Here is a 72,089-nt window from a genome sequence, read left to right on the forward strand (position 1 = left end):
ACAACTGCAATATCACTGTCTGCTTACAGATCTCACTCCTCAGACCCCTCTGAAAATTCCAGACCTTCTTCGCGTCATCGGGAATCACAAATGGAGCAAATCGGGACAACTCTTGGATTTTGGCAGCATACTACTGCATTGTCAATGACTCCTGCGTCAGATTCATTAATTCCTCCATTTTCACGTTTCTAACTGTGGCCGAAAAATAACGTTCAAAGAAGAGCTCTTTGAACCGGGCCCACGTCAACGCTATTGGTATCTATCAGTGCTCTTCCATTTGCTTTACAGATACCCACCATCTCTCAGCCTCCCCAGCCAACTTGAACATGGCGAAGGTGACTTTCTACCTCTTTGTGCAGTTCAAAACATCCAGGATCTTCTCGATCTCCTAGATCCAATTCTCAGCACGAACTGGATCTGCACTGCCCATAAATACCGAGGGCTTCAATCTGGTGAACTACTTAATGGAGCAACCCAACTCAGTCGTAGGATGATCCTGCCCCCTATTCGTTCGCACTACCTCAGCCATAAGCTGCGGTGCAAACTCCCGCAATACACTAGTAGAGTTATTACCAGCCTTAGGGCCGACACCCTCACTACTACTGCCTCCCACGTTGGTAGTAATATCCCTGGATTCCATCCTGAAGACAATTACGAGAATCCATTAGAAAAGTAATGTCCTAAGCATCGACTAGTACTTTCATACTATAACTCAATCCCTTAAATTCATATTCCCGATATTGACATACTTCATTAATTTGACATTATCATTCTAACTCGAATTCCACCCTTCTACTAGGAAACGAAATCGTCGATAGATTGCCGTAATTTTCTGAACCTTTCGACTGATCTAGAAAAACACAAAAGTCTATCCATAAATTTCCATCTCCAGATATACAAAGCAAAACCGAAGGTCTTACCCTTATCCTATACTCTGGTATATTCTAGGCTAAAGAATTAGCAACTCCTAAGTCCTGAACACATCCCTAACCAGACAGCATGCATCAAAACATAGTTCTAACTGGTTAAGTGCTCTGATACCAACTGTAACAACCCGACTCTTTATACAAACCAATACCGTTAACCAAATTACCTATACCTGTTCAAGATACGTAGACAACCAGCTCTAAACAGGGACATACGGGTGCAAACCATAAATAATTACAATATAAATGTTGCGAAAAAACGTAAACATTCATTAGGATTTCTGCTAGACTTATACCAGAGCTTACTATTACATCCTCACTATCATAAATCCAAACATAGAATATAACCTGTTATTACAACCCTCCAAAAAGGAACTTCATATAAATTTATTACATGATTTGAACACTTACGTAAGCTAAACCAAAAACAATCCTCCTGATCCCTCTAGCTATGAGGACCGACGACCTGATGGACCTGAAAACAAAAGTTGTATGATAGGGTGAGACACTTCTCAGTAAGGAAGAAGGTGTTACAACAGTGTGTGACTGCATATATGCATATTTTCATAAAAACTCATACATATGGAACATTTGTTTATAATACTATAACATATAAAATTTATCTGCACATTCAACTATTTAAATCATGCATATGAATATCAAAACAACTACCAGCTTGGTGTGATAATTTTCCTGTTTACCCCCGTGGCACGGGTTGTGCAGTAATACCTCTTACAATGTCCTGTTCGTATAGACAAGGTCGAGCATCTATTATAGTCCGACCGCCCCTTGGTTTATTTTTACCAGTAACTTACTAACTCCACACATGTCGACTATCTTAAGTATCCACACTGATCCCTCATGTATGGTTGCACTGTAGTACCAACATCGGAACCATGCTTATAATAGTTTAGAGTATTTTTCAACTCCATCGCTGAAGTTTTTTTCAACTTATTTCGGTAGCAAACTATGGTTCCAGTATCATATATACAATTTATAAAAAAATATAGTAACCTGTGCAATTCCAGTATTTTCATAAATTCAGATAATTACACCGGGTACAAACCAACGCACATCCTCTTGGTTTACCCTTTTCACTGATACAGCTCGGTGTATAACTGGCCTCTGTTTTCCACATTTTCAGTATAACAAGTTGGAACTCCGTTCCCATAATCCATATACATAGTATAGAAAATTCATACATTTTCATTTCAACATATATCACATGAGTTTAGTCCAAAAAAATCCGCTAAATAATAAAAATCCAAGCACCATTTAAATGAAAAAGTAAAGGATTCAAGCATCTCCTACTATAGTATAAATGTAAAGAAGTGATTTTCATAAAATTTGAAGATCATACGCCAAAATCCTCGTTTTTACCAAAAACCGTAAAATCATAAAACTGGAATTGCTACTCTCTAGAATTTAGCAAATAAGCAATCAAATCATACATATAAGCATAATCTAACTTTTTAGCGATTCAGTTTTTACAAAATACTGTTGTAATCAAATTCCCCTCACCTTAAACCCGAAACGAAACTACGTACGGAAACAGTTCAAACCGATAACACGGGATCCTCGAAACCTAAAAGCCACATAGCATAATCTTACTATAATTTTGACTACTATCCAAATATTCAATCGAAATCGAGATCAGATCCTTACCTAGATTTTTGGGAAAACCCAAAAATCCTCAAAATAATGATGCGTTCTGCTAAAATTATAGGACTTCCTCCTCTGATCCCCATAGGAACTTCCATTTTTAGAAACAGACGTCGAACGGCGAAGAATCTTATAAAGAGAGAGGAACTTTGCTAGTTTAGAGAGAGAGGGAGAGAGCTTTGGGAGAAACTTAACTTTTAAGCAACCAAAATGGATATTTATAGGGCCTTTGATCGAGTCAAACTTGCCAACGAGGCAGCGTCTTTTTCGATGAATCCGCCACACAGCTCGTCGACGAAGCCATTTCTTCGTCGCCAAGCCCAATTCCGAATATTTCTCTGACCCGCTCGGTATTTGCTCGTCGATAACGCTCTGAATTTTGTTGACGAGGCTCTGAAGGACTTCATCGACGAATGTGACTCCTTCGTCGACGAACCCAGCTTATTACGGGTTTGGGTCTCTACAGCTGCAGTGGCTCTAACCACCCCCTTTCATGTCGTTCACCCCCATCGCACCAGCCAAGCACTCTGCGAACCGCTCTTCTCCTCTCCACCTCTTAACACCACCACTTCCGGCAGCCCTTGTTCTGAGACCAAACACCACCTTCGTGACCACACCCAGCCACCCTCTTGTCCACACGCACAACACATAGATCTCTCTCTCCAAAAACTATCTGTCCCTCTCCCTCGGGTCTCTCTAGAAATCTCCACAGCCACCATACTTCATACCAAACTCTGGCAAGTCAACCACCACCGGACACTTGATCTATAAGCTTGGAGGTATTGACAAGCGTGTTATTGAAAGGAGGCTGTTGAGATGAACAAGCGTTCTTTCAGGTATGCGTGGGTGCTGGACAAGCTCAAGACTGAGCGTGAACGTGTTATCACTGTTGATATTGCCTTGTGGAAATTTGAGATTGCCGAAATACTACTGCGCTGCCATTAAAGCTCCTGGACACCGTGATTTTATCAAGAATAGGATCACTGGTACCTCACAGGAGGATTGTGCTGTCCTCATCATTAACTCGACAAATGGTGGTTTTGAAGTTGGTATTTCTCAAGGATGATCAGGCCCGTGAGCATGCTCTTCTTGTTTTCACCTTTGGTGTGAAGCAGACGATTTGCTGTTGCAACAAACAGGATCAACAACTCTCTTGTATTCAATTTTATCTGGTTCTAAAATTTTTTCCATATGGATGTGAATGGATTTCATCATAAAAAATCTACTCCTGTGCATTGCTATGATTCAAAGAAGCCCACCACCTGTTTGACAAAACGCCCAGGTCAGTACCCATTTCCTTGCATTTGTGCTTAGATTCCAAACACCTACCACCTGTTTGATAAAATGCCCAAACCAATTTGTTTAGTTATGATTTCTGTAGTGTTTGGCATTTTGAGTATTTGTGCTTGTTCGGGTTTATTAGAATTGCTGCATCGGGTTTTTAATGTGTTGGCTCTTGATTGGTTTGGGAGATGAATAGTATAGTTTACCATGCTTTTGTTGATGCTTTTGGGAATATGTTTCATATGCACTAATAATGTGGGAATTTGTTTTATGCATGCAAGCTGTTTGATAAAATGTCAGAGAGAGATGTTGAGTTGTGGGGTTTGAGTTTGACATCACATGCACACCTCCACACTAATTTAGTTACACTCACATGTATACATGCACACATGCACATCTTCACACACTCACTTAGTTACACACACACTTTCACATACCCATATGCATATATACATGTATTCATGCATGCATGCATGCATTGCATCATCATCCACGACTTCATTCATTCATGCATGCATGCGGGTTCGTTCTTGTCCATGCATTATGTCATTGCTCGTTCATGCATTCATGCATATGCATGCCCATTCATACCACACATGCATTTCCATCCTTATCCATACATGCACATGTACACATGCATTACACCATTGTTCATGCGCACACTTACACTTGCCTTGCATGCATGCTCCTTCTTGTCCATACATGTACACTCATGTGGTACATCATCACCCGTGACCTCACCCATACAAACATGTACATATGCATTCACATACACATGCATCCATATATCCATGCATGCATGCATGCAGTCGCACATACACCCACATCCACATACATACATATGCATGCATTCGCATACACGTTCATATGCACCCACGCACACATGCACGCATGCATTCATATACACTCACATGCACATGTATACACATGCAAACATGCATTCATATACACATGCATGCATGCACTCACACTCAAATGCACACATTCACGTGCTCATGTGTGTACGTGTATGTCGTTCCACACATACATATGCATGCATGCATTCATACGCCACATGTGCATGCAACCCACTTCATGCATTCTGATGTCACCCATGACATCATCACGTAGGTCATTGCCCATTCATGCATGCATGGAATGAGTATTCTAGTCCAGACCTTACATCATGTCATTATTTATGCATATGCATGCACACACATTCGTGCACGTGCTCATTCAAGCACGTACTCAATCATGCACATACATACACGTGCACATCCCCGCACACACGCACATTCGTGCACATGCTCATTCATGCATGCACGCGCGTTCAAGCACATGCTCATCCATGTATACACATGGTCACGCATTCATGATCACACATGCATTATGCATCATTCATGCACGCTAGCATACACCTGAACACACACAACCCACGCGTAAGGCAACGCGTGTTGATTCATGGTCTCGACCAAGACCTTAAACTGGTTTTCTCCCGGATTGGTCGGTGCCCAACCGGCTCCTCTCCTGAACCGGTTCACGCCGGTTTTCTCCATTTCACTCGTATATTATTATTTGAATATTCAAAAAATTCACAAAAAAATCACAAAATTCTCAGAAAAAACCAAAAAAATATTTTCATACCTTGATTTCCATGGTTTTCATTTTGTGTTATTTCAAAGTTTGGGAAAAATATTGAAAAATCACAAAAAAAAAAAAAAATGTTTTCACACTTAGAAAAATCACAAAAATATTTTCAAGCCTAGAAAATCATTTTCATCCCGAACAAATTTCAAAAACCTCCCGGAATAGTATTTTCCTACTTAGAAAAAACTTATGGATTTTAAAACCCCCGGGAGCATATTTTGTACCTTATTTTCTTGATTTTCCTTCCTAATGATTACAACCAAGGGCAATGGACTCTTCGGAGTATTGGATTGCCTCGGTTCTGAGGGAATACTTATATAGTATTTTCATTCTTTTGATTTTTGAAAGGGATAAATTTTGACAGGCTTATTAGATTTATTTTGGGGATAACTTTTGATTAATCTGGTACCGTTCGTAAGAATGAGCGCGTAGAAGTGCTAATACCTTTTCCTAGCGTAACCGTACTCCCGAGCCTGACTCTGATGACGCAGACCGATTCTACCCCTAACAGGTAGTAATCAAGTGTTCTAACCGCACTTCAAAAGGTTAGTGGCAACTTCATCACACATTTTACGAAAATATTTTTTCAAAATTACAAATCCATTTTTCCTAGTTCGCAGCAGCATCCATTTTTCGCTAGAGAGCGGTTCTTTGGGCCGAGTCCAGGACATCGTGACACTGAGACTCACTGAAAATTTAAAGGTACTTGGTAAAAATATCGAGCCTCGACTAAAATTCACCGAGACTTAAAAATTCATTGGGATTCAAGAACTCACTAGGATTCAATCAGATCCTTCCATTCTTGGGATTCAAGTCAATTCTTATTTTTCCAGATCTTCTCAGAGAGGGCTGGTAAAAATTGGAGTGTCAACAAAATTGATTCTTATAATATTATTTTTATTTCAATTTTTCTATTTTTATATAATTAATAAATGTCTATATGATGCAAGGAATACCATTTAAATATGTACTTTTTTCAATACGAAATAACGAACATTTTAAACATTTTGAATAGATATATAATATGAAATTTCAATAATATATCAATTATATCTTCTAAATTTGATCACATTTTTGACAATTAAAAATTTACTTTAAATACTCAAGTGAGTGTTTTAAATATATTTTATTATTTAATTAAATCCATAATAAATAAGAATCTTATTATTCAATTGATTTAAATTATTTTGAGTAATAATTCAATTTTACTAAAAATAAGTTAAAAGTTGTGATTGAACTCTTGCTTATGGTGTGAAATTTGTGTTCACAAAAAAAAAAAAATCTTTTTTAAAAAATTGAAGTATAAATAACATTAACTCTTTGATGCTCAAGAAGGAAAACAAAATTTCTATTTGTTGTTAGCTTTACAAATTTCTTTAGATTAGGTTAATTAAAATTTGATAAAAAATTTTAAAGTTACAAAATTAGTTTAATTCAAATTGTTTAATAAAATTATTATTAATTCAGAACGTAAAAATAAAAATTAATCAAATCACGAACATGCTCATCTTTTTAGCGTCAACTTCGGTGAATGCTCATATGCTACTCTATCGTCATAATTTTAAAACTTTAAATGTTAATTAATTTGAATTTAACCAAGTATAGTAATTACATATTTTTCATATATAATTATTTTAAATTTAACAATAATCTCGCTGCTTGGTCTAGCGATATTTAAGCAAATCTCGCTGGATCAAGTAGCAAGATTTGTCACGTGTTAGGAGCAGCTCAAATGGTGATTTTAAATGACATCCATTCGATTGAATAACACGTGACAAATCTTGCTGCTTGGTCCAACGAGATTTGCTTAAATCTCGCTGGACCAAGTAGTGAGATTATGTCATAGTCATTTCGGGAAATATTTTCCCGAATAGGATATTATTTAATATATTATTTTTGAATAAAGACAAATCGGGGAAAAAACTCCTTTTCTAACTCTACCCATATTGTCTTCTCTCTTAAATAACAACACGTGAGACGCAATGTGGTGGAGCAATTTAAATATAAAATTAATTTAAAAATTATATATATATATATATATATATATATATACACATACATATATAAATCAAATTAATATTAAATGAGAATTAGCAAAGGTAATTGATAATATAATTAAATGAAAAATTATAACATTTTGAAGCACGTTCTAAGTTCTTATTTTAAAACTCACAAACAAATATATATATATATATATATATATATATATATATATATGAATATTTTTAATAATTAGAGTGAAATAATACAGTTTTAATAAAGAGATTAGCGTACCTTCAAAAGTTACAAAAGGCAACATAGTTTCACTCCTATATATATAAATTAACTAAGAGTCTATTTACTAATATTACTAATTTCTATTTTTCTATTTTTTTATTTCTGAATACAAAAAAAATAGATTATAAAAATATATTGCTTTGTGTTACTAGTTTTCTATTTATATTAATGGTTTTCAGCTTTTTGTTGAAAAACTCCAAATAATTGGGTTGTTTGATATTACAATAAAAAATAATGAAAATGAAAGCTAAAAAAACATTCAAAAATCAGAAGCAGAAACTAAAATCGAAAACCAATAACCTGTTTGGTTAATGTTTCTAGACTAAAAATAAATAAAAATAAAATTATAATTAAGTAAATGCTTATTTTTATCCTTGAATCAAATAACAATTACATGATATGATTACAATAATAAAAGTACAAAATAATTAAATTAAATAATATAATAATAAAAATAAAATTATTATAATTGTTACACTTAACTATTATATTTCACTTTATAAAAATAATATTATTGTATAGGACATTAAAATATAGTGAAAATATTTTTTTTAAATGAGTTTTGTTATTTTTAAAATTTTTTGAAAATTTATGAGCATTTTATTTTAATTATATTTTAATTTCATTTGATTGTATTATTTTAATTTTAATTGAAAAGTATGGATAAAATAAAAGATTTAATTCAAAAAAGTCGATTTTAGATATTAACACATTTTGTAATAGGTTATAAGAAATGAATCTTGATGAAGAAAACTAATTTCATTCAATTGATTAAAAATAACAATACAAAAGAATGTATATATATACATTCAGCTTAACGAATGAAGCTGAATCTAGTGAAGAAATAAAGAAAAACTAATTAACTAAAAAAAAACAGTTACTATACAGATGAAGAATCAGTTTGGTTATTTTTAACTATTGTTACTGTCTTAAGCTGAGGCTCTACTGTTGCTGTTAAGCTAAGGCTGATTTTTCATACTCTCACTCAAGATGGATTGATGAAGAACAAATGTTAATCAGTTCCATCTTGGATAACAATTAAGAAAACTGTTTGTAACCCAATGCCTTGGTTAATAAATCTGCAATTGACAATGAGTTCTCACATGATTCAGTTTAATTACTTTAGTCAAGACCTTGTCCCTTACAATGTGACAATCAACCTCTATATGTTTGGCCCTTTCATGAAAAACTGGATTAGATCCTATATGCAAGGCTGATTGACTATCACAAAACAATATTGCTTCTCTATCATGTCTAATCTGCAAATCCTTTAGCAAATAAAGAATCCATACAATTTCACAAGTTGCTACAGCCATAACTCTATACTATGCCTCAGCTGAAGATCTTGACACAGTAGCTTGTTTCTTTGATTTCCAAGAGATCAATGAATTACCAAGAAAAATACAAAACCCTGTAACAGATCGTCTTGTATCTGAGCACGATGCCCAATCTGCATCACTGAATCCTTTGACATGTAGTGTTGATTTTACAGAAAAAAAAAAAAAATGCTCCTTTCCCTGGTTCATTTTTTATATAATGAAGTACCTTAAGAGCAGCTGCATAATGAGGCTTTCTAGATTGTGCCATGAACTGACTAAGCTTATGAACAGCAAATGTAATGTCAGGCCCAGTAATAGTTAAGTATAACAATATGCCAACCAATCTTCTATATTGGCTTGGATCATTTAGCACATCACCTTCATGTTTGCTAAATTTTAAAGTAGGATCCATAGGAACTTTTGTAGGTTTGCATCCTAGTAAGCCAACATCTTCCAAAATTTCTAGAGCATACTTTCTTTGACACAAAAAAAATGCCTAAAAAGCATAAATTTTGACTTTAATTGTGTACATAAACAAAAAAAATTGGCAATGTAAATAATCACAATTTCATAATCGGCTACTTCACTATACAAAAACGAAAATAGAAAATCAAGAACAAAAACAATAACAATTAGACCCTAAATTTTATGATTTTTAATTTTTTTGACAACTTTTTCCCAAAATTGTTTATGTCCAAAAATAGTTTTTTTGATAAATTATTCATTTTATACTCCTTTTTTAATCAAAATTAAAATAAATAATCATATGAATTTTAATATCATTAAAAAAATACATGTTTCAAAAAATAAAAATAATAAAAGCTAATTACAAAAATATTTTTTTTTCTAATTTCAATTGTCATACAATAAGAATTAAGATTGTCATTGTAAAGTAAATTTTGAAAATATAATAATTAAGTAAAATAATTATAATTAGTTTGATTTTTATTATAGTGTTTCTTATTTTATATATTTTGTGATTTTATTATTGTAATCATATTTTTGTAATATTATTAGTTTTAAATACGAATTAAGTTTTTTTTATTAATTTAAACTTTATAAATATTAATCAAACAATTTATTGGTTTCTAGTTTCTAGTTTTTGTTTCTAATTTTTTATTTCCATTTTCATTTTACATTTTTGACAATAATACCAAACGACCCCTAAAGAAATAGAAGTGTAAGTGTATTTTCATTATAATTGTGATCTCTACTTTTAAAAAGAAGATCTTCCCTTTCTTAATTTGACTTTTAATATTCCAAAATGCTCTATAACTATCTATAAATATTTTAAAAAAAAAAAAACCCTATAATTACCTATAAATACTTCAAAAGTACCCTTATATATAAATATTTCAAAAATACCCCATAACTACCATAACTACCCAAAAATAATATTTCTAAAAGATTATTTATTTGTTAATTGATTTTGTTATTATTATTGTTACATTTAGTTGTATCAGAACTATTATTTCTATTTTTCACACTAGATAATAAAAATGTATTATTATTGCTTGTAAATTGTTTCCAAATAAGATGAAGCAATATATTTACTAAATGAGATGCATATGTGAAACTACAAATCCTTGTCTTGAAAATGTGATGGAAAAAAATCCTACAACCATTGTGTTTATTAGAATGACTCCATATTCATATAGTATACCCATACATTTGTTTAAATAAAAAAAAAAATACTTAGTCTATGTTTATGGAGGTGTTAGATTTGGATAAAATATAATACAAAATTATATTAAATTTATCCAAAAATTTATTAAAATTAAAATTCAAAATTCAAAATTCATGCTCTCAAACACAATATTAACATTTTCAATATATAAATTTAAAATGCATATTACCATTACTGGTTGTTAGGCCCTTGTCACCTGATTATCATGTACACTTTTGGTGTGTATTAACTCAAGTATTAATTGTTAAAAATGACTTGCTAAAAATGTGTACACAACCTCAGGAAAATGTGCATATTGAATATTCATTTACACTTTTTATCTGACTCTTTCTTCTTAAATAATAGATGCTTTAGAAATGGTGTACACTGGACATAGTTTTACCTCCACACTTGGAAAGACTATTTCCATGACTTGGAACGCTTGATCTTCAAGTTTGAGTGTAACATCCTTGCCATTGGGTCAAGGCTAGCGTCTTTCATGACACAAATTAAACAATAACAATATGAAGCCTTAAGTCTCACTAGATAAGGTCGGCTACTTGAATCTTTTTTCGTTAATTCATCACATTGACAGGGTTTTTCTCTATTAGATTTAAGGGCTGTTAAATTCTTCCTCACTATGTCATTCCAAATTATTTTAGGATTACCCCTACTCCTTTTCATGCCAAAAACAATAACTAACTCACTCCTCACAAATACTCTACTAGGCCTATATTCCGAATGCCCAAACTACCTAAATTGCTCCTCCCTTATCTTATCTTTAACTGGCATTATGCCTAAATTATTACATATATATCCATTTTTTGTTTTATATTTTAATATTATATCACTCATCTACCTTAACAATTGCATTTTAGCAACTTTTACTTTTTGTACATGTTATTTCTTAATTGTACAACATTCTAAATCATAAAGCAGAGCGGATCTTATAACCATCTTATAAAACTTTCCTTTTAATTTTAAGGATATCCTACGATCACACAACACGTATGATGTATTCCTCCATTTTAGCCAACCTATTTTAATTCTTATACTACATTTTCTTCAATTTCCCCTTCTACTTGTATAATAGATCTGAGATATCTAAATCTATTTGTGTTATTAATTTCTTGATTAATTTCTTGATTATGAAGTTTAATCTTCTCTTTACTACTACTACTACTACTTATATTACTAAAAAAAATTACATATCATATATTCTATCTTATTCCTACTTATCTTAAAACCTTAAGACTTTAACATGGTTCTCCAGAGTTTTAGCTCATATTCTTATAGACAAAAACAAATTGTTGCTACCAAAATTTGTCCAGAACAATTTGGATCAATCACAACTTCGATCATCTAACAAGAATGAAATGGCTTGGAGGACTTTGAATGTACTCCGGGGGATCACTTCGATGCTTAAGTCGGGGAATTTGAAAAGATTATACGATCGCAATAGTAAGGAGCGAGTGAGGATGAGATGAGATGTCTTACCTTGCTTAGGGATCCTTTTTATTGGCATTTAGATGTGTTACCAGGGAGTAAAGATTAGTGTGCTAACCCTTTACTAAAAATTAATGGACGATACCTCCTTTCCATTAGTCTCTTGATGTCTTTTCATTTTTTAGTCTTATTTATATTAATGTCGAGTTTAATATCGGGGTCTCCTCTAAGTAATGTCAGTTCCCCCCCCCCCCTCCTCCCCCGACTCACAAGCCTTAGAGTTACCTTTTGGTTCAAGAGTATATTACATTTATTATAAGTCCTTTTATTATCACGAGATTCGAATAAAGTCGTCAGATTGAACATCTTTAGCCTCATAAGCAACATTCATCAAATGGGTTAATACTTTGCCGAGCATTTTTGGGCTTAATGAGTGGTGCTCATCAAATGGACATTTTTGAGTTTCATAAGTGGTGCTCACAAAATGGACCATTTTTTTCCCGAACAGTATCAATCTCTTATTGCCTTATGAGTGATGCTTATTATATGGACTTTTTTCTTTGCCTCATGGGCCATGTTCATCATATGGGAAAATTATTTATCTAGTGTCCGTCTATTGTTATCTTATGAACGATACTCATCAAATGGGCATTTTTAGCCTCATAAATGGTGTTTAGCAAATGGACTAATTTTCTGTTAAGCAGTGTCTATCTCTTGTTGCCTCATGAACGATATTCATTAGATGGACATTCTTGGGTCTCATGAGCGATGCTCATTAGATGGGTCAATACTTTGCCAAGCAGTGCTATTTCTTGTTGCAATGCTCATCAAATGGATATTTTTTAGCCTCATAAGCAGTGCTTATCAAATGAGCCAATTTTTTTATCGAACTGTGATCGTCTCTTGTTGTTACATGAGTGGTGCTAATTAAATGGACATTTTTGGATCTCATGAGCTGTGTTCATCAAATGAATCAATTTTTTTTCCGAGAAGTGCCCATTCATTGTTTCTTCATAAGTTGTGCTCATCATGTAAGTATTTTTTAGTCTCATGAATAGTACTCATCAAATGGATCAATATTTTTTACCAAATAATGTCCATCTCTTGTTGTCTCATAAGTAGAGCTCATTAAATGAGCAATTTTAGGTCTCATGATACTGATCATCAATGGGCTAACTTTTGCAATCAAAACTCATCTCTTGTTGCTTTGTGAGCGGTGCTCATCAGATGGACATTTTGAGTCTCATGAGTGGTGCTCATCATGTGAGCCAATTTTTTTGTCGAGCAGTGCCCGTTGTCACGAGCTAAGCTTGTTCAGGGCATTATGCTTGCCTGTGACCGCTTATCTCGTATGCTTGGGATGGGTTTCCATCATGTAAATACTAGTGTACAATTATTTTCTGCTAGTAGAGTCTTTGTATGCCAAATAAGGCAGTATGACTCCTCGGTCACTTTGATGTTTCCTAGTGCTAGGATGATAATAGCATAAAAACCTCTTTAGGGGAGGGTGAGTGTTCATCAGTCATTGTAAAACTCACTAGCTATTACCAACGTGCTTAGCCTACTTGCCTCCCTTACTAAGTACACAATGTCAATGGAGGATTTGTTAATGAATTACGTTTGCTTCAATGTTTACTGCTTGCTTGTCATGACTTTCATAAATTGATTACTGTTTCTGTTGTTATTTGAATGAATGCTAATGAAAGTGCTTCGTGGATAAATGTTGGTAAACGATAGGCTGGCTAGTTAAACAAGAGTGTTTTAGCTAGCGCTGCACGGCCCTTCACAACGGTGTGAAAATAGTCGGACCGTGACACTTGGTATCAGAGCCCAAGGTTAAGTTGCTACATGAATTCGATTGTCTTCGTTGTTGGATTTGGAAAGCTTTGGTAAGTGACCATGGCACCAAACAATGTTGAGAGGATCAGCGTGCTGGAAGTACAAGTTGAGACAACAACCAACACTATGGTCGCGGAGGTGGCCGAGATGAGAGAACTTGTTGATGAAGTGATGGGATCACAAAAACATCAAGCAAGTTTGATAGGTGACATGTCAAAGGACTTTCGCCATACAGTTGAAACTTTGCAGTCGCGGATGGCTGATCTAGATGCAAAGGTGAATCTGATGGTTCTTTCTATGGGGAACTCCAACACTCCGGGAGTTAGCTAGACTAAGGTACTAGAACCTAGGACGTATGGGGGTTCTCGGAATGCCAAGGAGTTAGAGAACTTCTTGTTTGATGTGGAGTAGTACTTTCGCGTTGTAAGGATGGCCTCAGAACAGGCAAAGGTGGATACTACGACCATGTACTTAGTTGGTGATGCCAAACTGTGGTGGCGTACCAAGTACAGAGAAATTGAAAATGGAAGCTATGTTATTGATAGTTGGGCGGACTTGAAGAGAGAGCTCAAGGCCTAATTCTTTTTTTAAAATGTTGAGTATAATGCAAGGAGAAAACTGAGAGATCTTAAGCATACGGGGTCAATCAATGAATATGTAAAACAATTTTCTGCTTTAATGTTGGATATTCAAGATATGTCAGAAAAGGACAAGTTGTTCTATTTTCTTGAGGGGATGAAACCGTGGGCAAGAATTGAAATTCATAAGCAAAAGGTTCAAGACTTATCAACTACACAAGTTACTACAAAACGCTTGACTGACTACGCTGGTGATGATACTGTTTCGTCCAAACGGTTTGGCGGAGAGGAAAATAGTGGAAAGTCTTTCAAAAAAGGCAAACCCAAGAGTGGGAGAGCTGACTCTAAATCATCAACCTCGAAGGAAGCTTCGTCGTCTCAAGGATTCAACACACCCAATGGAAAGGGGAAGAATAAAATTTCGTGTTACTTGTTTGGTGGATCTCACAGAGTGAGTGATTGTCAACACAAGGGATTACTCAATGCCTTACAAGCTTCTTCTTCAGGAAAAAGGGTGGAAAGCGAGGAGGAAGATGATCATGCCTCAAGGGTGGGTTTAGTGCGGTTGGTGAGCGCATTGGAAAAGCGGCAAAATCACCTAAAGTTACACAAGCAAAAGGGTTAATGTTTGTGGACTTGAGGATAAATGGGAAGAGTACCTGCGCTATGGTGGATACGAGGGCTACTCATAATTTTGTTTCGCAGGTTGAAGCATGGAGACTCAACTTATCCTTAGAGAATGATATAGAACGCATGAAAGTAGTTAATTCTGTAGCCCAGCCTACTCTGGGAGTAGCCAAGCAAGTGACTGTGAAGCTTAGACAGTGAGAAGGTCATGCGAATTTCACAGTGGTGCCATTAGATGACTTTCCATTCATTCTAGGAATGGAGTTCCTATGGGGGACGAGGGTAATGCTGATGCCTTCGGCTGGTTCTCTATATCTGATGGGAGATCACTCGTGCATGGTGCAAGTCGTTGCAACGAAAGGAGACGACGGGAAGTCCCTTTCAGCCATACAACTCAATGAAGGATTAGGTCAAGGTGAGCAGACACGTCTAGCCACGGTGGTGATAGACAAATAAGTAGGCCAAGAGCTGGAGCCTACGCCCATCTAAGCGGTGTTGGATGAGTACAAGGAGGTGTTTCCGGATAAGCTACCTCAAAATTTGCCTTCACGACGGACTGTGGAGCAAAAGATCGAGTTGTTATCAGGAGTGAAACCACCTGCTAAAGGGCCATATCAAATTGCGCCTCTTAAGATAGTAGAGTTGGGAAAACAGCTTGATGAAGTGGAAGCGGGATGTGTTTGCCCTTCCAAAATACCGTTGGGAGCATCAGTGTTGTTTTAGAGGAAACATGAAGAGCATCTACGGAAGGTGTTCAATAGGCTAAGGGGAAACAGTCTGGATGTGAAGAAGGAGAATTTGTCTTTCGCTTAGCGGAGCAACAAATTCCTTGGTCATGTGGTTGAACAAGGTCGTATCCGGAGGGGTATGGAAAAGGTAAGGATGATTCAAGAAGGGAAGATCCCCACGATAGTGAAGGAGTTGCATTCCTTTCTTGGCCTTACTAGATATTGTAGGAAGTTCGTTGAGGGGTATTCACGGAGAATGACTCCAATGACAGGACTCCTGGGAAGGTATTATTGGCCACACACGCGAGATGATGTGGTTGATTATACCAAATATGCCTCACTTTCCAACAAGACAAAGGGGAGCGGAAGAAGTATGGTACTTTCATGGCAGCACCAAAGTACTATTCGGCAAAGGAGACGACACAATTGTTCCTTGTGACTGTTGTGAAACATTGGGGTGTTCCCCAAGTTATTATTTGTGACAGAGATTTAATGTTCACTGACAACTTCTTGACAGAGTTTTTCAGGATATTCAGGTCATATCTTGACATCTCTTCGAGTTATCCCCCACAGACAGACGGACAGATGAAGAGATTCAGAGAGCTACTAAAAGAGTACTTGTGTCATTTTCTCAACGACAACCAAAAGAATAGCGTGCAACTACTTGATGTGGCTCCATTTTGTGGCAATGCCTAAAGGAGCTCAACAACCAACAATAACACTTTTGAGCTTGTTACAGGCTAGTTGCTGCTATTACCTCACACAGTGGGTGAGTCGTACAGACGAAAGAGTCCCAGGGCGTGCATCTTCACTAGAGAATGGAGACAAAATGCAGAATTTGCCCGAACCTATCTGTAGAAAGCTTCTAAGCAGATGAAGAAGTGGGCAGATCAGGGGAGAAGATAGCAGTTTCATGTCAGCTACCTCAAGCTGTTCAACGCCAACACCAATGACCAGAGCAGAAGTCAGTCAAACAGAGCAGAGTTGAAGACAGTGCAACTTGACAGACATGAAGTTAAAAAGATCCTTGCAGACAGAAAGTTCATATCCTCAAGGAAGAAGCAGCAGAAGTTCCTAGTGAAGTAGAAATGCCTTGATGACAAAGAAATCAGATGGATTTCTGCGGAAGATATTGAACCGTTCATGGACCAACTTGTAGTGTACCTACTGCCAAAGTCTACGAGGACGTCGACCGCATAAGTAGGGGAGAATGTCACGAGTTAAGCTTGTTCAGGGCATTATGCTTGCCTATGACCACTTATCTCGTGTGCTTGGGATGAGTTTCCATCATGTAAAGACTAGTGTACGATTATTTTCTACTAGTAGATTCTTTGTATGTCAAATAAGGTAGTATGACTCCTCGGTCACTTTGATGTTTCCTAGTGCCAAGATGATAATTACATAAAAATATTTTTAAGGGAGGGTGAGTGTTCATTAGTCATTGTAAAACTCACTAGCTATTGCCAACGTGCTTAGCCTACTTGCCTCCCTCGCTAAGTACACAATGTCAACAGAGGATTTGATAATGAATTACGTTTACTTCAATGTTTACTGCTTGCTTGCCATGACTTTCATGAATTGATTACTGTTTCCGCTGTTATTTGAATGAATGAAAATGCTTTGTGGATGAATGCTGGTAAACGATAGGATGACTAGTTAAACAAGAGCGCTTTAGCTAGCGCCGCATGGCCCTTCACAACAGTGTGAAAATAGGACCGTGACACCCGTCTATTGTTTCCTGATGAGCGATACTCATCAAATGGACATTTTTGGAATTCATGAGCGATGCTCATCAAATGGACCAATTTTTACCAAGCAAAACTCGTCTCTTGTTGCCTCATAAGTAGTGCTCATTAGATGGATATTTTAAATTCGTTAAGTAGTGGGATCTCCATTATTTCCTTGGCAAATGGGGGATCAGATATTCAAAAGATCTAACTGAGGTTTTCCCTATTAAGAATTGGTTGCGAACTTCTTTTACCAACTTTTTTGGTTGATCATTTTCTTGAACTTTTCTTCAAATTTTTGAAATTGTTGCTTGTTAATGCCCACACTGTTGTCTCCTTCTACTTTCTTTGTTGAATTTCAAGGTTGCTTCATGTGGTACCACAGCCTTATCCATAGGTATCGTTTCTGCTGAAACAACCCCTGAGTGATGTTCCATAGGATCCTTTTTCTATTGTAAGATCATGCTAAACATGTTTTCCACCGTCCTTTAGAAGATCAAAAACTGATTTGAAGGCAAAATTTGCGACAAATTGTCTAGTGGTGGAGAGTGAACCAACTAAGGCAATTGGTCCACAATAACAAGTTCGAACTTAGAATTGTGTTATGTGGCCATAATTGAGTTTTAGAAATAAATCCTTCTAAGTTTTCCACAAACGACACCAATTGTTGCTGCCAAATTTGTTCAAGGGAATTTGGATTTATCACAACTTTGATCATTTGCCAAGAATTATACCCAAAAAAAAGCCTATGGGACCTGAGGTATACTCTAGTAGGCCACTTTGATGCCTAAGTCAAGAAATTTGAAAGGATTATATAATCAAAACAGCAAAGGAGTGAGGATGAGATGAGATGTCTTGCTTTTCTTAGAAGGTCCCTTTTATAAGCATTTGAGATACCTCCCTATTGATTTCCCTACCAATGAATCACAAGGGTTATATTTCAGACATGTTATTAAGAATAAAGATTGGTGTGCTAACCCCTTACTTTAACTAATGGACGTTATCTCCTTTCCATTGATCTTTTGATATCTATTTTATTTTTTAGTCTTACATAAGTTAATGTCAAGTTTAAAATAGGGGTCTCTTTTAAGTTATGTGAGTTGTCCCCCCTACTCTCAAGTCTTAAAGTTACTTTATTGGCTCGAATATATTGCATTTACTATAGATCAATTTTTTTAGCACGAAATTTGGATTAAGTCGTCATATGGGCATCTTTAAGCTTAATGAGTGGTGCTTATCAGAAGGGTCAATACTTTGTCAAGCAGTGTTTTTTTTTTTTTTCCATTGCTTTATGAGTAGTATTCATTAAAAGGGCATTTTTAGGCCTCAAGAGCAGTGCTCATTAGATGAGCTAATTTTTTTTTCAAGCAGTATCTGTAGAGACCCAAAAAAATAATAACAATGAAAATGATAAAGGAAAAGGAAAAAAAAAAAAAAGAGAAAGAAAAAGAAAAATAAGGAAAAATAAATTTGAAAGGTGAGAAAGGTGAGTGCCCTGGTGTTAGCACTAGAGCTTACTAAGAAATGTGAGTGCCCTAGTATTAGCATTAGAACAGAGGGAACCTACCTGTATGGGCGGGTAGATTTTCCTATTCTCGAAAATTAACAATAAAATATTAATGGTTGTGAATATGCGAAAGGACGATAATGGCGTTGATTTTGTGTGATTATAGGCATGACATATGGGTTACTTGTGGAGTGTGTGTACATTTTAGAAGGATATTTTAATTGTATTATAATCACTCAGCTACACACTATTATAAACTATTTCTTCCTTACTGAGAGGTATCTCACCCCGACAGATGCTAAATCTTTTCAGGTTATCCAGGTGATCGAGCTTAGATAGCTCCAGGGCAGGGTAGTTTTGTGAGTTAAATATAGCAGATTGGATATGTATTCAGTTTATGTTTAATATGTATTAATTCTGGATTTATAATATGAAGGATTAAGTTGTAATTATCATGGATCAACGTCTTTAAATATAGCACTCTGGTATTTTCTTTTGAGGTTATTTATTATTTCCGCTGCGTGAATGATATCAGAGACTCGTGTTAGTTTTCTAACGCACCGGGCCCCGCGTGGCGGGTCCAGGGCGTTATAGTTGGTATCAGAGTATAACGGTCTTGCGGACTTAGGAAGACTAATACCAGAGTATAGGTTAAGTTGAATGGGGGTAGGAACGGGTAGATTAGGGTATTGATAGAAGTTTGAGTTGTTTCCTAACTTGGAGGCAGAAATTCTTTGACGGACTTTTGTGATTTTCTGAATCAGTCGATGGTTTCAAAAAACCACGATAAATCCATCGACAGTGATGTTTCTAAGTTGTGGAACTAAAATTTGGAATTTGATTTTGAAGGTTAAAAAGTTTATGGATAAATTGACGTGGATGTTTAATTGAGGATATGGATATTAATTCGGTTTTATATTATGTGATTATGGTATATATAAGGATGTGGAGATTTTTAAATTGCTTTGTTGTACATTTATATTCAGGGATGGATCCTAAAGGCAAGGGTGTGGATGAAGGAGGAGGAAGCGAAATGGGAGCTTCCAGCAAGGACGAGATTGACACCTCTCGGCTGTTACGAGGAATAGCTCGTCAAGTTAGGGAAGAAATGAGATGGAATTTTGGGGGAACAAGCTATCCACCAGTGCACTAGGGTTGCACCATTGATCAGTTTACACGTCTGAAACCCTCGTCTTTTGAGGGTGGCACCGATCCAATTAAGGCTGAGATGTGGATAAAAGAAATGGAGAAAATTCTTATTGTGTTGAATTGTATCGAGGAGCAGAAGGTTCTCTTCGCCACTTTCAAACTGGCTGGAGAAGCTGAACGGTGGTGGCATGCAATGAAATTGTTAGAGGAATAGCGGGTGATACCAATAGTGATGACCTGGGGTTGTTTCAAGAAGGTCTTCTATGATCAATATTTCCCTACCACCACTAGTAATGCAAAGGTGGAAGAATTTTTCAGCTTGACTCAGGGACGCCTCACTGTTCAGCAGTATGCCGCTAGATTCCTGGACTTATCTCGTTTTGCACCTTCTGTGGTTCCAGATGAATATCAGAAGGGCGAGGTGGCTTGAGAGGGGCCTAAATCAGAGGATCCATGAGCATATGACATGTTTACAGATTCTGGATTTCACAGAATTGGTGGAGAAAGCTACGGTGGCAGAGTCAAGTTTGCAAAGGGGTACCAAGGCATCAGAACAAAGGAAGAGGCTTGCGTCTCCTCGATCCCAAACAAATGCCAGGCAAGGATCGTGGAGGGGGAGATAGAGATGCAGTGGGCCAGGGTTCAAGAAGAAATGATCAGGGACGGCAGGGTAATTCATCACGTCCTCTTTGCCCGAGGTGTAATCAGCGGCATTGGGGGGAATGCTGAGGCAGGAGTGTTATATGCTACAGGTGCGGCAAACAAGGTCACATTGCTCAGGAATGTCGGGAACCGCTGAGTAATGCTCCGACCCTGAACCAAAATCAGAATCAAAGGAACAATCTGGTGCCTCGCGGCGAAGGAGGCCCGACGCGTGTCTACATGTTAGGTACGCCTGAAGAGGGCAACACTAAAGGCCCAGGTAATATGCTTATCTGTTATATGTTTACATTAGTATGTGTGTTAATGTTATTTGACTTTGCATGATTTGATGTTACACATGTTAGAATTGTTTGGGATTTGTGAATGAGGTTAATTAGCTTAATGATGTGTAAATGGGTGACTAATGAATTTCGGGGACGAAATTCTTTTAAGAAGGGGATAATGTAACAACCCGAGAAATTTTAAACTATTTTGAAATTATAAGGAAGATAAGGAAAAAAAGAATAAATTCGAAAATGGGTGGCAGCAGACATTCGTCGATGAATGTTCTTCTAAGCTTGTCGACGAATCAACGTGTCTCGTCGACGAGGAATTACCAAGAGGGTTTTTTTCGCATGACTGAAATTCGTTGACGAGTTGGCTGTTTTGTCAACGAATTGTGTACAGGACTCATCGACGAATCGACGTGTCTCGTCGACGAATCCCTATGTATAAATAGTGGATTCATTTCATTCCAGCATAAAAATTTTGCATGTTCTCCTTCTCTTTCTAGAAATTCGGCCATCCTCCCTTCTCCCTTTGATTCCGAGCCAGATTTCTACCGATTCGACAATCTGAAGCTACCACGACGCTCCTGGAAGGGTTCTTTACAAATCTACTAGAGTGGATCGTCGGTGGAGCTAGTTGGGGATTCATCCCAAATTTAAGGTAAGGCTTTTCATGTAAAATTTGGCTGTACCCTAGTTGTAGGAAATATTATATGCAAAGAAATACTAAAGTTTTGTTCTGACGGATGTAGATTTCAGGGTGTTAAGCGGGGAACCCTGCGGGTGCAGGACTGATCATTTTAAGGGGCTTTTCGAGAATTAGGTAAGGGAAAATATTTTATAGTAGCTTTTTAGTAGTTATTAAAATGACTAATTTTGGGTACAAATCCTACATGTACAGATATAATTTTTTTGAACCAAACTGATATTGAAAATACTATTTTAATTATATATGTATTAAATTGGGAAAAATTTTGTGGTTGAGACCATTTTGACAATTAAATGAATATGAGCATAGTGGAATGATGAATTCATTGAGATTGTGAATGTTATTTGGCTATAAATCTTGTTTGGTTGAATACACTGGTTGGATTATGAACTTTGTTTGGTTGAAAATACTGGATGGTTGAGTAAACTGTGGTAATTGTGTGGACATGGTTGATTAGTCAAGTGTGTTATTGAGTTGTGGTGTTGTTCATGTAAATGACGATATAACATTGGTAGTGGTATAAGGAGGTCGTTATATGGACATTTATATTAGGAGGTAAACATTGGCAGTGGTATGAGGAGGTTGTTTACCTATTTACCATGACCAGGTTGGTTAGTTTATCCTGTGTGGACCAGTCCTGTGTGGACACTGATACTGTGTGTTGATTAGTCATGTGTGGACACTGATACTGTGTGTTTGATTAGTCATGTGTGGACACTGATGTTGTGTGATTGGATCCTATATGGATTGATTGTGATATGAGAGTATGCATGAAATTTTGTGAAACGATTGTGATGGCTTTGTACAAATGTTAATAAATTAAGTATTTTGGGTAAAGTAGATTATTCCACCCGAGAGCTTGCTAAGGAAGGCGAGTACTCTAGTAGTTATTCATGGATACTAGGGTAGAGGGAAGCCACTCGTATGGGTGGGTGATCTTCCCCATTTTCAGTGTCTTTACCTAAATACATAACCCGAGGGCTTACTAAAAAGGTGAGTGCCCTAGTGTTAGCACTTAGAGTAGAGGAAACCTACTTGTATAGGCGGATAGATTTCCCTATTCTCGAAAATTAACAATAAAATACTGATGGTTGTGAATATGCGAAAGGACAATAATGACGTTGATTTTGTGTGATTGTGGGCATGACATATGGGTTACTTGTGGACTGTGTGTACATTTTAGAAGGATATTTTAATTGTATTATAATCACTCAGTCATACACTATTATAAACTATTTCTTCCTTATTGAGAGGTGTCTCACCCCGACATATGCTAAATCTTTTCTAGTTATCCAAGTGATAGAGCTTAGATAGCTCTAGGGTAGGGTAGTTTTGTGAGTTAAATATAGCAAATCGGATATGTATTCAGTTTATGTTTAATATGTATTAATTCTGGATTTATAATATGAAGGATTAGGTTGTAATTATCATGGATCAACGTATGTAAATATAGCACTCTGGTATTTTCTTTTGAGGTTATTTATTATTTCCGCTACGTGAATGGTATCAGAGACTCGTGTCGGTCTTCTAACACACCGGGCCCCGCGTGGCGAGTCCGAAGTGTTACATGCAATCTCTCCTAAGGCACGATCGACTACTCATAAAATCCACACACTATCTGAGATATGTGGTTGCACCCTGATATAAATAGCTACGGTACTGTGCTCTGAAATCTGATCTGATCCATCAGGGTCTGATACTGCATAATATTAATACTAATATATATATCTTTCTGTTTTACCATGATTTTGTTTCAACTAAATTAACCATAACACTGAAATAACTAATATGAATTATCTGTAATATCTTATCTGAATAATCTGTAATAACTAATCGTTATGGTTCTGTAATTTGTATAGCATGGTTATCTGTAAATACTGTAAAACATTTTTCTATGTGAATTTTATAAATCATGATACTATGAAAACTGTGTAAATTCTATACTAAACTAAAACTTACTCATGCCACACAATTAATAAATAAAACCCACGTACTGAAATCTGTAAAATTATATAATTTTATCCTTTAATTTGTTCAAAAATTACACTTGAATCTCATAATCAAATACCATGATTTACTGGATAATCAAATATTATAATTTATTAGTAAACTTTCTAAAATTACTAGCATAGCATATTTCCCTTACCTAACTGGCTGAAAGGCCTGATTCCCACTATATTCTCACACCTACAGCGTACCAAACACAAAATCCTAAAATAATATATATATTCCCAAATTCAATCAATCCAAACTCAGATTAATAACTTTACTCGTCTTTTCCTAGACTCTCATGTTTCTTTATCCATAAAATTCTAAACTACTAATTATTTGTCAACATTACCTGAGTTCCTGAATAAACACCCGCTGGTTCCTCAACCCACTCCTGCAGTGTTTGAAACCCCAAACCCTAAAATCACAATACCCTAATTTAATCAACTCAGATTCCAATATATTTCCATCTAACACAAAATCTGGGTTTAGAAAACCCTACTAACCATATAAACCCTAAAATACCTTACTTACCTTGATTTTGGGATGGTGTCTAAACTCCTCAAACCAAAATTCTACTTCGACTAATTTATAGAGAATCTCCCCAAGATCATTGTGGTAGTTTCTAATCGTCGAACCGAGGAAAAAAAAGAGCCAGAATCTTAAAGAGAAGATGGAGAATTCGAATTCTAGAGAGAAAAAGGGGTGAGAAACTGATTTTCTCGCCAAAATCTGTCTTGTTGCGTATTTATAGGTGGCTGGCCACTTGGCTTCGTCGACGAGACACATAGACTCGTCAATGAAGCGAAGAAGGGAATTTGTCGATGAACATGATGAGCCCATCGACGAACCAAAGGGCTTGAATTTCCCCCTTTCAGTATCTCTTCGTTGACGAGACACTGAAACTCGTTCATGAACCCTGCTTTGCCCTTTTTAAATTTTCCTTTTTCTCTATTATTTAATTGTTATTATTTTTGGGGTCTTTACACCCGCTTACGAGCCGCACAACCCAGTCATGTGATGGTAATGCATGACATCAACTAGCTATCCATCCATAGTATCATTTCAATAATATACAAATATAACAGATGATTTGTTTGTATACAAAAATTTAGTATGATACAGTACGTTATGTTGAATTATGATTTATTCATATTTATACAGAACTATTTTACCTGACTTGTCAAATGCAGTTAAACTATGTACAGATTTTCTTTACTTATCAGATACAGTTTATCATGTACAGTATATGTATATAACACAATAATACTCATGTTACCACACACTGATATTAGTCTGTCTCCCTTACTGAGAGGTGTCTCACCTTAACAATACAAACATTTCACGAAACTCAGACAAATGAGCGGAGCGAGCTCCAAGATAGAGGAGGCTATTAGTGCTACCCTTACTGAAGGATAAGTAGTTGGGTTGAGATCAGGATGGATTTTTGGGGTATGACCCTAGGATATTTATGGTCCTTTTTTGGGATGTATATGTGTATTTTTTGTTATAGTAAAACTCTGATATTGTATTTAAGGTTAAGTATATTATGGTTTTTGCTACATAGTTGACATGTATGTATAAACAGGTTGATCCCCAGTACCCCTTTGGGTCTGAGTTGACTTTGATTATGTTTTATGATATCAAAGATTTACTATTATTATGTGGAAAAGAAAAATATATAGCAGAATTTTTGAGTCGTTACAGTACCCGTCTCTTGTTGCCTCGTGAGCGGTGCTCATTAGATGAACATTTTTAGGCTTCATTGGCGACATCTGTCTTATGAGCACCACTCATGAGGCTACAATAGACGAGCACTATTTAGCAAAAAATTAGCCCATTTTATGAGCACCGCCCATGATGCTAAAAAATGTCCATCTAATGAGCACCATTTATGAGGCAACAAGTGATAGTCACTACTCAATAAAAAATGGGTCCATCTGATGAGCACCATTCATAAGACCAAAAAATGTTCATTTAATAAGTACCGCTCATGAGGCAACAAGAAATGAACACTACTCGATAAAGTATTGGCCCATCAAATGAGCATTGTTCATGAGACCCAAAGATGCTCATCTGATGATTTAATCTAAATCTTAAGATAATAAAAGGATTTATAGTAAATGCAATATACTCTCGAGCCAAAAAAGTAACTCTAAGACTTGAGAGTAGGGGCGCAACTGATATAATCTAGAAGAGACCTTGGCATTAAACTCGACATTAACTTTCATAAGACCAAAAAATGAAAAAAAACATCAAAAGATTAATGGAAAAAAGGTAACGTCCATTAATTAAAGCAAAGGGTTAGTACACCAATCTTTACTCCCTAGTAGCATAACTAAAACGTAACTCATGCTATTCACTAGTAGGGAAATTAATAGAAAGGTACCCCAATGCCTATAAAAAAGAGCACCCATGGAAGGTAAGGCATCTTATCTCATCCTTACTCTGTGATCATATAATCCTCATTCATTCCGTGATCATATAATCCTTACAGATTCCCTGACTTAGACATTGGAGTGGTCCCTTGGAGTACACTTCGAATGTTGCAAGCCCTTTTTCCTTCATTCTTAACAAATGATCAAAGTCGTAATTGATCCAAATTCTCTGAACAAATATTGGTAGCAACAAACAAAAGCCTTTTTAATTTTCTTTATTTTAGGAATTTGACCCATTTAGAGTTTTTTCTTTTTCCAATCATCAAAATGTTGACTATTATTTCTTTATAGTTTCACTCTTAATCTAGAACTGTTCTTTTTTTTTTTTTTTTACAATGATTATTGTGTAAATTGCACTGCATAAATTATAACAACTGAATTTAAAAAAAAAACATTAAAAACATTAAACAAAGCACATGTAGCATAGAATAAAACTCTAAATGTAGTAATAGGAGACAAATCAAATCACACTTGCCAATAGTTAATGGTACAACTCCTAAAGTGCAATGATACTGAAAATTTTCAACATGATTTATACAGGACATAACATTATAAGTGGTATAAAAGAAATGGAGCATTTGAAAATGCAAACCACAATTGCCATGAACAAGAAGATAAACGAGTTGTAACTGTAACGCCCCCAACCCGAGAGTGGGGCCTAGGGTGTTATGTGTTCCATTTACAGATCTCTAATACCATAAATATCATCCAAGCAGTGGAAAATAATTAAACATTCTCAAATAAAATATCAGAATACTATATTATACATCCAAAAAGGTGTATCCATTCAACCATATTACATAACTAGGAATTTATAACATAAACTTAAATACTTCAAATTCTTACAACCACTCACACTATTCTAAACTATCCAACCCTGCCCTAGAGCTGGTTAAGCTCAATTGCCAGAAGGTCCTAAAAAATGAGTTGTATAATGGGGTGAGACACTTCTCAATAAGACGAAATAGATTATTACTAGTGTGTAACTAACATGAGTTTTAGTGTATACAAAACACAACCGTTTGTTAATCAACTACAACTATAAGGACTCATAAATTGTACTCACACATACATCATCAATCATATCACAGAAATCTGCATACACGTATTATATGTAACCATAACACATCCACAATCACAATACATTTAATTCACATAAATGTACTCACACCCACAAAGACTAATGCACAAATACTTCACTTTTCATGGTTCTCAGGGCATCCCTCCTCATCGTTCCCTCCACGTACTAAGCATCCCTCCCCATCATTCTTAACACGTACTTCACAACACACGCCCACTATTACATTTTCACAATGACCTATTCATAGTAAATCAGTAAAATGAACTCCTCAAGTCTGCCAACGTTTTACCCCATTTATATGAATGACAATATAACAAACTCCTCATATCCTACCAACGTTATATTGTGATTTGTATTAAGGATTGTAACGCCCCGAACCCGAAAACCTGGTCTGGTGCGTTATACCTAAATAGTCGTGCTTCATGGTGCCTCGAACCCACCTAGTGTGACCCGGGTGCTACGTCATTCATTCATTTACCTGATACCTAACATTTTATTTTATTTACGCAACGAAAAACATAAATATAATCCTCAACAATATATTATCATAGTTTTCTATATCTATCTACATTCCAAAATAAACCATTCATCCACCTGTATCCACATATATACATATCTCCAAAAACATAATCTACAACTTCCAGTATTCACAACTCAGAAGATTTAAAACATAAAATATAAAACTTATACATCCCAAAAGTATCATTAAAGTTTATACTTTTTTTCTTTCTATATCTAAAAATGCTATAACAACCCCGAACTTCTCTAAGCTCGATCACGTGAAGGTCCTAAAGAAGATGAATTTGTATTCGGGTGAAACACATCTCAGTAAGGGAAGAAACAATATATTAAATTAGTGTGTGGCCAAAATGAGGTTTATAAATAACATATGTATATGTACTTATCATTTGCAAATCATTATCATAATTTCTAAAATCATTTCCTGAGCCTGATCATAGACATGTAAGGTATTTTAACCACAAGAATACCTAAGGATTTGGGTGATTACCTGTTCATACAAGTAGTACCCCTCTGCTCTAATACTTTAGGCAACCAATGGTCACAGTTGAAACATATCAGGGCATTTACCTTACTCAGTAAGCCCTCAAATGAAAAAGTAATCTCGTACTCACATAGTTCATGCAAAGGTTTACCAGCAAAAGCCCCCAAGAATAAGAAAATTTACCCGTCCATACAAGTAATTTTCCTCTGCTCTAATACGTTATGCAGCCTACTGCTACATCTTATACCTATTAGGGCACTCGCCTTTCTCAGCAAGCCCTTGGGCGAAAAGTTTGCCCCACCCATATAAATACATATCATACTAGCATGAATACTGATACCACAATAATACATTACTCTATCTATCATTTATTTTGTGTTTCTCATCTGTTCATATTCTCAGCTTTGACATTTCGCAGCATTTCACTTTACGTGACTCTTTCCCATTTTATATTATTCACATTTTACATTTCATTTCATTCTTTCCATTTCATTTTCTGCATTCATTACTACAGTTCCTTTCAGCTGTATATCAGTTAGTCAACATAGATATGCGCTATTCTGCTACTACAGCTCCTTTCAGCTGTTAATCAGTTAGTCCACATAGATATGCATTATTCTACTACTACAGCTCCTTTCAATTGTTCATCATTTATCCATGATTAAATTAATAATCACATGCAGTATAATTCATAACACATTTTCATTCTCATTGCATTTCTTGTATAACTCGCATTTCGTACATATAATATAATTCAACACAGAATTTCCATTTTACTCATGCCATGCAATTTAACAATATATTTCAAACATTTTTTTGTAAAATAAGTCAACCCTCATTTATCATTCATATACTGAAAGTATACCTTTAATTTCCTACAGAATTATCTTGAAAAATCTTTCACTTTCATTAGTCCATTTCACAAATACATATCTAATAAAACAATCTTAAGCTCAAAAATCATAATTTAAACGGTTGACATTTTAAATCTATACGAACACATATACATATATACATAACATAATTCATTTATCTATTTAAGTCATAAAACCTACTTTAATATATATATTTTCCCTTACCTATGTTCTTGAACTATGCCAACAAAGACCCTGAAAAGATACCTGCGGCGCTCACTCGAACCCTGAAACAAAAATCCTAATTCTATTAAATTAACTCTAAATAAAATAATATTTTAACATTTCTTATGCCCATAAATTCTAAATAAACAATTGAACTCTCAAATATAACTAATTTACTTATTTTCTCAAATCACACTCTTAGCTTTGGAGTGGTGCCTAGGAAACCCAAATTAAAAATTTACTCCAACCAAAATGACGACGATCAAGACTAGAACTCCGTGATGGTGCCCGATCATCGATTTAACTGAAGATCTAAGGAGAAATTAAAAAAAAAAAAAAGTATAAATCCACTCCGGTAGAAATGTTGGTGATGGAGATAAGAATCCAACGATACCTTCCGATTTTCGATTGGCCAAATATTCGCCGATAAATTTTAGAGAGAGAGGTAGTCATGGAGAGAGAAAGCTCACTGGAGAAAAATGAGAGACACTTGCATGCTTCCTACATAAACTACTAACCACTAACATTATTATAATAATATTATATATATAATATCTACTTTAACTTTTATATATTATAATAAACTTACTTTCAAATGTCATTCATGAATTTAATGCATTTCGCTTATATTTAATTATATTATATTAATATTATTACTTTATTATCTTATTTTAACCATTATAACATTATATTAATATTAATATTATATATATATATATATATGTATATATAGGATAAAGTATATATATATATATATATATATATATGTATACTTATATATCCATCCTATTATTAATTTAATTTAATAATAATTAATTAATTAATAATAATAATACTTTTTTTCGAATTATTACATTCTTCCTCCTTTAAAAGAATTTCGTTTTCAAAATTCGTTACCAGATCATTGTTCACATTTTTTAAAAAAAATTTATTAATTAACTATCTCACACAATCTAATACATATCATTATATAAATTTCTACATTATCCATAATTAAATAAAACTATCATTTATCTTAAATATAAACTCATACCTACCCCTTTAGCAATATCTGTCTCAATCGGGATCAATGAGTACACTCATGCTGGTCCACCTTTACCTAGAGGTACTTGCTGGTTTCCCCCGATACCAAAACCTCTGAAATCAACTAACCAATCTCATACCACACATTTCCATATACTCCAATTTAAATATCAAACACTCAACTTGATTACAAACCATTAAATCACATTACTTAAATTATTCTCCTTCAAAGATTTTTTTTTTTTTTCCCGAGTTACTACATTATTTAATGTAGTAACCCAATAAAAAAATATTATTATTATTATTAAATTAAATTAATAATAAGATGGATATATAATATATAATATTATAATGGTTAAAGTAAGATAATTAAATAATAATATTAATATAATATGATTAAATATAAGTGAAATGCATTAAATGCATGAATGACATTTGAAAATAAGTTTAATATAATATATAAAAGTTAAAGTAGATATTATATATATAATTATATTATAATAATGTTAGTGGTTAGTAGGGTTATGTAGGAAGCATGCAATCTGAGATTCAATTTTGAAATTGAATCTGCCAGCGTCTCTCATTTCTCTCTAGTGAGTTTTCTCTCTCCACGGCCACCTCTCTCGCTCTCTAAAATTTCTTGACGAATATGTGGTTGATTGGAAAATGAAAGATACCGTTGGATTCCTATCTTCGTAACCAATATTTCTACAGGAGTGAATTTATCGTAGGAGCAATGTAGGCATCACTCCTAGGGTAAGGTATACTCCCTCTTTTTTCCTTAATTTCTCCTTAAATCTTCAGCTAAATCAACGATCAAGCACCACCACGGGGTCCTAGTCTCGATCGTCGTCATTTTGGTCGAAGTAAATTTTCAGTTTAGGTTTCCTAAGCACCACTCTAAAGCGAGTGTATGATTTTGAGAAATAAGTAAATTGGTTATATTTGAGAGTTTAATTGTTTATTTGGAATTTATAGGCTTAGGAAATGTTAAAATAGTATTTCATTTAAGGTTAATTTAATGAAACTATAATTTTTGATTAAGAATTCAGGTGAGTGCCACAAGTATCTTTTCAGGATCCTTGTTGGCATAGTTCAAGAATGGGTTCAAGAATACACCTAAGGGGGAATATATATTAAACCAAATTTTATGAATTAAACGGATAAATGGATTATGTTATGTATATATGTATATGTTTTTGTATGGGTTTAAAATGTTAACTGTTGAAATTATGATTTCTGTGTTTAGGATTATTTTATTAGATATGTATTAGTAAAATGGACTAATGAAAGTGAAAGATTTTTCAGAATAATTGTGTAGGAAATTAAAGGTATACTTTCAGTATATGAATGATAAATGAAAGCTGGCTTATTTTACAAAAAATATTTGAAATATATTACTAAATTGTGTAGCATGAGTAAAATGGAAATTTTGTGTTGAATTATGTTATATGTACGAAATGCGGATTATACAAGAAATGCAATGAGAATGAAAGTGTGTTATGAATTATACAGTAAGTGATTGTTAATTCAATCATGGATAAATGATGAACAGCTGAAAGGAGTTGTAGTAGCATAATAGCACATATCTTTGTAAACTAACTAATGAACAGCTGAAAGGAGCTGTAGTAGTAAAATAGCGTATATTTATGTAGACTAACTGATGTACAGTTGAAATGAGCTATAGTAATGAATGCGAAAAATGAAATGGAAAGAATGAAATGAAATGTGAATGAGATGGAAATGAAATGTGAAATGTGAACAATATAAAATAGGAAAAAGTCACGTAAAGTGAAATGTTACGAAATATCAAAGTTGAGAATATGAACAGATGACAAATACAAAATAAATGACAAACAGAGTAATGTATTATTGTGGTATAAGTATTCATGCTAGTATGATATGTATTTATATGGGCGGGGCAAACTCTTCGACCGAGAGTTTGCTGAAAAATGCAAGTGCCCTAGTAGGTATCAAATGTAGTAGTAGGCTACATAACATATTAGGGCAGAAGAAAATTACTTGTATGGGCAGGTAAATTTTCTTATTCATAGGAGCCTTTGATGGTAAACCTTTGTATGAACTGTGTAAGTACGATATTACTTTTTCACCTAAGAGTTTACTGAATGAGGTAAGTGCCCTGATATGTTTCAGCTATGACCGTTGGTTGCCTAAAGTATCAGAGCAGAGGGGTGCTACTTGTATAAAAGGGTAATCACCTTAATCCTTAGGTATTCTTGTGGGCAAATGATAAATACATATACATATGTTATTTACAAACTTTATGTTGGTCACACGCTGATTTAATATGTTGTTTCTTCCCTCACTGAGATGTGTCTCACTCGAATACAAATTCATCTTCTTCAGGACTTTCACGTGATCAAGCTTAGAGAAGCTCGGGGTTGTTATAACATTTTTCGATATAGAAAGAAAAAATGTATAAACTTTGATGAAACATTTGGGATGTATAAGTTTTATGTTTTATGTTTTATATTTTAAGTCTTTTGAGTTGTGAATACTGGAAGTTGTAAATTATGTTTTTGGAGATATATATATATGTATACAGGTGGATGAATGGTTTATTTTAGAATATAGATAGATATAGAGAACTCTGGTAATATATTGTTGGATGATTATATTTATATTTTCCGCTGTGTAAATGATAATAGAATGTCAGGTATCAGATAAATGAATGGATGACGTGGCACCCAGGTCCCACCAGGCAAGTTCGGGGCCGCCACGAAGCACGGTTATTCAGGTATAACGTACCGGACCGGGTTTTCGGGTTCGGGGTGTTACAAGGACAATATAACGAACTCCTCAGGTCTCTCAACGTTATATTGTGAAATACACGAATAACCACACATCCTCAAACATATAAGTCTATTCACCACAGTAATCACAATCGGTTTATTATGAAAAATTAATCTCATGCCACACAATTTAAGTGCTAACCATACTGTAATATACTGCTTGTAGAAAATATACCATAATATGCTTGAATACATTATTCCTGAAAATAAGGATATGATCATCTCCACTATTTATAATAACTTAAGAATTCATATTTAAAAAAAAAAAACGGAGATGATCAACCCTACTCACTTTAATCCTTTACAAAACCTATTTAATAACTCAACTAATAGTTTCAACCGTTCAAATCATTCAAAAAATCTCTTACTTTAACCCTATAATCTTATACTTTCAATCAGTTCAAATTTAATAAAATGCTTATATAATCTATTCCCCTTAACTGTTCCTGAAAATATGTCTATTCCCCTCAGAAAATGGAAACCTTAGCTTCCTTAACTTGCTGCGGGAAGTGAGCTGGTGAGCCGAGAGAGGAGAGAGAGACGATCGGGGAGCGAGAGCGGACTCTGGGGAGCCTTAGGAGTGAGAAAGACACGTGAGGGAAGAGAGAGAGAGAAAAAAAAAAAATCGAGCCTTAGGTTTTAGAGAGAGAGATTATGAAATTTCTAAAAAAAATAACTTAACTTCTATTTATAGATATGCTACCCCACACAAAATCGTCGACAATTTGGCCCTATGGTCCTATTATATGCTCTCAGTAGTTATAACCATCGACGGTTTTCTTTGAGCCTCCTGAAATCGTTGAAGGTTTGGCATGTTCCAAACCCCTTTTCCTTCTTTTTCTTTTCTTTTCTTTTTATCTATTTCTCCTTTCTTTAATATATTTTTTTCTTTTATTTTCTGAATTCGAGTCCCTATAGTTACCTTCTTAAAGTCCTCATACAAACCTCCACTGTGGCTTACATTGAACTGGTTTCCAATAACAAAATCCTCACCCCAACTAAACCAAATAGTTATTTTGAGCTTAGATAAATGGAAATTTCATATTTTTTGAGCAAATAATTAGAAGTATCTAACATTTAAAGTTCTTTATTGTGTATGTCAATGCTAGAAAGACACTGTTGCAATAAAGAAACTTCTCCAAGTGTATCGATTTCATTTAATACCATGATGCTATTATGTATAAGAGTTTCTCAAGTGTGCATGGTGCACCACCATCTATTAGTTATATCTGATGTCAAAGTCAAGAACTTCTACTTCAAAATTTTCGTAGTGCATCTTTGGATGTGCAAAATCAAAAAATTCAGGACAGAAAACAGCAGTAAACGACATAATTCTTTTATTTATCTATCTCTCACCCTTTTTCTTTTGTACTAGTAAGGAACATGAACATCAAATCTTATCGTCACATAGACCGTATGTACCTAACAGTTGTCTTCTTTTAAGTCAATAATGCCAAGAAAATTTGAACTTTTCTGCAGATGCTATTCAAAACAATTTTAAAAAAGAAAAATTATCAAATGTCCTAATTTTTTCATACTCAGTTGGTCTCCATTCAGGATAAACGAGGAGAGTTGTATTAGATAGCTGACAGCTAACGTAAAATTTATCAAATCACTTTGATATAAATCCTTACCGAATATTTGCTAGGACGACCTCTACGAGCGAGACATTGCACTTGTACCACATAGGTTTAGCGAAAAGTGAGCGAGGGTGGGTTAGGTCGTCGCCTTGAAGCGACGCGCCGTGTATGGTGTCAAATATGCGAGAGTTCCTACATCATTCTGGACGTGAGCAGGTAAAGACGTTAGATCTGGAAACTAATATTAGATTAGCAACTTGGAATATAGGGACATTTGCAGGTAAAAGCATGAAAATTGTGAACATAATGATTAGAAGAAGAATTAATATAATTTGCCTTTAAGAAACTAAGTGGGTGAGGGAGAAAGTTAGAGAAATTGATAAATCAAGATTTAAACTTTAGTATACTGAAAAAGAAAAATAAAATAAAAAAAATGGAATAAGAATTTTTATAGACAAAAACTTAAAAGATAGCGTTGTTGATGTAAATAAAGTAGGGGATAGAATTATAAAACTCAATATGGTATTAAGACAAAAGATAATAAATATTATTAGTGTTTCTGCTCCTCAAGATGGCTTAATAGAAAATCTTAAGAGACAATTTTGGAAAGATATGGATAGTATTATGCAAGGCATACCAGAGACTGGGAAACTATTTATAGGAGATCTGAATAGACACATTGGAAGGAATAATAAAAGTTATGAGTTGATACATAGAGGATATAGATATAGAGACAAAAATGAGTCTGGGGAGATGATCTTAAGACTTTACTATGTCATATGATTTTAATATAATGAATACTTACTTTAAGAAGAGAGAAGAACACTTAATAACCTTTAAAAGTAGACAAAATATAAGTCAAATAAATTTTTTTTTTAAACTAGGAGGGTAGATAGTTTATCATGCAAGGATTGTAAAGTTATTTCAAGTGAAAGTCTAACCACACAACATAGAGTCTTAGCATTAGATATATGTATAAAAAAATAGAAGAAAAATAATAAAATAAACCAGTGTAAGAGATTAGGTAGTGGAACCTAAAAAGAGAAAATATAATAAAATTTAAAGATAAAATTATCAAAGATGAGGACTGAACTATAGAGGATGGGATAGATACAAATGCTCTTTGGAGTAGAATAGTGAACTCTATTAAAAAAATAGTAAAAGAGATTTTAGGTGAATCAATGGAAAGATTCTCGAATAGCAAAGAAAGTTGATGGTGGGATAAAGATGTACAAAAAGCCGTAACTACAAAAAGAATTTGGTATAAAACATGATAAAAATGTAGAAACGGAGATAACTTTGAAAAGTATAAGGAGACGAGAAAAAATGTAAAAAAAATCGTTAGTGAAGTTAAATACAAATCATTTAATAATTTGTATGATAGATTAGATACAAAATAAAGGGAAAGAGATATATTTAAACTTGCTAAAGCTAAAAAAAGAAAAAGTAAGAACTTAGGAAATGTAAAATGTATAAAAAGTAAGGTTGATATTGTCTTGATTAAGGACGACAACATCAAAAAAAGATGGCGAAGTTACTTTAGTAAGTTATTTAATGAAAACCAAATAGAAAGCTTAAACTTAAAATTGTCAAATGAGGAAAAGACTAAAAAAAATGAAATTTATTTGCAAAATTAGAGTTAACGATGTTAAGTTTGCACTAAAAACGATGAAAAATAGGAAAGCTATAGGACCAGATAACATCCCAATTGAAGTCTGGAAATGCTTAGATGATATCGGAATTATATGGCTAACTAATTTATTTAATACAATTATAAAAACTAAGAAAATGTCATATGAATGGAGGAAAAACACTTTAATACCTATATACAAAAATAAATGAGATCTTCAACATTGTAATAACTATTATGGAATTAAACTTATGAGTCATACAATGAAACTATGGAAAAGGGCAGTAGAACAAAGATTATGGTTAGAAACGAAAGTTTCAGAAAATCAATTTAGTTTTATGCCTGTGAGATCTACCACAGAAGCTATATATCTTTTAAGAAGATTAATGGAAAAGTTTAGGGAAAAGATGAGGGACTTGCATATGATATTTATTGACTTGGAGAAAGCATATGACAAAATACTTAAGAAATTTCTATGGTGGGTTTTAGAAAAAAAAAAAAAAAGTGTATGTAGTAGGTATACTGATGTCATTAAAGATATGTACGATGGACTAATAACTAGTGTAAGGATTATAGATGGAGAACTAGAGAATTTCCAATCACCATAGATGTACATCAAGGATCTGCTTTGAGTTCTTATCTTTTTACTTTAGTAATAGACCAACTGACTAAGAGTATTCAAAAGGAGGTTCCATGGTATATGTTATTTGCAGATGATATTGTATTAATTGATGAAACTAGGGACAGAGTAGAGACTGAGTTAGAATTATGGAAAGAAGCTTTAGAATCTAGAGGTCTTAGGATAAGTAGAAATAAGACATAATATATGAAATGTAATTTTAGTAATGATAAGAGGAATATTAGAAATAAAGTTACACTTGATGATAAAGAAATAAATAACACTTGTAAATTTCAATACCTTGGATCTATTATGCAAGTTGAAGTAGAAATTGAAGATGATGTAATGTATAGAAATAAAGCAGGTTAAGTAAAATGGAGAAGTGCTTCAAGTGTGCTTTGTGATCATAGAATACCCTTAAAATTAAAAATGAAGTTTTATAGGACAGCTATAAGATCAGCTATGCTATATGGATCAGAATGTTGGATGATGAAAAAACAGAATATCCAAAAAGTAAAAGTTGCCGAGATGAGAATATTTCAATGGATGTGGTATAACATTGAAAGATAAATTAAGGAATAAATATATTCGCGGTAAGTTAGGTATAACTCCTATAGAAGATAAGATAAGGAAGGGACGACTCAGATAGTATGGACACTTACAACATATGCCACATAGTGCACCAGTGAGGAAAAGTTGAGTTAGTTACTGTGGGGGGCAGTAGAAGGGGTAGGGGTAAACATAAAATAACTTGAGAGGAGATAGTGAGTAAGGATTTAATATCTCTGAATCTGTCAAAAGAAATGATCCATGATCGCATAAATTGACAGAAAATGATTCATATAACCGACCTCACCTAGTGGGAAGGCTTGGTTTTGTTGTTCTTGTTGTTGATCAAAAGCAAGAGTTAAATTTATAAATGGTATAGGATGTTGCATTCTATAGTGATCCAGTCTTTTTTTTAAAAAAAAATTTTCAATTTTATGCATCATTAACATTTTATTTTTCTTTATTTTTTAATCATAATAGAATTTTTTAAAAAACTTTCAGTAGTAGTTGATATTAAGAGAACTTACATTGGAAAATGAATTTTCTTTCTTACTTTTTCCTTTCCTTTTTCTAAAGGAAGCCCTTGTCCAATCATACCCATATGCCCTATTTGGAACTCAAAAAATATAAGGAAAAGGAGAGGAAAACATAAAGTAATACAATTTTTTATGTTTGGTCGAAGGAAAGCAGTGTTTCAAAAGGTGTTTTCAAGGCGCGTCTTGAGGAGTTTTAGGCCAAAAATGCACCAAGGCATATGTGTAAAGGTGTACGCCTTTGCCAAAAAAGCGTACCCCTTAGACAAAAAACCACGCTTTTGTACGCCTCAGAGCTTCTTCCTCTCTCTCTCTCTCTCTCTTTCTCTCTCTCTCTCTCTCTGACTAGACGAAGCCTCGACAAAGCTCAACAAAGCCATCTCTCTCTCTCTCTCTCTCTCAATCGAAGTCTTTGCTTTCTATTTCGAAGACTAGACGAAGCCTCAACGAAGCTCAACAAAGCCATCTCTCTCTCTCTCTTTTTCAAAGTCTCTGCCCTACGGGTCTGAGGTTCTTCTCTCTTGTCTCTGAGGTTTTTGTTTTAGATTTAATTGCTTAAATCTTGTTGCGCCTACTGAAATTTGTCTGAAGCTGATTCCAAGGAGCAAAAAAAGGATCTATCACAAGGTTTAAACATTTGGCTGGTACAAGGAATGGAATGAATCCTTGCTCAAAAGTCCCTCAAAGTGTGAGTGATAAGTGCAAGATTGCTCTTGAAAAATTCCGAGAAAAGAAGGTTAAAAGAAATGAACTTCTTAAAGAGATTAGGCATAGTCCAAAAGAAAGGAGTCAGAGTGCTAGGTCTAATGTTGGAGATTTTGAGTAACAAAATAGTGGGAGTGGCCATACTCCTAGGGCTAGAGGTCCAATGGATAAGTTTTCATTTTCACAGACCAAACAATCCACTCTCAACTCAAAATGGAAGAAGGAAGAAAGAAACGAACAGTGTAGGAAAGTTGGTCTTTGTGTTTTTAATAATGTTTTACCGTTTAATTTGATGGATGACGTATATTAGCATGTTATGGTGGATGGAATTGCTAATTATGGGTCAGGTTTCAAGCCTCCATCTATGCATGAGATTAGGATGTGGATCCTTAAAGATGAAGTGAAAGACATTGATGGCATGTTGAAAGATCACAAAACAACTTGGAAGGAATATGGATGTTCTATCATGGTTGATAGATGGACTAATGGGTGTTCAAGAGTCTTGATTAATTTCCTTGTAAATAGTCCTATTGGTACATGGTTTTTAAAATCCATTGATGCTTCTACTTCTATAAAAAAAAAATGGCGATTTGATGTTTAAGTATATGGATGAGGTGGTTGAGGAAGTTGGTGAGAATGTTATGCATATGATAACTGATAATGCGAAGAACATGATAAATGGTGGAAAAAAGCTTATGGAAAAGAGGGAGAAGCTATATTGGACTCCATGTGTTGCACATTGTTTGGATCTTATGTTGGAAGATATTGCAAAATTGAAGATCCATGCAAGCATAATCCTAAAGGCTAAGCAAATTGTGAAATTTATTTATAATCATTCCTATGTACTTACAAAGATGAGGAAGCATTTCACCAACAACAAAGAACTCATCCGCCCTGTAGTGACACGCTTTGCTATTGCATTTTTGACACTTCAAAGCATTTACAAACAAAAGCGAGGCCTTCAATCTATGTTCTCTTCAGAGATGTGGTACACTTCTACATATGCAAAAATGCATGAAGGTATAAGGAGTCGCTCAATAGTTTTATTTGACCAACATTTTTGGCCTCATGTAGCGTATGTTATCAAGAGTGTTGTCCCTCTTGTGTGTGTTCTAAGAGAAGTATATTCTGATGAAAGACCAGGTGTGTGATTTCTCTATGAGATGATGGATTCGGCGAAGGAAAAAATTGCTGCAAATTTTTCTAGAAATGAGAAGAAGTATGGACCCATTTGAAGCAAAATAGAAGATAGATGGACTCCACAACTTCATCACTCTTTACATGCTTCTGGATATTATTTAAATCCTCAATTGCATTATAAGGACAACTTCTTTGATTGTGAAGAAGTGAAGCAAGGATTATTTGAATACATGGATAGAATGTTGACAATATGAGGAGAGGCTAGCTGCAAACATACAATTGGATTTGTTTAATAATGCACAAGGGCATTTTAGGTCTCAAGTGGCTGTTGACTCCAAAATGTTGAGAAGCCTAAGTAAAAATTAGTTAATTAGTGATACTCTATCCTAACATGTTTTTTTTTTCTTTTGTAGCTGATTGGTGGAAGCGTTTTGGGACAAAGACCCCAAAATTGATGAAGCTTTCTATTCGTATTCTTAGCCTGACATGTAGTGCTAGTGGATGTAAGAGGAATTGGAACACATTTGAGCAAATTCTTAGTTCTTAGTTCTTAGTTCTTAGTTCTTACAAATGTCATGTTATTATGGTTTCACTCAAATATTAAAATATCTTCTAATATCTAAAACTTTAAATGACTTAAACTCAATTTGTATATTCATACGAAAAAGAGGAATAGATTAGAACACAAGAGATTAAATGCTTTAGTTTACATCAAGTACAAAACCAAACTAAGGGAGAGAGCTATAAGAAAAAGACAAAATTATGATCCAATATTGGTGCCAAAGGTGGCTTTAGATGATGAATGGATCACAGAGAGAAAAGAACCTATTCTCCCAATAGATGCTTCTTGGGTTGATGATGAAAATCTCCTAGATGTTGATGCTATTAAAGCTTTGCCCGTGGTACCTCCTGAAAAAGATGATGCTCAAGCCACAGAAGCTTCTTGTGGCTCGCATTCTAATCTTCCTAGCAAAAGGAAGATTAGTAATTATTGTGAGAACTTGAGTGCATACATATTAATAGTCATTTTTGAATCTAATAATTTATAATTCTACATTTCTCCTAACTCCTAACCTTTAGCTTGATTAAATATGTAGGCACTCAAGACAAAGGCAAGCGGCCAACATTGGGCACAATTGAGGAAGACGATGATGTTGAAGTGGGAAAGGAATTTATTAGTAGAAGAACTCCTATTATAGATGATTTTGATGAAGATTAGGATTTTGATGAATATCTTGATAGTTCCCTCTTAACTTTGTTGATTAAGATTTAGATTCTTACAAATTAGAATCTTGGATGATTAGACATTGTGATGTTGTATTTTGTCTTTTTCTCTTCTTTTTGTAAACTTATGGGCTTATTTTTAACATGCATTGTTTGAATTTGTTAGCTAAAATTGGCCTATATGATACCAAAGAATTATTTTTTATTTATTCATTTCTCCATTTTTCTAACAATTTCTCATTTTTATGCTATATATAAATTTTTTTATTTATTAATTATATTAAAAAATACAATCCCAAAAAGCTTACGCCTCGCCTGGCAGAGGGTAAAACTCCTTGCCTTATGCCTTCACCTTTTATAGCACTAAAGGAAAGTACAAAAGAAATAAAAAATAAAAAACATAACAAATTAATGAACAAAAATTTGATTTTGTATGCCGAGTTTAATTTTTCTTCATATTTAATCATATTAAAATAAATTTTTATTGCTAGTAGTATTTGAATAGAGAAAAAATACAATAGAAAATATTTCCTTCTCATTTTTATTTCCTTTCCTTTCCTTTCCTCCACCAAAATCCTTATCCAAACACCCATTAGTGTTTTGAAGATTTTAATTCTAGAGCCATGGAGCACAATAGTCATGCTATTATAAGCAGGTCGGCTCTTCATTAAGGCCATTGAAGTGCTTGCCTAGGGCCTCAAAAATTTTAGAGCCCCTAAATTTTTATTTTTTTAATATAATAATGTCAATACTCAGTACCCCTGCACACAATAAAGCCTATGTGCCTATATAGACCCGCGCATGGCCTCTCTCTCTCTCTAGCCCCTGAAATTTAATTTAGCTATGAATTCGCGTGAGTGGAGTACACATACAATGCAACTAAAATTACTTGATGTACCTAAAAAAATTAATTTTAAATAAAAATAAAAATTAAATAAAATATTAAGGACCTAAATAACCGCTCCGAGGTATAAGCACATTGGTTCCCCACTTTGTGTTGGAACCAATGGAGTCGTAGCCCTCCAGACATAGGTTTTTATATGTGTAGATAAGCCACTCTTCCTCGTGTCTCTTTTCTAATGTGAGACACCGTAAGCGGAACTTCAAACGCTATGATTATATCGTATGAAGAAATTATAATTGAGATATCGCCACAGAAAATTATGTAATAGAAGCACAATTGTCAGACAAACAAGATCGATGATCATTGATATCACTATATTCATCGTACAAGCCAAACAGGTCCATCATTATCAAGCAAAGAGAGCATAAAAAATCCTCAAAAACACATCAGCATCGCAAACAGTACCTAGCCAGACCCGACGATGATGTTGTTGATGGGAATGAAAATCAGCTTCACAAAAAACCCAACGAATCCCATCACCACGAAGCCGATCGCGGTGCGAAACGCCACCTTCGTGAACTCTACACCACAGCAATCAATTTCAGAATCGAAAACCAACCAATCCGCATTAATTTAACAAACAAAACACCTCCGAAACCAGATCCATAAAGATCGAATTGAAAAAAACAAAAAGCACAAATCGGAGCGAACAGAGTACGCACCCTTGCGATCGGGCTTGTGGCACCTCTTGACGAGGCGAGCGCTGTCCTTGGCGAACTCTCTCAAGGGATCGACGACGGAGTCTAGGGCATCCATTCGATGACGGAAGAGAAAGATCCGAAGTGCGAAATGGAGAGAGAGAGAGAGAGAGAGAGAGAGAGAGATGAATGTAACTATGTAAGACTTCTCTACAGCCTCGTTTACGCTCCAGTTACCCTTCGCTGACCGGACTCAACTGGGACTTCTTCGAGTCGAAGTCGGGTAAAAGAAGTGTGAAATTACTGATTTACCCCAACAAAATCCACAGTTCACAACCTTACGTCCTGTTTGAAATGGCTGCTCTTTTCTAAGTACGTTTATTTATATTACCAGTTTTTAACCATTTACTAAAAAACTAAAATTAGATCCTATAGTTTTCAAATATTTTGCTAACTTCTTGTTAAAAATTTTAATATTTAGAAATAGTTTTTTAAATTAAATTACTCATTTTATACTCTTTTAAATTAAAATTAAAGTCAATTACAAAACACTTTCACTATTTTTCAATTGTCATATTTAATAAATTTTTATTGTAAAGTAAAATTTAAAAATAGAACAATTAAGTAAATTAATTATAATAAAAAATTTATTTTTAAAATTAAATGATATTATATAGTCTTCAAATTTTATACCCTTTTTATTGTAAATTAAAAACAAAAGCATTTTTTGCTTTTGTTTTTGCTTTTTGTATTTTTTTTTTTTAAATTCTTTTTTGGTATTAATGGATAAAAGACATTATGAATTTAAGATGAAGATAAACTTTTGCTAGTAGAATTCCAGCATTCCATATCTTGAATCATGGCCTTGGATGCTATTAATCTACCAATGTCCAAGAGAAGAGTTAAAAATTACCCAATCAAAATGTTGAGTAAAAATCCCCAAATATGCATAGCGAAATATATATTTATATGCAAAAAGGATTGAATACACAATGCAACACTTTAATGGTGGATACAAAACCATTCCACAACCACAAGAAGTAAATAAAGTAATAACAATAACAATAATATCAGGAATTATGTGATTCGATAATGTCTATATCCATGGGAGCAAACGGAAAGGATTCACTATTTTCTTGTGTAAATTACAAGAGCAATACAAAAACTCTCTCAATAATACTCTCAACCACACTTGATTCTCCATATACAACATGTACTATGTATATGTTCGCCTTGTTAGCTACACTATCATGGTCTTATGTGTTTTGATGATATTAACCTATATATGGTTTCTAATGTTTTCCATCTTTGCGGATCATGTTTAGTACAGGTTCTGTAACGACTTGCTTATTTTACCGTAATTTTTTTTGTTAATTAATTATTTATTTATCCACACCAATCGGTCACCTCATTAATCTTAATACCATACATATCACCTAGCTCGCATTGGGCACTGGTATACCAGTCACATTATATTTCAAATACTTATCAGTGGAAGACAATATATACATACGCCACAGCGAATATACATAACAGAGTATAATCTATTCAAAAATACATACATAACCAAACACCCCAAAATAAAAAAACTCTAGGGGAAAACATTCATCCCTAGATCAAATACTCACCCTGTATATCAGGGTCCCTACTCCACTATATCTGGGAGCTTTATCACCAACCCGATCTCGGTTTCCTAAAATATTTAATACTTGGGGGAGACACATCTCAGTATGACAGAATAAGTTATTGATAGTGTGCGGCAATATGAGTATGATTACATCAATATACGTATATATATTTGATCAAAACATAGTTCATCAATATGATATCTGATATGTGCGAATAGCTATATAAATATAAAACACAACTATTATAGACTTTATATCTCATTTCCCAGTTTCATTTATTTTTCTCATCTTTCTTTCATTTCAGTTTACTTCCATTATATCATTCTTTTCTCATTTATTCGGCTTATGAGTATCCTCAGTAACCTTTCCATATCGTGTCTGTAACTCATGACCATTTCCAGCTTGCTATCCAGCTCATAGGTATCCTTTGTAACCATAACATGTCGCGTCTGTAACCCATGGCTGCCCTAAGGATTTTTCTTCACGTCATACTTCCCCCCATGGTCAACGTTAGGCTGCCCAAAGGCTGGATCTAACTGCGGTTGGCCTACCCGATTAGATCAAATAATACCATATACCTGTCTATAGTAACGAATGGTCTGCCACATACCCTGGTCCGAAATTCAAGGGGCAATAATCAACTCTACCCTGGCCCATTCGCACTGCCACACCACATGTTCCACAAGTCCGTGTGGTTGCCCTTTTCAACCGCTAGCATCAATACCGTGCTCGATATCATAACCCATCTCCAGGGTTTACATATCCATCCATCAGGGTTTTCATTTCCACTAATTCACATTTTAATACATGTACATATCTTCATTGCAGTTGTTACACTGCAATGTTCACATTCCCAGTATTTACCTTTCATCATTCACAAATCAATTTCCATATTTCAATATTCATATTGCAGAATTTCACGTTACAATATTTCCATTTTCATATATCAAAATTCACATATCCGGTATTCTCATTCAATATTCATAAAACAATATTCCCAATAGATTTTTCATTTTCTACTGTTTTATTCTGAACATTTCAATTTCCCAATTCATCTCATAATAATATATAAGAAAATATGGGAATATATCACATTTCGTATATTTCATCATTTCCAACATGCACATATCAGTATTTCATTTTTTCCATTTCATAGAAAATCATTTTCATATTTCCCATGTTCCACATTTCTCAATATTCACATAAATCAGTGTTCCATATTTCCATTGTTCCCATAAAATCATTTTTGTATATACATTTATCCCATACCAATATTTTCTAGAAAATCATATAATAATTCCACATTTCAAATCATATTTTACATAATACATTTCATCATTTTCATATAATCATTTGCCACACAATTTTTCATCTATTATCCATATCATAATAAATTCAAGAAAAATATTTTAAATCATTTCACATATAAATCAACCAGTCTTTCACAAAATACCTGTTATAATTTATTCCCCTTACTTGGCTTACTGAGATCCCCACAATCAATTCAATCCTAAGCCTATGGCATTCACAGCTCAAAAGCCTGCAATTTCCATTTCCTAGAACATTCAACAAATTCCAAAATAATTTTCATAAAACACTTCCTAGGCTCCCAATAATCCAAATTAATATTTAAACTAATATTTAACACTCTTACCTAGTTTCCTGAACTATGCCTGCAGGGTCCCAAAATTACACTCGCGGCGCTTACCTGAACCCTAAATTCAATAACCCAAATTCAACCTTAGAATGCCCAATATCCTAACATTTCTAAATCTACATTAATTAAATAATAATTAGGCCCTTAATAATCAGCCTAATTTTGGGGTTATGCCTACACCAACCCCACGAGAAATCTGGACCACTAGACTTGTAAAGAATTATCCCTACATTCTCATGGTGGTGTCCGATCGTCAATTGGGCTTAAAATTTACAAGAAATTGAGGAAAAAGTGAGAATTGAACTTATCCTAGGAGATATGTTTACGCCGCTCCTATGACAAATCCGCTTTAGTAGAAATGTTTGTGGTGGAGAATAGAGTCCAAAGGCATTTTCTGATTTTCGATCGGGATAAAATCAGTCAAGAAATTGAAGAAAGTGGGAGAGAGACGGAGACAAGACTGAGACGAGACTGAGAGAGCGTGAGAAATTACAACGGGGGCGTGCGCAGGAAGAAGGGGAAAGAGGGGGGGGGTGTCTAGATTCTCTGGAATCCAATTGAGATGCTTTCTGAAGCTTAAAAGCTTCAGGAAGCTTTCTCTTTTAAAAAATATACACACACACACACACACACACACACACATATATATATATATATATATCTAATGTATATTATATTATTATTATTATTTAATTAATTAGTTTATTAATTATTTATTTATTTAATAATTAATTTTTTTAAAATTTTTTATTTTTATTTTTATTTTTATTTTTTATTTTATTATTATTTTTTTTCATTCTCAAGCCTATTACTTTCTGGGGCGTTACACCGTGAGTGTCGGGGACGCGCCTGATATACACAGCAAACACCTAAACAGCGGAAAACATAGATTACATTCACAACAAACAGTACCAAAGTTTTACTACAGTCCATAACATTTCTATAAATGTAAATATACAACCTCCAAAAGACCAAAAGGGACTAGGATCATAATCCAAAAATCCTCTTACCCACTCAATAACTCACCCTCCTATCGGGGTAGTATGAACTGCCTCTACTGATGTGGAGCTCAGTTCGCCTGTCTATCTAGATTCTTTGAAATGTTATGTGAGTTGGGGTGAGACACCTCTCACTAAAGTAAAATAAACTAATATCAGTTGTGTGGCGGTATGAGTATATTCGTACTATAATAGATAAACAATACATAACACATGTCTGGATAAAAACTGGTGATATAATACTGAATAAAACATACATAATCATATTGAATCATACTGAATTTCAGTTATTATGAAATCATCTGTTATAACTGATAGTATTGAAATATTACATAGGATGGATAGTTAGCTGATGTCATGTATTACCCCCCCCATGACTAGGTTGTGCAGCCCGAAGGCAGGACCCAACAATGGCTAGCCGACCACTACCAAGTAAAATGTATCTGTAAGTACGATGGGCCTACCCCACCTTGGTCCGGACTACTAGGGAGACGTCTACAAAATTGCACTAAAGCCACATCGACTATCCATCTCCCACACTCTCTACTGACAAGTGTAGTAGCACTAATCTAAACTGAACTGAATAGCTACGGTACCAAGCCCTGTGTAAAAACCCCCAAAAAAATTATTAAAAAAAAGTAATTAATTAAAAAAATTAAAATTAAAAGTAATTATTGATTAGTTAATTAATTAGACATTATTAAATCAATTAATTAAATAAACAAATAAAAGGAATAAAAAAAGTAAATTAAATTAAAATTTTTTATTATTAATCAATTAACTAATTAAGTATTACTAAATTTGATTTGTTGAATAAATAATATGATATATATATATATAATATTATTATTATCATATGATAAGTAAGTAAAGGAAAAAAGAAAAAAAGAAAGAAGAAACTTTAGAAAGCTTCTCAGCTTTCTCTTGCGCCAGCTCTCTCTCCTTCTCTCTCTATCATCTCTCTGTCATCTTCATCTCCATCTCTCTCCCTCTCCTCAATTTCGTCAGCCTAACGAGCATCGATCAAGAAACGAAAGGTATCATTGGATTCCTAACTCTGCCACCGACATTTCTACTTGAGCGGATTTGTCATGGGAGTAGACACTATTTCTGGGGTAAGGCAATTTTCCCCTAATTACTCAATTTCTCGTTAACTTTGTTGTTAAATCGATGATCAGGCACCATCACGGGATCCTAGTCGTGATCGTCGTCATTTTGACATGAGTAAATTCCAATTAGGGTTTTTTAGGCCCTACTCCAAAGCAAGAGTGAGATTTGGTAAATTTGGTAAATTGATTATATTTGAGGGTATAATTGTTTATTTGGTATTTAAGGGCCTAGGAAATATTAAAATAATATTTTATTTATGATTAATTTAATGGAATTAGGATTTTTGATTCAGGGTTCGGGTGAGAGCCACAGGTATTTTTCGGGGTCCCTATTGGCGTAATTCAAGAAACTAGGTAAGGGAAAAAAAATATATTAAATCAGAATAAATTGTGTTATATGTACGTGTATATGTTTCGGTATAGGTTTAAAATGTTAACTGTTTAAATTATGTTTTTCCGAGTTTAGGTGTAAAAACCTAATCCATGATATCGGGAATAAATTGAATAAAAGAAGAGTAAAACAGTAATTGGGTAAGCTTCGTCGACAAAGTCAGAGTTCATCGATGAAATCCCTTCTGTTCTTAGCGACGAAATTTAAAGGCTCGTCGACGAGGAGAAACTGAGAGATTTAGGGAAATCGGGAATCTTAGGCTCATCGACGAGGTGTCTTCAGTGGCTCGTCAACGAGGACGCCATTCGTCGACAGGGGCGGCCGGGTCAAAGGGGCTATAAATATTTATTCTCATTGCTTAATCACTAAGAAAACTAAACCCCTCTCCCTCTCTCTCTAGAACTTGAAGATCACTCTCTCTCTCTCTCTAGATTTTTTCGTCATTCGTCGTTTGAATCGATAAACCGACGTTAACATGAAGATCGTGAAAGGATTTTCTTAGAGAATAGTGGATCGGAATCTCGTTTCGGAGATTTTCATGTTTCAGCTTAAAATTTATGAGAGAAAGAGTTTACTTTATCCCAAGAGTAGGGCCTACGACGCCCTAATCACGAATCCACTTCAGTTAAAATGTTGATGATCGAGAATGGAACCCAAAGGTATTTTCCATTCTTCGATCGGCTGAAAATTCGTTGAAAAAATGAGGAGAGAGAGAGAGAGAGGTGACGGAGGAGAGAGAAACGACGCAGAGAGAAAACGCCTCTCTGTTCTCAGAATTCTTTTCCCTAAAGGTTCAAGGTTATATATATGTTTTAGATTATAATATTATTACTTTATTATATTATATTACTTATATATATATATATATTATTCCAATAAGATTTTATTACCATTATAATACTATTCACTTTATTTGTTTATTTAATTAATTAATTTAATTCCATCAAAAAAAAATTTTGGGCTAGGTTACTACATGTATTTCCTCACATTCAATATCAAGTGCCTTTTAATGATAGTTACATGATCTTAATTCCAAAGAGTTATGTCATTTCACTGCTTTCAAAACTTCAAGTAGTGTTTGGAAGCATGAATTACAAACCTTAGATTTGGATTTAAATGGATTTGGACGAATTTCAACACAATTTTATAATATATTTTATTTAAATCTAATACAATTGCAAATCTAAAATCTTTCCGAACATAACGTGAGCTTACGCTATCCTTATTCTCGTCATCCATTAAATCAATACACATAATTGAAACATCAGCACGAATTCAAGTACATAAAATTCAATCTAAATGCAACCAAATGATTTTTTTTCAAGTTCAGAAAATTGATACTCAACATATAGATTACAAGCCAAGGTTGAGAAAAAAATACACTAAAGAAACTAAACCCATGACAGTAACAATATTGTAGAACTCGAGTCAATTTTTAACTTTTAAATAATATGTCAAGTGTTTGCAAGCTCATAGAATGATACCTAATTAATTTAGAATTACCTTCAAATATATTTGGTTAAGACTCGAATTCTTTCTATTTTTATTTTATTTATGCTTTTTCAATCAATGACGAAAAATGAAATAAGAAAAAATAACTAAAAATAATAACACGCGTACACAATCACTAAGTCTGATAGGATCACTAAGCAAGCTGAACAATTCTACTAGATAAGTTGTCTCTCTTAAGGTGTTTAAGGACTATTAATCTCGTTTTATTAAAGTTTTGCTAATAAGAATAGCATACATGCACATGTACACCCAACAATAAGCTAAACATACAAACAATCCAAGACTCACAATCAAGCATGCTCCAAAATCAAACTAGTAAACAAATTGAATATAAGGGTATGATATATTAAATAACATATAATGCAAAGAAAGGAAGAAATTAACACTGTTTAGATACCAGTGTTGGATGGTTTAAAGTCTTCTCAATCCCAAAAGCTAACTCATAGGATGAATCTTTCTCTCACACTTAATAATTGACCACGAACCTCTTCCACAACCGATATGAAATAACCCAACAATCTCCCCGTCACATATTAGAATCTCTCGCGATAAGGTATTAGGGTCTCCCTGGCACAACATATTAGAAAGAATGTTGGTGAACTAAACTCTAATACCATGTTGAAAACTTAAGAACTCAAGAAACAAGAAAAATGATTAAGAGAAAATTTTCTGTATTTATAATTGAATGAATAATCTACTTTACAAGATTGACTTTAATCTTTTATACACAAGAATTAGTTACTCATGTTGACTCATATATACATATGTCAACAGCATGCAGCAAATCAAATTACAATTAAACAAGAAAACATATAATTAAACTCCACCAAAGTTCAACATGCATGGAAAAGAATCCAAAGTCCAAGGAATCTCTTAAAAGAAATAAAGAAGTACTGCGGTAGTATCAGTGCATGGTCTGCCGTTGTCGCGCGTAAGAAAATTTATTCGATTCGGCGGACATGTTGATGTCGCAGTAGCACATTGGTTAAGTCACAAAGTTTGATTCCGGGTTCAAACCCCGGCTGCGGCAATTTTTTGTTTTTTCTTTGAAGATAAACTTTTGCTAGTATACGAGTATTCCACATTAACAGAAAGTTAAAAATTAACTAATCAAAAAATAATCATATGATTAAGAAATCTAAAAATTTGGAAACGCTAAATTTGAATTTTGAAGGTAAATAAGGGAGAACAACCTACTTAATATATATATATATATATAGTATCAATTTGTGACATCAATATTAGTGATTAAAGAAGTAATAATAGGATAACAATAGATGAGGTATTTTAAGGGTGTATTTTAGTTGGGTCGAGTTGACATAGTAAAATATTCAAATTTAATTCAAAAATGTTAGACTTAAAACTCAACTTGAATTCGCTAAATTTCATATTATTAAATTTCAACTTGTTTTGGTTACAAATTCTTATAACTCAAATGAATTCAATTATACTCAAATTTATTAAAAATTAATATTAAATACCTATATAAATATATATATATGATATTAAATATATTCATAAAATATATATTATATAATTTATATAATATAAAATAATAAAATTAAAAATTTGAATTAGACTCTGTACTCAACTCGAACACTAGTACCAAACTTAAATTCGACTTGTTAAAATGATCGAGTAACTTGAACTCGACTCGAATTTAAGTAAAATAGAGCGGAGCTAAGTTCGAGATTGAGTTAAGTCAGAGTAGTTTGAGAGAAGATTAGACTCACTTAAATTTATACATATATAATTCCACAAATTCAATATGAACAAAGAATTCACATCCACGTGTACTTTTTTTTTTAATTAAAATTGAGACATTGTAAATGGTGAGTCAAAGCATGGTTTATCAAGTTCAATACCCCGTTTGGAAAGCTTTTGTAATGAAAATCAATTTCCATCAAAGTTCAATATGCATGGAAAAGAGGTCCTAAAAGGGTAAGGAATATCTTAGAATTATTTTTGTATTTTTTGTTTTTTTTATGAAAAAAAAAAATTATGCTTCTCTTTACTAGTGCACTACTTAGCTTTCATTTCAAATGCCCAATGTGTTTAAGTCTTTTTTCCCTTATCTTGTTTAAGTCACAATGTATTTGTTGTGACGAAATGCACATTATATTTTCTTGTATGCATATCATAAGTGTTGTTTATTTGTTTCATTTAAGTTTTAACTCACATCTTTTAATTATTAACGAGATAAATAATAAATATTAGATGCTTGATTTTTAAATTTTAACTCACATTTGCTAAAATATGAAAAAGAAAAATAATTACTTTTTTAATAAAAAATTCTATTTTATTATATATTTATTGACGGGTGTCCATTTTTAACTTGTATGTAATTAGGTGGGTTTTCAATTTTGTGTTTTACTTACCTGTTTATAAGTAAGCCAATTGTTAGTGTATTTTCATATTATTATTTTATTAATCATATTGTTAGTGTATTTTAATATTATTTTATTTATTATCTTGGAAAAGAGCAAGTACCTTAGAATGAGTTATGTATCTACATTTAATTAGGTCATTCATTCATATATTTCATAAAAGCATTAGATTAATTATATAAGTATACCTTAAATCTATATGTGTATCTATTTAATATGTACACATCTTATTTATTAAATATTGGGAGAATGAATGGTCATTTTGTACCTATAAATAGACCCTTAAGTCATTAGCACAACACATCAATTTGTTCTCTTCATTCTTATCATATCATCATTCTTTTGAGTCTAAAGAGTTTGACAAGCAAAGAAAAATATTTTTTGATGGAACTTTGGACTCCTCCATTTGTGCAGATCTCGAGAGAGTCATACGATACAAATTAGGTTGTTATATCCCGAGGGAGATAAGTCTTGAGGAGTTCTATTACACCGGTTTGTGGGTTGAGTCAAATAACCGCAGAGAGCTTAAATTTCTTTAAAGAGAGTGAGATATCCGTGTTACATCCTATTTGTGAAAAGTATTTATATTTGTATTTTTATTTATATTTAAATTTTATTATTTTTATTTTATTAAATTTCCCCACACCAACAAGACCCAATAAGTTTAAGTCCAACTATTAACAAGTTGGCCTAAACTCAACCTTCTAAAGTTTTGCTTAACTTGGTATATATAACGAAATTTTGAATGGAGAGCATAAAACATTCATGTAGAGATCCGAACCCGTAAATAAGGAAAATAAATAAGCAACGAGTGAGAAGGGATATTTCAGCAGGGTTCGTTGGCGAAGGTAATAAGTTCGTCGACGAAGTTCCTTTAGTGCCTCGTCGACGAAATTCAGAAAGTCGTCGACAAAGGAATACCAAGCGAATTAAAGAAAATATCTGGATAGAGTTCGGCGACGAAGGTAAGGCTTCGTCACTAATACTCTGAACTAATTTTTTTTTTATTTTTTGTAAATAAATGAAGCATTAGTGACGATTCAGAAATCCGTCATTAATAAATGGTTAATAGTGACGAATCTTCATATCCGTCACTAATACTCTGAACTAATTTTTTTTACTTTTTTTTAAATAAAGGAAAGCATTAATGACGGTTTCCAAATCCGTCATTAATAAAGGGCTAATAGTGACGAATTATTAAATTCATCACTAATATTTTGAACTAATTTTTTTCTTTTTTTAAATAATTATTTAACTGTCACTAATAAGTTCCTTTTTGTGACGGATATAATTCATCACTAATACCACACAAATCGTCGCTAATATTTTCGCGGGATAAATTTTGCGGGAAAAATATTTTCTCACTATATTTTCAGGTTTTTTGTAACGACCCGAATTTAAAATGAAATTTAAATGATAAAAGAAAGGGGAATGGAAACAAAAATAAATAAGGAAGTTGCCAAACTTCGTCGACGAAGGCTTTAAGGATTTCGTCGACGAACACAAGGCCTCGTTGACTAGAAAATACCAAGAGGGGGGTTTTGAGTCGACTGAATTTCGTCGACGAAGACTAGATTTCATCGACGAAATTTGTGAAGAACTCGTTGACGAAGGTTAGGCTCGTCGACGAATTCTGCTGCCTATATATATGTAAAAATCCGATTTTTATTCATTTCCAAGCTTCCTCTCCACTCTCTCTCTCTCCTCTTCGTCTCTCTCACTCTCTCTCTCTTCAATTTTGGGCTAGTTTTTCGCCGAATCGAAGATTTGAGGCTACCACGACGCTCCTGGCGAAGTTCTTTTGGAGTTTGTCGGAGCGGATCGTTGGGAAAACAAAGTTGGAAATCATCCTTGGGTTGAGGTAAGACTTTTTAAGGCAAATTAGACTTTATGGTAGTTATAGAAATTGATGTACGCATGAAAATACTGATGATTAATACTGGGAGTTTTGAGTTTCAGGGTATTGATCAGGAAATCATACGGGGGTTAGCCTAAGATTTTTTGGGGCTTTCTCAGTAGCCAGGTAATGGAATAAACTAAAGCAGTTATTTTTCACACAATTTATTATTAATTATGAGTGAATTTATTTTCAGAAAAACAAATGTTATACCTGTATATTATAGATGAAATGTACGTTTGGGAAATACTGCTATTATGATGAAACATATATGTATGTATGAGATGCCAGAGAATTACGATTTTAGAATAAGAAGTATGATTTTATACAGTGCACGTGTGGCATGAATATTATGTTATGTGAACATATTATGATATGAAAGATTTTATGAACAAAGTATGATTTCAAGTATTATGAAAAGATATGTTATGTTACGATCATTTTGACGAATGTATGATAAATGAGTTATTTTCAGAATGTAAATACCTGAAACGTATCTGGCGCGAGGCCATATTTATATTATCGGCATGAGGCCGTATTTACGATTTTGGCGTAAGGTCATGTATTTATGTTATCGGCACGAGGCCGTATTTATGCTATCGGCACGAGGCAGTATTTATGATTTTGGCGCGAGGTCGTATCTATGTTTTCGGCATGAAGCCGTGATGATGTTATGTATGTTCATGTATTATATGTTATTACAACCAGAATGTTAGTTTAGTTTAGTTTAGGGCTTGGTACCGTAACTATATTCTAGATCAGATATTTACGTCAGATTAGTGCTAACCATTCCACGAGGGGATGGGAGATGGATAGTCGATGTGGCTTTCAGTAGAGTGTGGACGTCCGCCTGGCAGTCCAGACCAGGGTGTGGTGGGTTCATCGTACTTACAGACATACTTGATTCGGAAGTGGTAGGCTAGTCATTGTCGGGTCCCGCCTTCGGGCTACACAACTCGTCATAGGGGGTAATACATGACATTAGCTAGCTATTCATCCTGAGTATATTTTCAGTATTACAGTTATAATGGATGCTTATGTATGTTATGATTTATTAACAAATATGAAAGTACATGATTATCCAGTATGATATTATGATTATTTTCAGAGTTATGAAATGTACTGTATATGTATAAACACTTTAAATGTTCACATTGTCACACAGCTGTATTTAGTTTATTTTCACTTACTGAGAAGTGTCTCACCTTGAACATTAACATATTTTTCAGAAAACCCAGAGAAGCAGGCGGGTCAAGGCCGCCGTTGAGTGAGTGGAGCTTCCTTACTAGAAGGTTAAGCGTTGAACTAGGACTAGGAGATTTTTGTTGTAAGGTCCTAACGTCATTTTTGAGTTTTTGAAAGATTGTAAATAAATACAGTATTTTGGGAATATAAATAACTCTGGTATTATGTTTTATGATTGGATGTTGAGATTTTATGTTTACTACTGCTAGGTTTTCTGTTGTGTTTGACAGATATCCCCGCTACCCACGAGTTCGGGTTGACCATTTTATCTATTATGTGACATTTTATATTAAGAAATTGAGGGACGTTACATTTTTAATGACGAAACTATTAGTGATGGTTTTATATCCGTCACTAATACCACACTTTTAGTGAGAAAAGTTAATCCGTCATTTATAGTTTCATCACTAAAAATCAGTTTTTTTATAATGACTATCTTTATTCTCGTCATCCATTAAAACAATATACATATTTAAAACATCTGCACGAATTCAAGTACATAAATTTCAATTTAAATGCAACCAAATGTTTTTTATTTTTTTCACGTTTAGAAAATTGATGTTCAACATATCAAAGATTACAAGCCAAGGTTGAAAAAACACTAAATCCATGATAGTAGCAACATGGTAGAACTCTAGTCAATTTTCAATTTTTTAATTTAAATAGTATGCTAGGTGTTTGCAAGATCTCATAGAATGGTACCCGATTAGTTTAGAATTACTTTCAAATATATCTTGTTAAGACTCGAATTCTTTCTATTTTAATTTTATTTATGCCTTTTCAACCAATAATTTGAAAATAAGAATATGATATATTTAATAACATGTAATGCAAAGAAAGGAAGAAATTAAGTTAGGGAAGCAAAGAATAGGTAAAAAAAATTAAATAGACATACAAACTATAATACAATTAAACAAGAAAACATATAATTAAAGTCCACCAAAGTTCAATATGCATGGAAAAGAGGTCTTAAAAGGCTAAGGAATCCCTCAGAAGAAAAAAAAAGAGTACTGCATTAATATTAGGGTAAACTGCCGTTATCGTCTGGAATTAGTTTAAGTAAATTTATTCGATGAGGCTGACATGCAGAAGCTGCAGTAGCACATTGGTTAAATCACAAAGTTTGATACCCGGGTTCAAATCCCGGCTGCAGCATTTTTGCATTTTCAAATTTTTTTAATATTATTGGATTAAAAAACATTATGAATTTCATTTGAAGATAAACTTTTGCTAGTATACGAGTATTCCATATTAGTTGAGCAATCCAAGAGAAGAGTTAAACTTTAACTAATCTAAAAATAATCATATGATTAAGAAGTAGTAATAGGATAGCAATAGGTGAAGTATTCTTAAGGTGCATTCCAGTTGAATCGAGTTAACATAGTAAAATATTCAAATTTAATTGAAAAATGTTAAACTTGAAACTCAACTTGAATTCAATAAATTTCATGTTATTAAATTCGATCTTGTTTCAGTTATAAATTCTTATAACTCAAATGAATTCAATTAAGCTCAAATTTATTATAAATTAATGTTAAATACAGCATAAATATATATATATGATATTAAATACATTTATAAAATATATATTATATAACTTATATAATATAAAATAATAAAATTAAAAATCTCAAATAAACTCTAAACTTGACTCGAGTACTTTTACCAAGCTTAAATTCGACTCATTAAAATAATCGAGTAACTCAAACTGGACTCGAATTTGAGTAAAATTGAGCGGAATCAAGTTCAAGGTTGAGTTGACTCTGAGTAGCTTACGAGAAGATTAGACTCACTTAAATTTATACATATATAATTCCACACATTCAATATGAAGTGTCTTTTAATGAGAGAAGAGTTATGATAGTAGATCTAATACTGTCTCGCACTCACTTTTTTCCCCATTTAACGTTTTTTTTTTTAAATATATTAAATAATATCCTTTTTTGGGAAGTATTTTTCAGAATGATTTTGATGTAATATAGTTTTTTTTTTTTTTATATTTCCCACTCTCCATTTATGGTATCTATATCATGTCAATCATATCTTCTATTTAAAATTTCAAGCATTTACATTCCATGTATTTGTGAATACGATGTTGTGTTTGTGTATTATGCATATGTGCATTTCTTTATATAAAGTCCTGAGAATATTATGTTATATAGTTCAAAATGTTGTAGTATGCATTGGTTAGTTTAAAATATACTTTATAAAAAAATGAGGTGTGTTTTATAATGAAAAATTTTTATATACTTTCTTTGACAACCCGAATAAAAAAAATTAGAATTTAAATGATAAAAAGGAAGGGAGAATCATCAGGGTTTCGTCGATGAGAGCTTAAGAGAATTTGTCGACGAAGACTAAATTTCTTCGACGAAGAAATACCGAAGGAGGTTTTGAGCCAACTGAATTTCGTCGACGAGGACTAAATTTTGTTGACGAATGACGCGGTTCGTTGACGAATCCAGTTATATATATATATACGAAAATCCGGATTTTTACTTCAAGATTAAGCTAACTCTCTTCTCTCTCCCCCCCCCCTTCGGCCCTCTCTCTCTCTCTCTCTCATCGATTTTGGGTCAGATTTACATCGGATCGACAATCCGAAGTCACCACGACGCTCCTAGGGAAGTTCTTTCCAAATTTGTTAGAGCAGATCGTTGGTGAAAGCAAGTTAGAAATCATCCCTAAGTTGAAGTAAGACTTTTTAAGCCAAATTTGGTCTTATGGTAATTATAGGAAATGATGTACACGTGAGAATATTGAGGTTTAATACTAGGAATTTTCAGTTTCAGAGTACTGATCAGAAAATCCTACGGGGGTTAGACCAAGATATTTTAGGGGCTTTCTTAATAGTTAGGTAAGGGAATAAATTAAAGCAGTTACTTTCCATGCAAATTATTATTAATTATGAGTAAATTTATTTTCAGAAAAGCATATGTTATATTTGTATATTATGGATGAAATGTACGTTTGGGAAATACTGCTATTATGTTGAAATGTATATGTATGTATGAGATGCCAGTGAATTACAATATTTAGAATAAGAAGTATGATTTTATATAGCGCATGTGTGGCATGAATATTATTTTACGTGAAACGTATTATGATATGAAAGATTTTATGAGCAAAGTAAGTTTTCAGGTTTATGAAAAGATATGTTATCTTATGATGATTTTGACGAATACATGATAATTGATTTATTTTCAGAATGTATATACCTGAAATGATTCCGGTGCGAGGCCGTGTAATTATGTTTTGTTCGGCACAAGGCCGTAGTTATGTTATGTTCGGCACGAGGCCGTAATTATGATATGTTCGGCACAATACCGTAATTATGTTATGTTTGGCACGAGGCCGTAATTACGATATGTTTGGCACGAGGCCGTAATGATGTTATATATATGATCATGTATTATATGTTATCAGAACCCGAATGTTAGTTTAGTTCAGTTCAGGGGCTCGGTACCGTAACTTATAGATCAGATGTTTATGATCAGATTAGTGCTAACCACCCCACGAAGCGTTGGGAGATGGATAGTCGATGTGACTTTCAGTATAGTGTGGACGTCCACCTGGCAGTTCGGACCAGGGTGTGGCTGGCCCATCGTACTTACAGATATTTTTGACTCGGCAATGGTCAGCCAGCCATTGTCGAGTCCCGCCTTTGGGCTGCACAACCCATTATAGGGGGTAATACATGACACCAGCTAGCTATTCATCGTGGGTATATTTTCAATATTACAGTTAAAATAGATGTTTTATGTATGTTATGATTTATTAACAAATATGAAAGTATATGATTATCCAGTATGATATGATAAATATTTATAGAGTTATGAAATGTACTATATATGTATAAGTGCCTTAAATATTTATGTTGTCACACAATTGTATTTAGTTTATTTTCCCTTATGAAATGTACTAGGATCATGAGGCTTTTGTCGTATAATCCTAGTATTATTTTGACTTTTGGAGATTGTATATATGTACAATATTTTGATGATGTAGTAAACTCTGGTATTATGTTTTATGGTTAGATGTTTGAGATTTTTATACTTACTGCTACTTAGGTTTCCGCTGTGATTGACAGGTATCCCCATTATCCGCGGGTACGGGTTGACTTTTCCATTTACTATGTTATATTTTATATTAAGAAATTGAGGTTGTTACACTTTCAATGTATTTTCACTTTCACATGTTTACATGTAGGAGTGTACTAGGATATATGTATGCTTCTAGCATCCAAATTCGCATTAAAACTGTAACATAAATTTGGATTCTAGTGACGAACGTATTAGTAACGGTTTTTTAAAATTGTTACTAAAAAACCATTTTTAGTGACGAAATTGAAATCGTCACTAATAATTTCGTCACTAAAAACCAGTTTTTTTGTAGTGATGTATTTACAGTGACGAAATGTACATTATATTTTCTTGTATGCATATCATAAGTGTTGTTTTTTTTTTTGTCATTTAAATTTTAATTCACATTTTTAAAATTATTAACGAGTTAAATTATAAATAGTAGATGCTTGATTTTTAGATTTTGACTCACATTTGCTGAAATATGAAACAGAAAAATAATAAGTATTTTTTTAAAATAAAATTCAAATTTATTATATATTTATTGACGGGTATCTGTTTGTAACTTATATGTGATTAGGTGAATTTTTTAGTTTTGTGTTTTACTTACCTGTTTATAAGTAAGCCAACGAAACCCAATAAATTTAAGTCCAACTATTAATAGTTTGGCCTAAACTCAACCTACTAAAGTTTTGCTTATCTTGCAGTAAAGTAGAAAAAAAATATATATATATATAACAAATTTTTGAATGGAGAGCATAAAAAATTCAAGTGATAATTTCTATATCATTCAATTTCTATGTATTTGACTCCTTTCATGTAGTATTGAATTGATTTTATATTTTGAAAAAGTTATTTATCTGAAAAATTACTAATAATAAGTAATAAAGAAATATTTGTTTTTAATAGTTCCAGCGGAAACTTTTTTTTTTTCCAGTTTTTTTCCAATAAAATATTCGGAGTCGAGAAGAAATAAATTGTTTACCGTTCCTGAAAATATTTTAACTAAATTATTTGAGGATTAGGATTAGTATGAGCTGCAGTAGCTCATTGGTTAAATCGTCTGAGATTGATTCCGGATTCAAATCCTGGCTGCGGCATTCATGTTTTGTTTTTTCTTTTCAATTTTTTTTTTTAATGTTAATGAATTACCCAATCAAAAAATAACATATGATTAAGAATCTAAAAATTTGAAAACAGAAAATTTATTAGTATAGATTTGTAGAATATGTTTAACATAAAAATATTGTTTTCAAAAATTTTTTTTCCGTAACTATTGTCGTAAAAAATTGTGACATCAATATTTTATAATAAAATTAAAAAAGTTTGGAAGGCTAGAGGTATACTCCACGAAATATCTTTGATGCTTAAATTATGAATGAAAGAAGTAGCAACTGAATAGCAATCAATGAGGTATTCTTAAGGATATGTTCGAGTCGAGTTAAATTGAGTTGACATAGTAAGATACTCGAACTCGACTAAAAAATGTTAAACTCGAAATTTAACTTGATTTTCAATATTGTTAAATTCAAACTTGTTTCAATTACAAATTCTTAAAACTCGAATTCAATTCGATTAAACTTGACTTGATTATAAACTAATATTAAATATATGTATAAATATATATATGATATTAAATATATTTATAAAGTATATATTATATGACTTATATAGTATAACATAATAAAATTAAAAATCTCAATTAGACTTAAAACTCGACTTGAGTATTAATATCGAACTTAAACTCGACTTGTTAAAATAGTTGAGTAGTATGAACTCGATTTGAATTTGAGTAGAATTGAGTTGAGTTAAGTTGAGTTCGAGGCTGAGTTAAGTTCGAATAGCTCGCGAGTGAACTTGACTCACTTAAATTTGTAGGTATGTATTCCTAAGAGTTTTGTCATTTCACTGCTTGTAAAACTTTAAGGTAGTGTTTGAAAGTATGAATTACAAACTTTAATTTTGAATTTAAATGGATTGGAAAGAATTTCAATACAATTTTATATTTTATTTTATTCAAATACAATACAACTGCAAATCCAAAATCTTTTCAAACATAACGTGAGTTTACGCTATCTTTATTCTCGTCATCTATTTAAGTACATAAATGCCAATTTAAATCCAACCGAATGATTTTTTTTTTTTTTTTCACGTTTAGAAAATTGACGTTCAACATATCAGAGATTACAAGTCAAGGCCAAAAAAAAACTAAACCCATGACAATAGCAATGTGGTAGAACTCAAGTCAATTTTCAATTTTTTTAATTTAATAGTATGCCAGGTGTTTGTAAGATCTCATACAATGGTACCCGATTATTTTAGAATTACCTTCAAATATATCTAGTTAAGACTCGAATTCTTTCCATTTTAATTTTATTTATGCCTTTTCAACCGATGATTTGAAAATAAGAGTATGATATGTTAAATAACAAGAATAAGTAAAGAATTAAATAGACATACAAACTAAATTACAATTAAACAAGAAAACATATAATTAAAGTCCACCAAAGTTCAATATGCATGGAAAAGAGGTCCTGAAGGGCTAAGGACTCTGTTAGAAGAAATAAAAGAGTGCTGCAGTTATATTAGGGCAAACTGCCGTTCTCGCCTGGAACTACTTTAAGTAAATTTCTTCGACAGCCTGACATGCAGACGCTGCAGTAGCACATTGGTTAAATCAAAAAGTTTGATTCCCGGGTTCAAATCCCGGCTGCAGCATTTTTGGTTTTTTGTCTTTTCAATTTTTTTTAATATTAATGGATAAAAAAACATTATGAATTTCATATGAAGATAAATTTTTGCTAGTATACGAGAGTAGTCCACATTAGTCTAGCAAAGTCCAACAGAAAAGTTAAAAATTAACTAATAAAAAAATAATTATATGATTAAAAAGTGACATAGTAAAATATTTAAATTTAATTCGAAAATGTTAAACTTGAAACTCAACTTGAATTCAATAAATTTCATATTATTTATTAAATTCGAACTTGTGGCGGTTACAAATTCTTATAACTCAAATCAATTTAATTAAGCTCAAATTTATTACAAATTAATGTTAAATACATGTATAAATAAATATATATATGATATTAAATACATTTATAAAATATATATTATATAACTTATATAATATAAAATAATAAAATTAAAAATCTCAAATAAACTCTAAACTCGATTCAAGTACTAGTACCATACTTAAATTCGACTCATTAAAATAATCGAGTAACTCAAACTGGACTCGAATTTGAGTACAATTGAACGGAATCAAGTTCAAGGTTGAATTGACTCTGAGTAGCTTACGAAAAGATGAGACTCACTTGAATTTATACATATACAAATCCACACATTCAATATGAAGTGTCTTATAATGAGACAAGAGTTATGACATTTCACTCTTTTCAAAACTTTAAGACAGCATTTAGGAGCTTCCAAAGGTTAATCACCAATAAGCAGGATCCTAATGACGGGTAGGGCCTCCAAAGCCTCCCATTGCACCTCAATCTTCAGTACATATATGATTCTGTTATATATATATATATACCTTAAATTAAAAAAATTTGATTGTATTAAGATTGTTGCTAAAAATTGGTTGTTAATCAGTAGTACGATAATTTAATATTAAAATATTATTATGCTGAAGGCAAAATCTTCAGACTATATGTTTATTTGGTTAATAGAGCTCCAACAGAGAAATCACATCCACGTGTAATTTTTTTAAAATTAAAACTGAGACATTGTGAATGGTGAGGCAAAGCATGGTTTATCAAGTTTAATACCTCGTTTGGAAAGCTTTTGTAATCAAAATCAATTTTCTGAGGGCATCCCGAATCCCCTCAAACTAAAAGATGATAGGCTAATAATAATTTTGTTAAAGAAAAATAGACCACAAATGAAGGAAACTTGCACACCACCACCCTTGGATGCAATGTTACCTTAAATTATGCGCATACCCACTCATCATCCTATGAATCACTAAGAGAAGGTTTTGAATTATTTACAAAAAAAAAAAAAGTACCTTTTCGAAAGAAGTATTTTCCTGATCCAAACAGGGACTAAATTATCATGTCCATCACCCACAGATGACATTTCAACAAATTATTAGAATCTCTGAAGAAGATTTCTAGTAATTGGGGTATGAGAAGAGAAATGTTCCACTTCCTGCTGTATAGCCCAAACTGATGTAACATCTTTAATTATCTAGAGAGAGAGAGAGAGGGTATAGCAGCAAATGGAACCTCAACTCAAATCTGCACAAAGGATTGCATAGTTCAGTGATAAAAACACCTTGTTGGTGTCACAGTACTACATAACGGTGAGTTATAACAGGTTTCTAATAGAGTTGCTAGTTACAAATACGGTCCCCACAAATAACATTTGAAGATTGCATATGAGAGAGAGAGAGAGAGAGAGAGAGAGAGAGAGAGAGAGAGAGAGCCAATGAATTCAGCAGCAAAAGGAACCCAAATTCAAATCTGCACATAGGATTGCATAGTTCAATCACCTTGTTGGTTTGTCACTGGACTGCATCAAAGTGAGTTAAACAAGTTTCTAATGAAGTTACTAAGTTACAAGGCAGACTCCACAAATGACATTAGATGCATGGGCGAATTTCTAATCCATAAGAAAAATTGCAGGTAAAATCACAGCCTCAGGCTTGAAAGTCATCCATTCCTCGTTCCAAGCATCACCATAGCTTCTGCATTGTCAGATTGCTTAACTGCACGAAACAGAGAACGAACCAAAGCAGTTGTCAAATACCATTATGGAGAAACTATATTATAAATCAATACAAATTTAAAAACATCTACATGAATTCAAGTACATAAAATTCAATTCAGCTGCAACCAAATGATTTATTTTGAAGTTCAAGAAATTGATGTTCAACACGCGGGTTGCGGGAGTGCCTCTCACGAGGCCAGGTGTTCAAACCCTTCCGAACTCGTTTCCGCCCCTAGACTCCTGAATTTACCCTCCCTTTGGAGTTGTGGGGTCAACTTCAAGGGGCACAGGATTAATTACGTGGACCGTAAAACGAACGCGTGGATACCCGATACGTAATCCAAAAAAAAAAAAAACGCACAAAAGAATCTAAACCCAATGACTGTTAGGGTGTGAGTCCTAATGGAGTAGGCAGCCCCCCCACCACCCCCCAAATTTGACTCTCATCTCCACCTACCCCCTTCCCACCTACCATTGATGGCTATATAAGTGTGTGAGTAGTGTATTGTGGGTAAGACAAGCAAGGGTGAAAAGTGCAACCAGTGCAAGGCAAATCTTGTGTTAGAGAAGGTGTTTTTAGGCTAGGGTTGTGCTAGCCATTGTTGTAATCCAATTTGTATTTGCCATTTGTGGACGAGTGTCTGCATTCCGTGGATGTAGGCATATACATCTGCTCCAATTTCTTCCAAAGCTCCATCGGTAAAGTTTCGTCTAACACAGAATATTTGACTTCATTTGGCAGACATAATCGGATTGTGCTGACCGTCTTCATCTCCAATTCGGTCCAAACTTCAGCAGCCATACTCTCCAGCTTCGTCCCGATCAACAGTTTAATCAAGCCTTATTGAACCAAAATATCCTTCACTGTGTTCTGCCACAAGTTGAAGTTGTTTCGCCCATCAAACTTCTCCACCTCGAATTTTGAAATGCCAACACCTGTCATTTTGCTCCAAATCTCACAAAACGGACACCGCCAATGGCTCTGGAACGTTGAAAAATAGGAACTCCAAGGACTGCTTGCAATAAACAGAAACTTCAGTCAAACTCGATCAACCCTAGTGAGTCAATTCAGCGAGTTGAAACAGTGCTTCTTCAACTTTCACCAACACGATCTTTTCCTGCTCAGGATAACAACGACAAGAAGCACAAGCCCTGGGCACATACGGCGGATGAACCAAAATAGACCAAGCACCAACCTTGCTCTGATACCAATTGTTAGGGATCAGCCTGATTCAAACAACATGCACCAAACAAAGGAAGAGCAATCACAAATGGGATAACAAGATTTAACGTGGTACGGCGCATCAATAGCCTACATCCATGGAATGCATACACTCATCCACAGATGGCAAATACAAATTGGATTACAACAATGGCTAGCACAACCCTAGCCCAAAACACCATCTCTAACACAAGATTTGTCTTACACTTGCAACCACACTTGTTGCACTCTTCACAACTCTCTTCACCCTTGCTTGTCTTACCCACAATACACTACTCACACACACAATTATATAGCCATCAATGGTAGGTGGGAAAAGGGGTAGGTGGAGATGGGAGTCAAATGGGGAGGGTGGTAGGTGGAGAGGACAATAGCCATAGAGTAGAACTCAAGTCGATTTTCAACTTCTTAATTTAAATAGTATGCTAGGTGTTTGCAAGATCTTACAAAGCAAATTTCAGCAACAACAAAAAAACCAAGCTTTAAGTCCCAGTAGGTGGGGTCAGTTATATGAATCATTTTCCGCCTATTTATGCGATCATGTACAATTTTTTTTGACAAATTCAGGGATATTAAATTTTTACTCACTATCTCCTTCCGAATTATTTTAGGTCTACCCCTATTCCTTCTACTACCCTCCACAATAACTAACTCACTCTTCCTCACTGGTACACTATGTGGCCTACGTTGTAAGTGTCCATACCATTTGAGTTGTCTCTCCCTTATCTTATCTTTTATAGGAGTTACATTACGAAGCAAATTTTAACAAAGAAAATTTGCAGGTGACTTGATGATATTTGTAAATTTCATAAGGTGGCAACTTAACCTAATTGGAGATCCAAAAATTACTTTGCTTAGAGATTTGGACTGATGATTTGATTTTGAATTGATAAAAGAAGATATATAAAATATTAGTTAACAGACCCATAAACAAGATGAGGATAAAAAGAGATGTCTCTAATGCTATAATTGCAGCTGGAAAGCCGGGTTATACATCATAAGGTCCAAATAGATGGCACAAGGCATGGCAATTTTGATTCTTCAAATAGCCTTCAAAACCACATTGACACTGAATGCAATGTTTCAATTTCCACAGCATGTATTTCACTAGCTTTGAAAATTCACATCTGATGATATCGTAAATCCACCACAATGGTTCTCAGCTTGTTTTCATAATTATAGAAAATGCCACTTCATACAATTGCTAAGAAAAAAAAAAAAGATTTGATAAACTAAACTACTCAAAAGAACAAAGGAAAATTTGCCTTTCTTTAAAGAAAATCTTATAAGAAGAAAACCAAAAAAAAAGTGGAAGAAACTTATTTATGTGATTCCAAGGTGGCCTCAAAATTAGATTACTGAAGTAAGGATAAAAGTGATGGTACACAGAAAACTATTGCAGCCTACACGTGTCATTGAGCTGTGGTCTGACCCCAACGAACCTAAACAAAATGATGTGTGCCAATACCTTAAAGCACCAATCAACACATAACAAATCAGACGACTGCAACCATGCAGCCCACATTCTTTTATCGAAACTTATTATGCATTTCCGTAACTAAAAACTCTGTTCATTTCAACCCCAAGCCCCAGCATGCGGCGGTGGGCACCCTAGTGATGAAAAAAAAAGTCAAAGAAAAAGCAGAAAAAAAACCTTAGAATCATGCAAATGAATTTCCAAACACTGAAGAGCAAATGAGGGTGGATCACTTTAGAAAAAAAAAGTCAAAAAGAAAATGTGCTCATTTTAGGAGTGAAAAAAAAAAACCTTAAAAAATCATGCAAATGAGCTCTATATATTCCTCGACAGTCTTAACTCTTAAATAATTAAAAAACATGTCAAAGCTCCTATTAAAAAGTAACAAGGAATACAAAAATAGAAAAAAAATAAAAAAATAAGGAGGGCCATCTTGAAATCAGGCAGGAACACAGGAAGAATAATAGTTGCAGGAAATTGAACAAATATATTCACTAGTTGTACATTGATGCAGGAAGCATTCACCAACCAAATCTGCTTCCAAAAAATGACATAAGCCACAAACTCATAAATCAGAGTTAATCATAACTAATCACTACAACAAATCAAATAGATCAATTTTCATTTTTATTCAATTACAATACGCATCTGTTTGTAGCACAAATCAAGTGAAAAGGGTATACAACCCGCAATACTGATTTTTGCCATCCAATGTCAGATTTTTTCCAAAAAAAAAAATATTTATGATAATATATTAGTACTGCTAGGCAGAATCCAATATCAATGAGTTGAAAACTAGAAATGCTAATCATTGAGATAATACTTAAAAGATTATTGAGATAACATATTATGGAAAATATAAGTAGACTGTAAAGGAAATAAAAAATACAATAGGAAAAATAAGGTAGACTGATGGAAATAAGAAGGAGAATATCAGTTGAAGTGGTTTAAACATGTTAAATGACGACCAAAGATAGATTTTTAATAATCAGATTGGAAGTGAACATGACTTCAAGGCCTAAAAGGGGGCACAGGAAAATAAACCTGAAAGAATGAAATCATCATTGTTAGTATCAATCTACACCCTCAAGTGGCATGTGTATATTAAATATTTATTTATACTACATTTTTTAAAGAATTTAATAAATTAATTCAATGCTTTCTTAACATTGGTTATTACAGAAAAATTAGAAGAATTTCAAGGCACCCATTTTCATTTCAATCACCAAACTTTTGATTAGTATCTCTTTAGAATGGCTTACTGAGTCTAGTGTTGTTTCATTTTCTTTCCTTCAACAACTAACGTGGAAACCTACCTATAAAGTTACTGATTTTTTCAACAAATACACTAGACAAAATGCACATAATATAAAATACAAATATACTGAATAAAGTAAGAGACAAAGCACATCACACTCTCCTTTTGGTGTTTCTTCGCTGATGGAGAAAAGTATTCAACATGATTTCTCATGAAAATAGTCACATACTCATACGAAAGAAATCAAATTTTTTTAAAAAAATAGTCACAATGGCCATCAACAAAAATAAAAATAAGAATTTTTCTTCTTAAGGTCCTCACATGAGCCTCCATTATGGTTTACATTGAACTGGCTTCCTAAAAGACAAACTCCTCACCCCAACTATTTTGTTAAGCTCAAACGAGCAGAGCTTTCATATTTCTGAGCTCCAAATGATTAAAAGAATCAAAGATTTAAATTTTTAAGTTCATTTCTTTTCCTCCATTTCCCAGTCAAGTAAATATGGGTAAAAATCCTTCATGAAAACAGCTCATAAAATATGAAAATGGGGCAATTTAATAAAAAAAACTCTACATTTTTTTTTGTAAACACTAAATTCATTTCTATAAATATTTCAAGCCCCAACAATGCCTCAAAAATTAAACATATTGAAAGACAAGACCAACCCCTCTCCTCTGCCCTTCTACACATTATTGTTACTATTATACCAAATAATTACACCTAACACTCTCCCTAGTTCTAAGAAATATCCAACTGCATCTTCATTGGGAATGATGCCACCACAATCAACTAAATTCTGCAACACAAAATTCCTAAATGTTGTCTCATTCTGTTCTTTTATGGTTTCTACTCCGGTGCCTTGTCCTCTGATGCCCCATCAAGTGATCTACCCATGCCTATTCTACACATCCAGACCACTCGTGATTTTCATCATCCATCAATTGATCTACTCATGCCCACTTTCAGGGCGTGGTACCCCAGTTGATATATCAACATGGCCATGTCATTGACATAATACAAGAACAATGATAACTAAAGGGAACACCAAAAAAGAAAATTCACAACCCCATAAAAACATAACATGATCGTACCTTATTAACTTAAAAAAAATTTCCTACAACAAATTAAACGCCAGGAATTAAGTGCTCTACACTACAAGATACCCCTCCAACAAAGGTTCTGTCTAGTTGCCAACAAAACCAAAGCAAAAAGTAGAAAATGAAATAAAATCTTGAATCAAACGGTGCATGTAGAAGGAACTCCTCCGGACCTCAACTGAACTACGTCAAACGTTGCTTTAAGCCCAACCAGAATTGAAGGTTCTCAACACCCCTCTCCCCTTTCAAAAAAGAAACCAAAAACACGAAAAAGAAAAAGAAACAGAAATTCAACATTTTCCTCCCCTTAGGTTATAAATCATGATATACTTGCGATTCAAAAGTTCAACAAATCCTTCCCTTTCCTACACTATCCCAGCAATCCCAGAAACAAGAATGAGAACTTCGGGGGGGAAAGAAAAAGCAGCAAAGTGTCTAATTTCCAAAAGTGGAAAATCTGTCGGCTCAAATTTTATTCCATTGGATTCTAAATTACAGTATATCTAGTATTATGAACTTCAATAAATCCTTTTATTTCCCACATTTTCTCAGAAACCAAGCAACAGGCAAAAAAATTTGAAAAAAAAAAAAAAAAATGCCTTGGGGAAAAAATTTAACTAATCAAGAGCAAATGTTTTACTTCCTTGCTCTCTATATCATGACATGGCTAAGATTCATAACTTCAGTAAATCAACTTTTTTCCGACACTTTCTCAGGTACCAACCAACAGGCAAACAATTTCCAGAGACAATAATGAAAATGTCAGGGTGAAAAATAAAAGAAGAAGAAGAAGAAGAAGAAGAAGAGGAAGAAGAACTATCTCAGCAACCAAACAACAGGCGAAAAATTCCACTAATAAGAATGAAAACCTCATGGGGAACGGTCACTCAAACAGAAAGGAACTCCAAACTCGCAGATCTCACAGGGTTATAAAAATTTTAAAAATAGGAAAGAGGAGAAAAGAAAAGATTAAAAGAAAATTCAACAGTCACATACCCTTGTCCGTCGAGGCTCCCCTGTCCGCCGCCGCTCACGGTTCCGCCGTACGACCCGTCATCGCCGGCAGCTTGCCACACGGACTGCCACGCTTGGGACGGCGGCTGCCCGTACACGCCAGAGGGATCCACCGCCGGGCGCCCCATCATAACTCCTGGTGCAGGCTGTCCGATCGCCGGGTAATAGTACGGGACGCCGCCGGCCGCGGCGGCCGGCGTTACAACGCCGCCGACGACCAATCCGCCGGTCTCGTCCCTGATCTCGTCCCTAGGAACAATATCAACCAAAAAATCGAAGATATCAGTGCGGGTGATGGCGGCGGCGATGTCGTTCTTCTGGAGGGTGCGGCGCTTGTTCTCCTCGGCGTGGAGCCAGGAGCGTATTGTGAGCTCGAGGATGAAGAGCTCGCAGGCCTTGGCGAACAGAATCGGGGCCTCGGCGGAGATCATGCGGACGTCCTCGTCGGCCTTCATGATCTTCTTGATGCGGGCGAGGGGGAGCTGGTGATTCTTGAAGTCGTTGGCCTGCTCGATCTCCTGCCGTTGGTACGTCCAGAACATCTGCAGCTGCTGCTGCTGCTGCTGCAGGAGGTGCTGGAATGGGGGTTGCGGCGGGTACGCGGAGGATTGGGCCTGCTGGTTGTTCTCCATTATGACTTTCTGTGATGAGTTTGAATTTGAATTTGACGATGATGATGACGATGATGATCGGGGAAGAGAGAGAGGGGGAGAGAGAGAGATGGCGATGGATGGGGATGAAGGGTTGGAGATGAATGGTGGGGGGAGAAGGGATAAGGTACGGGCGGGGGTAGCTGCTGTGACCTGTTTGGATGCGTATGAGAGGATTCATAGGATTGTGATTTGTGAAGCTGGGTTTTTATCCTCTGCATCGCCCTTCTCTCCTTCTATTTATTTTTATTATTTTATTTTATTTTGCTAAAAGTATGTTTTGAAAAAATATTAAAAAACGTTTTTTTAAAAAAAAAAATTGTGAATTTCAAGCTTGTTTACTCCTACAAAATAATTTTATCTTTTGTTTTTTGAAAAACATTATAATTCTAAAAAAAAAAAATTTCTTACCACAAAGGACACTTATCTATTATGATGTTTGACAAAGATACAATGCATGTATCAAAAATTTCAAAAGCTTCTCATGAAATTTCAAAAATTCTATGGACTTTTCTTAAATTTTACTAAAAAAACATAAATCTTTCCGTATATATTACAAAAAGACAATTTTTTTAAAGAGTATAAGTGTTCTAAAAATTAAATATCAAGAGAAGTTTGTGACATCTTTGAAATCTCAAAGTTGTTTATGAGATTTTAAAATCTTAGAAAATGTTTATATCTTTTTGTCAAACCTTAGGATGGGTTAATATTTTTTGACTAATTTTTTAAATATTTGAATAAAAATAAAAATAAAAATTTATAATTTTTCAACATCCATTTTATAACCAGAACTTTTAA

General features: G+C 33.8%; 2 protein-coding genes and 1 pseudogene across 14 annotated transcripts; 1 reads left to right on the plus strand and 2 right to left on the minus strand.

Annotated features, from left to right (window-relative positions):
- Positions 1 to 1,139: 1,139 nt before the first annotated feature.
- On the minus strand, positions 1,140 to 43,201 carry LOC131160590 (protein transport protein Sec61 subunit gamma). 13 transcript variants are annotated; one of them, XR_009138087.1, is made up of 4 exons: positions 42,972 to 43,201; positions 42,715 to 42,830; positions 29,590 to 29,651; positions 27,483 to 28,295 (listed from the first exon to the last, which is right to left on the minus strand). XR_009138087.1 is itself a non-coding variant. In XM_058116406.1 (3 exons), exons 1-2 carry the CDS (start codon positions 43,063 to 43,065, stop codon positions 42,715 to 42,717), a joined length of 210 nt encoding a protein of 69 aa, XP_057972389.1. In that variant the 5' UTR covers positions 43,066 to 43,201; the 3' UTR covers positions 1,140 to 1,401. The 13 variants fall into 13 exon arrangements, 10 of the variants coding, with proteins under 10 accessions (XP_057972389.1, XP_057972400.1, XP_057972392.1 ...); XR_009138089.1 differs by having other exon boundaries at positions 27,483 to 27,985; positions 42,972 to 43,181; XR_009138088.1 differs by having other exon boundaries at positions 27,483 to 27,992; positions 42,972 to 43,181.
- On the plus strand, positions 3,082 to 20,791 carry LOC131161002 (elongation factor 1-alpha-like; annotated as a pseudogene).
- A 20,900-nt stretch (positions 43,202 to 64,101) lies between the features above and the next one.
- Positions 64,102 to 71,466, minus strand: LOC131160676 (nuclear transcription factor Y subunit C-1). The gene is made up of 2 exons (XM_058116533.1): positions 70,624 to 71,466; positions 64,102 to 64,570 (listed from the first exon to the last, which is right to left on the minus strand). The coding sequence occupies exons 1-2, from the start codon at positions 71,271 to 71,273 to the stop codon at positions 64,567 to 64,569; spliced, it is 654 nt and encodes a 217-aa protein (XP_057972516.1). The 5' UTR covers positions 71,274 to 71,466; the 3' UTR covers positions 64,102 to 64,566.
- Positions 71,467 to 72,089: the final 623 nt, after the last annotated feature.

Source organism: Malania oleifera, chromosome 7 (assembly GCF_029873635.1).
Source record: "Malania oleifera isolate guangnan ecotype guangnan chromosome 7, ASM2987363v1, whole genome shotgun sequence".
Lineage (NCBI taxonomy): Eukaryota > Viridiplantae > Streptophyta > Magnoliopsida > Santalales > Ximeniaceae > Malania > Malania oleifera.

What these genes read in the sequence shown, in the direction of transcription:
- LOC131160590 (XM_058116406.1), bottom strand. Translation starts at nt 43,065, where the DNA reads ATGGATGCCCTAGACTCCGTCGTCGATCCCTTGAGAGAGTTCGCCAAG. An exon ending in CCACAAGCCCGATCGCAAGG is followed by an intron (nt 42,831 to 42,971) that starts GTGCGTACTCTG and finishes GCTGTGGTGTAG; the next exon opens with AGTTCACGAAGGTGGCGTTT.
- LOC131160676 (XM_058116533.1), bottom strand. Translation starts at nt 71,273, where the DNA reads ATGGAGAACAACCAGCAGGCCCAATCCTCCGCGTACCCGCCGCAACCC.